The sequence below is a fragment of the Trichosurus vulpecula genome, chromosome 5 (assembly GCF_011100635.1).
Source record: "Trichosurus vulpecula isolate mTriVul1 chromosome 5, mTriVul1.pri, whole genome shotgun sequence".
In the NCBI taxonomy this organism is placed as follows: domain Eukaryota; kingdom Metazoa; phylum Chordata; class Mammalia; order Diprotodontia; family Phalangeridae; genus Trichosurus; species Trichosurus vulpecula.
The window spans coordinates 274,389,670-274,461,758 of NC_050577.1; the positions used below are offsets into that span (position 1 = coordinate 274,389,670).

Sequence of the window (72,089 nt, forward strand, 5' to 3'; positions counted from 1 at the left end):
CACACAGCTGGTGAATGTCTGAGGCAGAATTTGAACTCAGGTCTGTCCCAAATCCAGGTCTCTCATTATATCCACCACACCACCTGGCTGCTTCATATAATCCCTACCTGCAGGTAGACTGAGGCAGCTAGATGGTGCAGTAGATAGAGTGCTGGGCCTGGACCTGAGTTCAAATTTGACCTCAGACACTGTGACCCTGGGTAAGTCACTTAACCATGTTTGCCTCAGTTTCCTCATCTGTAAAATGACCTGGAGAAGGAAATAGCAGACTATGTCAGTATTTTTCCCAAGAAAACCCCAGAGGAGGTCACCAACAGTCAGACACAGCTGAACCAAATGAACAAAGACAACAGATAGACTCTGTACAGCCAAATGGGGACACTACATTGCGGCATAATGGACAGGATGCTGGACTCAGAGTCAGGAAGACCATGGTTCAAATCTTTCCTCCAATGCTTATTGGCTACACCAGCAGGCTTCCTCAAACGCAACACTCCATTTCCCCCTTCCCTTTGCACAGGCTGTTCTTCCTCAACTCTGCCTCAGTTTCCTTGGCCTTCTTCAAGATTGACCTTAGATTCCACCTCCTACATAAAGGCTTCCCTGGTTCTCCCAGCTGCTAGTGCCTTCCCCTCAGAGCTCACCTTCCACCTGCTCTGTGTATATCTTGTGGGTACCTTTTTTTTTTTCCCACCAAAAGATATCACCTTTTCTCCTTTAGAAAAGTGAACTCCTTGAGGGCAAGGCCTTTCTTTATATCTCCAGCCAGCCACATAATAAATGCATAAATGCTTTTTATTTTTTAACTCTAGGCCAGCCTCAGTCTCCTTATCTGTAAAACGGGAATATCTTTTGAACTTACCCCACAGGGTTGTTGTAAGGTTCGGATGAGGAAAAAGTGTGTAAGGCACTTTGAAAACTGTAGCTTTATATAAATGCAGAGCATTATTATCATTATTCTTATCTGGACTACTTTCTGGAGTCACCTCTTTTCAAGGCTTTAGCCTGAGAGCCTTCACTCTTGCCAGTCTATCATATCCGGTCTAAATTCCTTCAGTGGTTCTGGCCAATGCTCCCTTGCCGTTGCAATTTCCAGCGCCATCCCCTGGGATCTTCACTCTGTAAAGTATTTGTGGTGCCTTGTCTGCTGACCGCTGACCTCCTTATTCTATCCATGCCACTCCTCCCTGCCCATCCGGCGCCCTTGCCTCTGTCAAAACCCGGCTCAAATTTTGCTCCTCTCTCGGGAGGTCTGACCCTCTCTTCTTATCTCTCTACAACTAGAGAGTGGCTTGGTGCCGACTACACAAAAGCTTCTGTTTATTGGCTCTTGCTTGTGTCCTCCGATGGCTGTCCCTTGTTCTGGGGAATGCCAGATGTAGAATTCCATCCATGCAAATCAACAACTTGGGGGCTGTTTGTTTTCTTAGATAACTGCCTGGCTTGCACTCACAGAGACTGCATGAATTACCCAAGGTCCCATATCTGATGAGAGAAGCCAGCCGTAAACAATACAGGTTTGGCTGACTTCAGAGATAATTATCTGGCCACTGAATCTTGCTGCCTCTCAAGCTATGCTAATATGTACCTGCAGCTGTTCAAAGTAAACAGTTTTTAGCTTTTTCCTATGTTCTGTATCTGCATGTTGCTCTTCAGTCATGTCCAACTCTTCATGGGCCCGTTTGGGGTTTTCTTGGCAGAAATAACTAGTGTATTTTTGCCATTTCCTTCTCTTGCTACAGATGAGGAAACTGAGGCAGGGTTAAGTAACTTGCTCATGGTCACACAGCTAGTATGTGTCTGAGGTCACATTTGAACTCAAGAGAATGAGTCTTCCTGACTCCAAGCCAGCTACATTATGCACTATGGCGCCACCTAGCTGTCCTCTATATCTACATTTCCCAACTAATGTGTAAGTTTCTTGGAGATGAGGATAATATCTACCATTTCTTTGGTATCTCCTGACCCCCAGCAGGTTCTAGATAAAATGTTATGAACTGATGATAACAGCCGAGAGAGAACAACAGATGCTCTTAATTCCTCTGATGGATTGTAAGCTTCTAGAGGGTGAGAATGCCTTATGCACCTGTTTGTCCCCCATTGCCCTAGGACAGTGACTTTCACATAGTAGGTGCCCACTAAATATTTGTGGAAGTAATAAATCCCGTAATTATGGAAAAGGAACTAACAGAGGAAAACTGACGAGCAGTCGAAAGAGGAAGTCAACAGAGCAGACACCATAGTGTAAGACAAAGAGAGGGTATCTGGAAAGAGGGGGTAGGGTCCAATGCAGCTGGATTGACTGATCACCTCATGCCTGGACTCTTTAGCCTAATGTCCACTCAGCTGTCAAAGTGATCACACAGGTCTCACAAGTCTTACCAGGCCACCTTCCTATTCAATAAATCCCAATGTGTGACAGATGATTAATTGGACCCCTATTTTATTTCAATTAGTGTTAATCGGTTTGATAGGACTCCATAAGGGTAGTGATTTTCTGATATTAGTCCTTCGAGCTGTGAACTACAGATCTGTGAGTTCACTTGCTTAATTATAGGAAGCTAACTAGAGGGCCTCCACCCTTGTTTTCCTTGTTATGGTGACCAAGCCCAGTGTGGCCGAGGTGACTCAATTACACAGAAAGCCCCCAGCTATTTTTGTTGTCCCTCCATCCCCTGTCATCCACCTATTGGTAAACATGGTGGGGTGACCATGAGCATGTAGCCAATGAGTGACCTTGGTTGCTGGCCTGCAGTCTGCCTTTTTGCCAGCCCATGGGTGCATTCATGAGCTTAGTAGGACCTCCTGAAAGGTCAAGATAGGTCTGTTAAAGTTTATTCACTAGTCTGTTTGTCAACCAATGGGATTCTGTATTTTGTGTAGACCTTCCTGGAGGGTCAAGGGCGAAATCTATCTGCCAATAAGACTCTGTATTTCTGGTCTGCTCTATATTGTCCAGGTATCAAGCACTATAAAACTAAGGCCCTGGAGGAAGGTGGCATTGTGAGGAAGATCTGAGGTCTACCTCATTGGGGGGACCATGATCCCTTTAATAAAGTGCCATTGGCTCAGAGCTTTGCATCAGTGGGTTTTCTTGCAGACTGCACAATTTTGAAAATCCCCACAATGGCTCCCCATTACCTCAAGGATCAAATACAAAACCTTCTATTTGGCTTTTAAAGCCCTTCATACCCCAGCCTCCTCCTATCTTTACAATCTTCTTACACCTTATTCCCTCACCCCCTCACTCCTGTGCTTTGTGTTCTGGCCTCCTGGGTCTTTGATCCTCAAGCATAATCCTCCCCAACCTGAGCTTTAAGCATTTTCACAATGCTGTCCCCCATTCCTAGAATAATCTTCTTCCTCATCCGCACCTACTGACTTCCCTGATTTCCCTCACATCTCAGCGAAATCCCACCATCTGATTACATGCCTTCCATCTCATGCTACACTGGTCTCTAGCCTGATCTTCTCTTTGGGAAGAAAAGTAACCCCTTGTGTTGGTAAGAAAAATGGGCTCCTTAGCACTTAGTTCAACAAGTGCCCTTGAAGAGTTTGGCTTTTGTTTGCTTTGATTAATTCAGTGTATTTCATTGAGTCTTACTAAGTGCTAAGCCCCAGGGCCCAAACCCCTATTAGGTATAAAACCTTAGTGGGTGTGGATTGGCAACTAAGGTGGGGCCCAAGGTGGAGCTAGCTCCAAGGAGGGCCTAGTTTGAATGTCTGGGAGAGCAAAGGCTTTTAGACCACATGGGTTTAAGTCCGCCTCTTTGTGACGATTCTAGGTCACGTGGGTGAGTCGCATGTGTGACTCACCCCTGACATTGAAAAAGATATAAAAACCAGGGGATGGCTGTCTGTTCCTGGGAGCTCTTTGCCGCAGCAGTGGTGACGAGTGACTCTGGGCCAGCCCTTGTTCTGAGCTCCCGGGCTGAACCTAGATGTTGGTAACTATGAATTGTATTGGGTCTGTCTGTTGATATTTGTAATTTGTTTGTATTTTATTCTGAAGTTCAGGGTGCTGGCTTTTTCCCCTGAACTAAGTGAATGCTGTCTGTATGCTGGATTAAAGTAAACTTGTCAACCCCTTTAACCTTGCTTTCCTTATTAAAGCAGATCAAAAGAACCTGTGCTTTCCCAGCGTGCTGGCAGCTTTCTGGGTGCTGGCTGTGAGTGGATCTTACACCCCCACAGAAGCTGCTAGCCGGATTGTGGAAACACCCCTTCCACTCAACAATGAACATTTATACTCTACATCAGTCATACCTTACACATCGCAGTGATTTTGAATCCTTACAGGTCATTGTCCAGATCCCATTCCCCATCCTCCACCACCCAATTCCTTATTCCCATCTCCCTCAAACCTCATACCCCAAAGTTCCAACCAAACAATGACCACCTCTTCCACTTTGCTATTCCCTTCATCCTAAATCTTTTCTTCTCCCTCTCTTATCTTCTAGATACTATTGAAATGTGGCTCCCCTAGGTGACAAGTCTCCCTAGCCACACCTTCCAGTACTAGCTGCATCTTCATGCATTTCCTTGGACTCACTGGTTGAGGCAGGGGAGTTGGAATACTTGCTCTCCATTGTCACTTCCAGGTTCTCCACCCAGTAACCTCTCCCCCTTTGAAGTTCACGAGGTTCATCTCTACTCCCTAGTTAAAATCCTGATAGCTGTTGTCTACAGATCTTCAGGTTACTCCCCTTCCTTCCTCAATGAGTTCATATGGCTCATAATTTTTTCTCTTGCCCCCAACTCCTGACCTCATACTAGGAGACTTCAACAAGTCTCTCCCACAAATATTCTAACCACTCAGTTCCTCACTTCCCATGATGCACCCCATCCATTCCATCTTAGCTACACATAAAGGTGGTCACAACCTTGATCTTGCCATCCCTCACAAATGTACCACCTCCATATTCGAGAATTTAAAAAATCCCCTTATCTGACCATAATCTATTGCCTTCCCACCTCTCCCTCTGCCTTCTCCTACCAAACCGTGCCCTTTGTCCATGCTGTGACTTCCAATCCCTTGACCTCTCAGTTTTCTCAAAGGCCATCTCTCCTGTACCAGGCATATTCTCCCCTTTTTGCCATCTTAACACCTTCTTGAACCAATTCAACTCTATGCTGTCCTCTTTTCTTGAATCCCTAGACAGCCCTTATCATATCTCCCATTATGCCTAGTTAAGCTTCAGTCTTGGATCCCTCCCAATATCTGTTAACCCTCAGTCTTAAATACTTGCTGCTGAAGAAAGGTGGAGTATATCACAGGACTGTTCTGATTGTATCCACTATAAATTTATGCCAAACAACCTCAGAAACAAATGGAGGTATTTGCTGTGAGCTCCCTCTTTCTCCTCTTCTTTATTTCCTATCACTTAGGTGCCTGGTGCCACCATCTCTTCCTTCAGCCCTATCTCACAGGATGAGGTGGCTTTACTCCTTAACAAGGCTAACCCCTCTGCCTGCTCAAGCGATCTCATTCTATCCCATCTCCTCCAACGGACTGTCCCTTTGTCATACCCATTCTATCACTTCCTTTCAATCTCTCCCTACTACCTACAAACATGCTCATCTCTCCCCCATCCTTAAAAAACCCTTAGTAGATTCTTCTATTCCTATCATGCTATCTATCTATCCATTTGACTCTTTGTGCCTAAGCTTCTTGAAAGGGCCATCTACAATAGGTGCCTCCACCTTTTCCCTCTTCTCACTCCCTTCAATCTGGACTCTGAACTTATTAAACTGAGAATGCTCTCTCCAGTGATCTCTTAGTTGGGAAATCCGATGGCCTTTTCTTAATCCCTATTCTCCTTGACCTCTCTGCAGCCTCTTGACAGCCTTAGATTTGGGATGAGGCAATTTTGTTACCTACAAAACAGGCATTCCAGATAGCGCAGTGGAAGAGGTAGGCATTGTTTGGTTTTCCTCTTTTATACTCTGCTCTCTCTAGGTTTTGGTGACAGTGGGGGTCAGAAAGAGAGAATCACTAGTTCTACTCTCCAACTTCTGTTTATACCCATACACACTTTAGAAATATATTACCATTACCCCTGCTAGAGACACAAAGCACAATATGTTTTTCTCCAGCAATAGAATGTGTAACGTGGTCAGATCTGGGAAAGGTTTACTCAAAGAAAATATACAAATCATTGTTTTAGCAAAATGAGGGGAAATGAAGAGAGTTAACTTACTTCTAAAAATCTCTTGAGCATTGCAAAAATAATTCAAGGTTGCAGACCTTGTGTTTAAAAAAAAACAATCTAATGTAATTAAAAACACTCCACAGTTCTACTATGAACAAAAATAGTTTTTCCTATCCTGGGGAAACATTATAAAGAAATAAATCATTGTTGATCCCAGAGGAGAAACTCCCGTATTTTAATAATTTCACCCTCTGTGGTGATCATGTCAAAAAAGAGCATCAGAAAATACTCAGCCTCTTCTCTCCCCTCTCTCCCAATTTAATAGTCCATTAGTAAAAATGAGGTTTTTGTTGTTCAGTTGTGTCTGACTCTTTGTTATCCCATTTGGGGTTTTCTTGGCAGTGATACTGGAGTGGTTTGCCATTTCCTTCTCCAGCTCATTTTATGGATAAGGAAACTGAGGCCAACAGGGTTAAGTGACTTGCCCAGGGTCAAACACCTAGTAAGTGCATGAGATAAAAATTTGAACTCAGGAAGATGAGTGTTTCTGATTTTAAGCCCTGTTCTCTATTACCTAGATACTCTAAAAATGATATTAATTATATATAAAACCACTGAATATTACTCATATTTTTGCTTGGGATTCTTTTCTCTTCTCGTGCAAATTATATTAGTATATTTAATAAATCTTGCTTCCGTTATATTTCTTATTCTTTTGCACTGAGGTTATGAATTTAATATGTATATTCACATATAAAAAACTTTAAGTGTTTTTCTTAAAATTTCTTAAAGAATTAAAAAATAAATCATTCACACAAAATGTGAATATTCTGTAATGATAAATTTACATCAACGTTATACACACGGGAAAAAAGATTACTCAATGAGTCAATTAGCATTTAAAAGTGCCTACTATGTGCTAGGCACTGCATTAAGCCATGGGGATAGAAAGAAAGTAAAAAAACACACTCTGTTCCTTACCTACAAGGAGCTCACAGTTTAATGGGACAACCTGATATATTGTTGTTTATCCTTAGTTCTCGAAGAAGACCATGATGCCATAACTTGCAGGTGAATTGGATTTAAGTGAGGGAGGGCTGTGCAAAGTTGTCAGTCTCACTTTCTCCTCCAGAGCCATCTGGGTCCAGTGGCAAGATACAGAACAGGATGACTGGAGATAGCCCCCAACATGACAGATTAACAATCTATGGAACAATAATCGAGTTCCTCCATGCAATGAAAACCTAATTAATTAAACCTACATTACTCAAGTATATGGGCTTTTAAAAGGCTCTGAAACGAACTGGTTTCCTTCTTTTTTCATTGTTTATATTAGGTGTGCAGCTCCTTAAAATCAGTCAGTCAACAAGAATTTATTAAGTGCTTACTGTATGTCAGGCCCTGTGTTCAAGGCTGGGGATACAAAAAAAAAAAAAAGCAAAAACTCATTTCTTTCACTCAAGGAACTCATGGTCTAATGGAGGAGACAACATATAAACCACTATGTATATACAAGAAATATATGATATATTCAGTATAAATGGGAAGGCATTTGCTGTTAGGGAAAGGGGTGAGAGAGAGGCCTCCTGCAGGAGGCCGAATTGAAGCTGAGTCTGGAAGGAAGCCTCCAGTGGCTGAGGTCAGGAGCGAGAGCAGTCCAGGCATGGGAGACAGCCTGTGACAAGGCAAAGACTCTCCCGTGAGAAGTGCAACAAAGGGCTGTTAAAAATCTGAGGCACTTATAATTTCTGGTAAATTAAACACAAAGACTCAACAAAGTGGCTGTCTATTGTGCCTTGGTCTGGCTGTTCAACGACAGCCTGAACTCTTTTCTCACATTAACATTTGTTTTCTGGATAAAAATTAGCAGGGCTGTTTGTTCAGTAGAGACTGAACTGATGTTAAAGTACAGTACATATCATACACTGGACTCCAACAATTCTATATAGATAGATGATATCATCCACACTTCTGCCATTTGAGCTGTCAACTCCACTTCTTCCAGGCCAGGAACCTTGGGCTCTAACGGATGAGCTTTGGGATTCCATTTACACCCAATGACCCACCTCTTCAAGTGTCCTCCCATTGGAATGTAAGTTCCTTGAGGGCAGAGCCCGTCTTCACTTAGTTATATTTGTACAACCAGCACTTAGCTCAGTGCCCAGCAAGGGGGTAAGTGCTTATCAATCACTCATTTATAGTCACAGACTGTCAGATAAGCCTCTTTGGTAAGAACCTAAGAGTAGGTTTATTTGGATAATCATCTGAGAAGTCTTTAACGAGTTTAAAGGAATGAATAAAAACCTTTATTAGGTGCCTACTATGTGCTAGAGACTATGCTAAGTGCTTTATAGATATCTCTTTTGACCCTCACAATGACCCTGGGAGGTTGCTGCTATCATTGTCCTCCTTTTACAGTTTAGGTAACTGAGTCAAACAGACTTTAAGTGACTTGCCCAGGGTCACACAGCTAATAAGTGACAGACTGGACTCCAGACCCACTGCCCCGCCCATCTGCCTCTGACACCTTTTACCACCATCCTCAAAGGATACGCCTTTTGGCCCCAATATAACTGACCTTCACTGAGCAATAATACTGTTTTCAGATGCTGCTGCTGACACTGACAGGTGGGTGTTCTAATAAAAACTTGAGGTCCAGTACCTTCCCGGGTACCGAGGGCAGCTAGACAGCTCAGTGGATAGAGTTCTGGGCCTGGAGACAGGAAGACCTGAGTCCAAATCTGGCCTCAGACACGTACGAGCTGTGTGACCCTGGCCAAGTCACTTCACCCTGTTTGTCTCATCTGTAAAAGGAGCTGGAGACGGGAATGGCAAACCACTCTAGTACCTTTGCCAAGAAAACCCAAAATGGGGTCATGATTAGTCAGACATGACTGAACAACAAACCTTCCTGGTATGTTTGACCTAAGGCCGTACCCAACTGTCTGTATTCTTTTTCCATTTTTCAGGACAATATGATCTCAAAACAGCTGGGAAAGAAAGGATGCTCCTCCCCCTCCACCATGTTTTTATTATCTACTATTTTTACCTTGAGTAGCAAAATTCTGAATGAAAAAAGTTCAATAGCTGAACAAAATTGAGTTTAAAAGGTGAGGTATTTAGGAAGTTTCGAATGCCTTCTTACTGGACAAACCTGCATTCTTTAGGTCGGACCATGTTACTCAAAGGAGTAAATAAAGTAATATGAGTAAATTAAATGAGTAAAGTAAAATAAAATAAATGAATAAAGATTCAATAAACTCTGATGGCTCTCTATCACCTTTAGGATCAAATACAAAATCCTCTACTTGGCCTTCAAAGCCCTTTATAACCTAGCCCTCCCCACCATTTCCAGTTTTCTCCTAGTTTATACCTGTTTTAACAATCCGGCTAGCAGCTTCTGTGATGGCGTAAGATCTACCCACAGCCAGCACCTAGGAGGCTGCCGGCATGCCGGGAAAGCACAGGTTCTTTTTATCTGCTTAAACAAGGAAAGCACGATGAAGGGGTTGACCAGCTTACTTTAATCCAGCATTCAGGCAGCATACAGACAACATTCATTTAGTTCAGGGGAAAAAGCCAACACCCTGAACTTCAGAACAAATACAAACAAATTACAAGCATCAACAGACCAAATACAGATTCATTCACTTACTTCAGGGGAAACAGCCAGCACCCTGAAGTTCAGAATATTCATTTAGTTCGGGGGAAAAAACCAGCACCCCGAACTTCAGAACAAATACAAACAAATTACAAATATCAACAGAGAGACCCAATACAATTCATAGTTACCAACATCTAGGTTCAGCCCGAGAGCTCGGGCTGGCCCAGAGTCATGCTTGCCACCGCTGCCGTGCCAACCGGAAAAGGAAAAGAGGATCTTCAAGCTGTCTTCTCCCCTCTTATAGAGTTTTTGACATCATCAAGCGCCGCCTGAATGACCAGGGCCGATTGGTTCTTGAGTTGGCCCCTTCCCCTAGGTTGACACCCAATAGGGGGTGGCTCTGGAGTCAACACCTCCCCTCAGCCAGTCCCATGAATCGTCACACAGGAAGTTCTCTGCTCCCAGGCATGGGTCTCTGGGCTTCCTGCCCCGGAAGAGGTCACACAGGAAGTTCTCTGCTCCCAGGCATGGGTCTCTGGGCTTCCTGCCCCGGAAGAGAAGCAGCACATCCATGCAGACCAGGTCAACACCCAACAGAGGTGGACCCAAACCCATGTGGTCCAAAAGCCTCTGCTGTCCCAGACATGCAAACTAGGCCCTCCCCGGAGTTAGCCCTAACAGGGGCCGAGCACCCAGCAAGGCTCAATGAGATAAACTGAGTCACTCAAAGAAAACAAAGGCCATTCTGGTCACAATACCCCCCTACATACTCTGATCCCAGTGATGCCGGCCTCCTGCCTATTCCACAAACAAGATGCTTTGTGCCTCAGCTCCAGGCATTTTCTCTGGAGGACGCCCTGCCTAAAATGCTTTCCTTCTCACCTCTGCCTCCTGATTTCCCTGGCTTCCCTCAAATCCCAACTAAAATTCTACCTTCTAAACCAATTCCCTCAGAGAAATTATTTCTATTATGTTAATAACCAATTATTAAATTAGGATTCAGATTTTTCCTATTTCTTCATTCAAGGACTGGCTCCCGCAGGTCAGTCAGTCTCTAAAGGACATTGCTGATAGATGAGATTGCCCAAATCCTCTAGGTACATCCTCTGGGTACATACTCTGTGATCTTGGGTGGGACCCCACCCAACTAGAAGACCTTACAAACAGAATCTTATCTAGGTGAATTCTTGCCCTTAGGAAGTAAGTCTATGCCCATGCAACCACCCATTACAGTCTAGGGGGACCCAGCTTATGAAGGAGAAAATCAACCAGAGTAGTCTGGATAGAGACAAATTTCTTTGTCCAGATTGCTGGAGGTGGCTGAGTCTCATGGTCAAGTCATGTTCTTAGCAGGAGGAGCTAAAGACTTTTGGCCCACCTCCTCATTCATATGTCAATCCCTTTATTGACTGTTCACCAATCAGGGTTGATTCTCACCTGTCAGGGGTACCTTCTATTCCAGGAGTATTAAGCATTCAGTGATCTCCATGGTTTTGTCTTTGGTTACTGAGAGAGACCACTATCTATTTATTATTTGCTAGTCTAATTAATGAATTGGTTATTAATTACCCAAAACTCTGTTTCTCAGGCTTTTCATCATCACACCTCCTACCTAACTGCATGAAGCCCATGTGTACTGGGGATCAAGATGGGCTCTTAGCCAAGTGCCCTTGAAGAGTTTGGCCTTTGTTTCCTTTGATTAATTCAGTGTCTTTGAGTCTTATTAGGTGCTAAGCCCCAGGCCCAAACCCCTATCTATTAGGTGCTAAGCCTATGTGGGTGTGAATTGGTAACTAAGGTGGGGCTCCAGGTGGGACCAATGAAGGGAGGTGCTAAGACCAGGGCCAATAGTAAGAGCTTAGGTTCTGGTGGCTCAGATGATGTTTGATGACAGCTAAAGAGTGCATAAAAAGGGAAGGTGGAGCTATTTGCTGAGGGCTCTCACTCTTGGCAGCATGCTAATGTGGAGACTCCTGGGAGGCTGTAGCTAAGAGCCCTCCAGCTTATAAACCCGGATGTTCGGACTTTGTTAAACTCTGGTAACTATGTATTGAGATTTGAATCAGACAAGGTCTGTCTGTTGATGTTTGTAATTTGTATTTTCTCTGAAGTTCAGGGTGCTGGCTTTTTCCCCTGTGCTGAGTGAACGATATTTGTATTGTGGAACGTTTTATACCATTTTATATCATTTTTAATTTCAACTAGACCCAGAGCCTGAATTAATGAGTAACTGGATGAAGATCCAGGACCTGGGCTTCTTTGTTCTCTAAAAGTTTGCTCAGGAAATACCCTTACCACTGTCAACAAGGCCAGATTAGACTGACCTAAGTACATTCTTACCCCTGTTAGCCATTAAAGGATGAGACCCTAACCCCAAGAGAGAATATTAACTGACCTTTGTCAACATTCTTTACAACCCTATTCCATTAAGGAAAATCCTCTTCTTGTATCATGGTTAAACATACATGGGGTCATAAAAAATGAGGTAACACAGCCTTGCTGGGTCTGCTAAAATAATGTATATAAGTTTTCTCATTCCTTTGTTCAGACAGCCAGAGCTTATGCTCTGACTCCTTGTACGTACAAGTAAGCTAGCTTAGCTATGCTTTAAGGGAAAATAATAAACAACATGGATTTTTCTATCACCTAGCTCTGTTGTTTCCTTCAACCAAATTTTCAGGTTTAACAGTATGCTGGATTAAATTGAGATTGTTAACCCCTTAATGTTGCTTTCCTTAGTAAAGCAGATCAAAAGAACCTGGGCTTGCAGCGTTCCGTGAACTGGTTGTTGTTGGTTTTACACCCTCACAGTAGCTGCTAGCTGGATTGTTGAAACACCATGCTGTGGATGAGTGAGATCTTTACCCTTGGATGCTACTGGAAAATGAGATATTGTCCATGCCCTTTTTAGGCAGATTCAAAGTCAAGGCCAATGGAAAGAAATTAGTCCCAGCAAACATAGAATGTCTTCTCCCAGAAGGTGGTCCCTGGCATCTCCTACATGGGTTCCTTAATCTTTGGCATATGCCAGAGTTCTGTTATACACACACACACACACACACACACACACACACACACACACATACACGCACACAGACATTTGTCCTCTTTTGTATTAGGAAGCTCTTGCCAACTGTATGTAATAGGCCAGGCCTAACTTAAGCTGGTCTAACAGTAACAAGATAAGATACTCCTAGATCGTTTCCAGTTGACAAAAGTTTTACTGAGTCACAGCGCAAAAAGGATACTCAGTAAGGCTGTAGTATCAGTTCAAATATATGTGACCCTACTTTGTGCCCATACAGAAATTCATGTGGGCCACATATTTCCTGTGAGCTAAGTTCTTCTGGAATCTGGGTCAAAAGCTCTAGCCATAGTACTTTGAGTCAATCAAGTCTTAAGGACAGCTTCCTTGCATTTAGAAAAAATTAGCCTAGCCTTCATGGCGGGGAACCCTGGTACCTACTGCTGCTACCGTATCATCCTAAACCCAGGTGTAGCGCCTTCTGGACATGGTCACCTCCTCACACAGGCAGGATGTTCCCAGAGAGGAATGACCATCATGCAGCTATGACTCAAACTCTAACCGTGTTGTGGGGGAGAAAAGTGGAAATTAGAGGGGGTAGAAGACAAAATATCATGCATTTGCCTGAAGTCAGATAGGTGGCACAGTGGATAAAGCGCTAGGCCTGGAGTATCTAGCTACTTACTAGCTGAGCGACCATGGACAAGTCATTTAACCTCTGTCTACCTCAGTTTTCTCAACTGTAGATTGGGGATAATAATAGTACCTACCACCTACCACCCACTCAACAATCAACGGCCAAAGCCTCTCTCTCCCTGAGAATTACATCAGAGGAATGATACAAAATCTTTACCCTCTTAGAGGTCTCTGAGGAAGGGCTGCCCTCTTCTTCCTCACCCTCACCCAGAGACTCAGAATTGCCACCAAGTCAACTAAGGGATCTTCTTTCTTTCCAGGTAAATACATAACCACTGTAGAATGCAAGATTCCTCCTGTCCATTTCACCCCTTGGTCTCCCAAGACTTTTCTGGAAAAGAATCCCCTGAACTACCTAAAGAAAAGGAAGTCTATCAACTGAAGAGGCCTGTACTGCTTCTCCAGGGTATATGAAGCCCTCTGAAAGGGCAAGGACTAAGGCAGCCCCATGCCAGGGAAGGAATAAGGAAGAGTCGGAGAGGATTGATGAGAGCCACGTCCAAAGACAGTCCATTCTTACCAGATAAGGCTTCCTAGAGACTGGATCCAAGAAACTTCCTGGCAAGAGAGCCCTTCCCCCTTCCAGGGTAGCATCAATTTGTCAGAGACATGGATTCTGCAAGGTTGGACACCTTACGGACACGCAGGTACATAATAATGCAACTGTTCGTTAGTAAGGGTAATGCTCTGATGACCTGAAAGTTTGGTTAAAGGAGGCAAACAAGCTAGGTGATATGTAAATTCATGTTGTTTATTTCCTTAAAGCTAGCAGAGCTAGCTTACTTGTACATACAAGGAGCCAGAGCTTCTGACTGCCTGAACAGAAGAATGAGAAGGTTTAAATACATTTTTAGAACAGTCGCAACTCAGCATGTCTGTATTTCTCAATTATATGACTGCCATGTATGTTTAACCATGATACAAGAAAAGGACTTTTCTAAATTGAATAGGTTGTAAATACAATAAGATAAGAAAGTTGACAAGGGTCAATTGAAACTACAACCCAGCGTTTCTGTGTTTAATCTACCATTAACATTGCCACAACATAGTATATGGCCATAAAAGAAGAAGAAGTCACAGTATTAAAGATAGTGTCTCAGGTTAAGGATCTCATCCTTAATGGCTAATAGACAGAGGAAAGACTGCTCTTAAGTCAGCCTGATCTGGCCTTGTTGACATAGAAAGAGGTATTCTCTAAGTTTACTCAGAGAACAAAGAGGTTCAGACTCTTCTGGTTAATCAGTTCAGGCTCTGACCCTTATTGAAGTTACTAAATTGATATTAAATGATTATCAGCTCTCACCCTGAGATGATAGAGTTCCATTTTGCCTGATGGTTGAGGGCTTCTTGGGTTAGGAATAGCTGTGAATGACAAAGATGTGTCACCAAATTGTGAGACTTCAGGACCTTGTCTCCCAGAAGGTGAAGGAAAGGCTTAGGATTTCTGACTCTTCCATATTTGGGGGAAAGGGGAGGAGGTATGTTAGGAGGACTGTCCAGTACAAGACTTGGGACTTGATCTTCATTTTTCTTTTTCTTTTTCCCCTTCCTTAGCACTAGCCATGACTGGAAGACTGGCCAGTGAAACCCTTGTGGGTGGAAGGTCCTCTAAAATAGTAGTGTCAAACTCTAATAGAAACAGATCCCGCAGGCAGCATATCAACTTAAAAAATCACAAATTAACACTATCTATGTTGCATTATATTTTTATTTATTTTGTTAAATATTTCCCAATTACATATTAATCTGCATCAGGCCACTCTAAGGAGTTTTGACACAATTTTGACACTTCTACTTTAGAAGATCTTGAGAACCTTGCCACCAAGGTATGGTATGTGATAGGATCAGTGTTTTCCACCCCTGATGGCCCTAGCTTCCCTTGCACAGCTTTCTCTGCACACACAAGCCCCACACAACTTCCTTCGGTCCCAGCTTCCCTAGCAGATTCCCTGGTACAGCTTCCATTCCCTCCCACAAAACCTCATTGGCCCCAGAATCTCTGACACAGCTTCCTGACCTAAGACCAATAAAAAGCCCCAGTCACTTGGACTGTAGGCCTCTTGGACTTAGCAAGCCTAAGACCACGTGAGTTATCACATCCTGTAGACCTGCTGATGAGCTGCATTTCTGTAAGGAAACGATAGAGACGGCATCTACCAAGGCTGAGAACAAGTGTTATTGTATCCCTACTGAATATCCTTTCTGTGTTTGCTTAAAATAAACTTCCTTCATTAAGTATTCAATGATTCACAAGGGCCTCATTTTGTTCCAAAATCAAGCCTGAATTGAGTGTGCTGGCATTAGAGCTGGACCCACAACAAACATCCTTCTTAAACTGTGGCATCTAGAACCAAACACCACGCTCCAGGTGACATCTTATAAGAGCAGAGTACAGTACTATCACTTAACTTTTCTTAGATGCTAGGCCCCTCTTAATGGATCCCAAATTGAAAATGACATTTTTGGCTACCAGGTAGCCCCAATGTACTACTGACTCATACTGAGTCTGTCATGGATTTTAATCCACAGAAGTTTGATTTTTTTTTTCAGAACACCTGCTATCTGTCCATGCTTTGACTATCTTGTTCTTCTGAAATTTCTGTACACAAGTGCAAGACCTTACAGTTATCCCTCATGTTATATGCTAATATAACATGTGCTTTAGTCCAGAGGTTGGAAAACTACAGCCTGGGTTTGCCAATCCCTTCTCTTGCCAGTCCTTTGTCATCATATCACCCAAGGCAGCTAGATACGCAGTGGATATCTAGGAAGATCTGTAGTTTAAATCCTGACTCAGATATTTCTTAGTTGCATAACCCCAAGCAGGTCATTCAACTTGTCTTAGACTTAATTTCCTCATTTGCAAAATTTGGGTGTGATGGTACATCCCCCCCCCCCCTGCAGGATTGCATTGCTGATCAAATGAGATAACATTGTTCATTGTTACATGAATTTTCATATCAATTCAACTAGCTAAATAAATAAATAAGCCAGCATGAATCAGAAGACAGGCTTTATTACACTCAAGAGAGTATGGCATGTCTCAGCAGCAGTTGATGGGGAATACATTATTCACCATTCAGCAAGCAAAATTTATACATTATATAAAACAAGTGAAAAAAAAAAGATGGTTACTCATCGAAATGTCGATGACCATACAAAAAAAAAATAATATTGTTAAGGGAAAATATACATCATTTGCTAGAGGAGATAGATAAGGGAACTTTCTTGTTAGGACAGCTAGCTCCATTAAATCAAAGGGAATTACCTATCAGGCTAGATAAGGTAGGGGGAAATTCTAGAGACTCTAAAAATCCCCCTCTTTCCCCCAATTATATCTTCTTGTACCGATAAGAGAAGGAAAGAACCGACTGAAGGAAACCAGCTGCTATAGCTACATGCAAGGGTCATATACAACAAAAAGGCTGATACAGAACAAAATGATGTCCATTATGTTCTCCCTAAAATTCACCTTCATTAACATATAGAAAGCACTTTGCAAACCTTAAAGTGCTATATAGATGCTAGCTGTTGGTGTTGGAAAACAATTCCCTGAGCCAGAGTGCTGCAAAGTTCATCACATCTGGGCAAGGCAGAGAAGCCCAGACAGCCCTTCACTCAACAGAGTTTGTGTCATCCAATCATCTCTCAGCGTCTTGTTACAGCAAAAGAAAGCTTAGGCTTCACTCAGCATGATTCCGCTTCATCCAATCAATCTCACATCTCTAGCAAAGCAGCTGCACATCCTGTATTTCCCATTTCATTTCTCCTTCTCAAACCAGAAAGCAGCAGACAATAACACGCCAAATTCTAATTTAGATGAATCAAAAGCTGGAATTGAGGTTGCCAGGAGAAATATCAACAATCTCAGATTTGAAGATGATATCATTCACAGATACCACTTCACAGAAAGTGAGGAAGAATTAAGAAGCCACTCGATAAGGGTGAAAGAGGGGCATGCAAAAGCTGGCTTGAAGCTTAACGTTAAAAAAACTGTGATCATGACAACTGGTCCCATCACTTCCTGGCAAAAAGAAAGAGAAGAAATGGAAGCAGAATTTATATTCTTGGGCTCAAAGATCACTGCAGATGGTGAATGAAGCTATGAAATTAAAATACACTTTCTCCTTGGAAGGAAGGCTATGGCAAATCTGGACAGCATACTAAAAAGCAGAGACATGACCTTGCTCAACAAAGGTCCATATAGTCAAAGCTATGGTTTTTCCGTAGCAATGTATGGTTACGAGAGTTGCATGGTAAGGAAAGCTGAGAGCCACAGAATCAACGCTTTTAAACTATGGTGCTGGAGAAGACTTTTGAGAGTCCGCTGCAAACCAAGGACATCAAATCAGTCAATACTTAAAGAAATTAATTCAGACTATTCACTGGAAGATCAAATACTGAGGCTGAAGTTTAAATATTTTGGCCATATAATGACTAATTAATGACATATTATATTAATAAGGACATATTAATGACAATAGGACTCACTGGAAAAGACCTCAACGTTGGGAAAGATAGAAGGCAAAAGGAAAAGGGGACATCAGAGGATGAGATGGGTAGACAGTGACGTGGAAACAAGGAACAGGAGCTTGGAAAGACTTCTAGAGATAGAGGAAGATAGAAGGGCTTGGTGCGCTACCATCCATGGGGTCACAAAGAGTCAGACAGACAGCAATCGTTCAAGCTACAGCATAGCTCAGTTCTATTCTGATCAATAGGGTCCTAATTCCTTTTTTTTTTTTCTGGCCAAGCTACAAAACAACGCCTCTCTTCCAATCACCAAGGTCCAAGTCTTCCTTTCAGCTAACCTCCCTGCTGGACTCCTCACACTCTTCCTGCTGGCTTCCTAACTCAGTTCCTTCACAGATGGATGCTCCATACTTCTCCTACTGGTTTCTTAATTGTCTATGATAGCTCAAATCAGAGCCGGTTGATTGATCTTTCTGCTAGGGGAGAGGGGATAAAACTTTCTGCTGGATAGGGGACAAAACTCATGAAATCTTGATTAGTGTATAAATTAATTCAATACGAAGTTATACGTGGTAGTTATATGAGAATCCATGCTGTCTTGGGGAGGGAGGGGGGAGGGAGGGGAGAAAATCTGGAACTCAAAATTATGTAGAACCGTCTGTTGTAAATTAAAAATAAAAAAAATTTAAAAAAAATGAAAACTTTCAAAAAAAAAAACTCATGAATCTACCTTTCTGTCGGTGATGAAACCAACATTTCTTATTTGTCTCATAGTCTTCAGTTACTTGATTTGCTGTAAGTTTTTACTCCTCAAACACTAAAACAGTCACATGCAAGTGAGCAAAGGAACCACAATGCCCCTCAGCCGCAGCTGAAAACAGATCCTCCCAGTCTATTCAGCCGAGGGGCGATTCTGGTCCAGTCCTCCTAACATTGGGTGTCCTTCATTGCATTTTAATGGAAAAGCTGTTTCTTTCCACGTGCACCTGTATCAGTTTTTCATGCACAAAAGTTCTTTTTCTGTTCCTTTAAGCCACCAAATGATTCATATATGAGAGGAATAATAACTTAGGTCTTTTACAAGTTCATTTCATTCTTTTTTCTTTACGGAAATTACTATTACTGTTAGTTTCAGCAATCAAGCCTCACATAGGAAAGAGGCAGGACCTTAGATAGGTAATGGAGAAGCATAAATGACTGTCCTCACACAAATAATAGTAATAAAATAGGTTTAATTAGCTTGCTGAGGATGCAGTTGTCAAAACAAAGCTAAAAGATCTATGTTGCTGCTTCTGATGAGTCTTGGCCATCTCTTCCTGATCTCTTTTTTCCTCATGGATTCTCTTGTAGTGGTATCTGATCCATGGGGCTGGCAGGTCCTGTGTCACCAGTGCAAAGCCTGAGTCAAAGAAAGCTTTTTGTGCTCTTACAGTCTTCCCCTAATTCTCATGCAGCTTGGATTTCTGGCCAGGCCATAACCTAGGCATTTCCCCTTTGGAAATCTATCTGTGTCACAAGGTCTGCTCAAACACAGCCATTGGAGCAAAGGTAGCCAAAGCCTGCCACACTTTCACAGATAAACACAAAAGAAAATGGGGGCTGTTAGCCTGCGATCAGTTTGGGGAGGCGGGGTGGCACAGTCCTGTCTCATAGGTTGGCCATGCTTAAGTGAACTTGGAGAGAGAAAAAAAACCAACAACCAGAAAATCAGAAAGACAGAGACACACAAGAGGGTTGGGGAGGGAGAACAGGCAAACAAACAAACTGATTTTTCCTAGAAAGCCTATAGAGCTCTCAAACTTAAAAGAAACAAATACACACTCTCTTGGGTGAGGCATTTACTTAAATAAACCAAACCTCTCACAACAATTAATGAAGGTGAAGTGAGGGGCTAGATTGGAGTACATCCCATGAAGCATGCGCTGAGCTCCCCTGGCAACAACTGCTAGCGATCATGTGGCTCAGTCCTGAAGAGCTCGGTACTTTGGCATGATGCAGCAAACCCTTGGGTGGCCCCTTGGTGAGGGGATGGAGGGTAGGGAGAGGAGGAAGCTATATCAAAGAGGATCGAACACTAAAAGCCAGGAGGAGTGGACCTTAAGGCCTACTCAGTCAACCTAAAAGAGAGTAAGTGACCTCTCTCTCCCCTTCCTTCCCTTTCTCTTTTTCTCCCTCCCTCCTCTCCTTCCCTCCTCCCCCTTTCTCTCCCTCCCTTTCTTCCCCTTTTACCCTCCCCTCTCTCCCCTTTCCTTCTTCCCCCTCTCCTTTTTTCTCTTTTCCTTCCTTTTTCTTTCTCCCTCTCCCCTTCTCCCTGCATCCTTTCCTCCTTTTCTCTCCCTCCCCTTCTTTCCCCATCTTTTTCCCTACTTCCCCTTCTCTCTCCCTCCCCTCCCTCCTCCCCCTTTCCCCTCTGTTCTTTCCCCCTCCTTCCTTCTCCAGTCTTCTCTCTCTCTCTCTCTTTCCTCAGTATGTCAGGATTTCTTAAGCCTTTCCCTGGAAGAGTCCAGGTGGGGAACTTGGATCACCCTCTGAGAACACATAGCAGAGGGTGTATGTCCTGCCTCAGCCTGAGTCTGGGGCCTCTGGATGCATCTTCTGCAATGCATTTCTTTTCTATACATAGATGACTGAGCAATCCTGAGATGGTTTTTTTCCAGCCTTTAAGGCAAAACCTTGTGAATTCCAGAGGTTGGAGCCCTGGGACAACTACTCCGGTGCTCCTTTGTAGAAGATGATCAATGGCAGAGCACAAGCCCTGGCCTGGATTACCAGAAGACATGGAGGGAATTGTTTGGACAGTTCAAAGCCGAAGGGAAGGTAAAATGCCTATTCAGCAGTCCCTAAAAAAATTCTTCCTGTTTAGTCTTAGCCTCACAGGGGAGTATAAAAGTAGTCACAAATCACTGCTGCAGATTTAAGTTTTTTGTTCATGTGTGCCTGTGAGTCTTTTGTATTTTTAGCATTTTTGGTGTATAGAGGAGCTGCCCTATTTATTGTCTATTTCCATTGCACTCCCTCCCCTTTAGGGGTACCCTAGACATGAGTCAAACCTAAACTTTAAATGATCCCCCCAGAGGCTCTGGGGTGAAAATGAAAAGAACCACGGTTTGAGAATAAAGAACCTGGCCTTTCTTTTTGGAAGTTATGACTAAAGCCCACCTACGAACAATGGTTCAGTACTGAAAGGTATCTCTTAGTGTAGACGGAGAGAAAAAAGAGCACTCTAGCGGGGGTCGGAGGGGTAATACAATAGATTCTCTTTGGTAAGATTCCAAATTCTTTTAGGCATAAAACAGAAACACTTCTCTGTGTTTTAGAACTACCCATTTGGCCCTTCTTGCCAAAGCCAGCCTCTCAACATATTCCCCGATTTCATCTCATTGTATCTTCACAACAGTTCTGTAAGGTATGTGATATTATTATCCTCATTTTACAGATAAGAAAATTGAGGCTTGGCTTGGCAGATAGGCTAAATCAGGTAACTGAAAGGCCTCAAACCAGCCAGTGACTTAGGGAAATGGCTACCCCAACCATGTAAAGACATCCCCCAGCCGACTGGGCGTCTGAGAACAATTGGTTTCAAATTCCACAGGAGGACCAAGTTCAGCCATTGTATCCCTAGCCATCTCTGGTTGTCTGGCCCAGGGTCAGTATGTGACAGAGTTAGAGCTTGAACTCACATTTCCCTGTATCTCAGGCCAGCCCTCTATGCACTATGTCATCCTGTCATGTCGCATTAAGGAAAAATTACTCCATTTCTATACTTCTAATATTTTTCAAAAAATTATTGATAAAAAGAATAAAATTGTTTGATATCGTGTACTGTTTTTGTTATATCATGTTATAACATGTACATGTTTCTGTTTTCTGTTGCATCCCTCTCCCCTCTCAGAAAGTCGTTTTCTTAAAGAGTCAAAAACAACAAAAGTTCAACAAAATTAACCAAATCGTTGACAAAGTCTGACATTACGTGAAGTTTCCACACTCATAGTCCCTGACTTCTGTGAGAATTTGTGACCCATTCAGGTCATTAATATTTCTAAGCATTCAAATTTGACTGTTTTGTTACTCTTTCCATTTACTTGGTAGTCACTGTGCAAACTGGTTTCCTGGCTCTGCTTACTTTATTTTGCATCAGTTCACATCTTCTTATGCTTCTCTGTATTCATTGTATTCATCATTCGTCACAGCACAGTAATATTCCCATTACATTCATGTGCCAAAAACTGTTTAGCCATTCACTGCTTGATGGCATCTTCTTTGTTTCCAATTCTTTGCTACTATAAAAAGTGCTCTTATAAATATTTTGCAATATTTATAGAAGCTTTTAATTTGGAACTATGCCCAAAGGGCTATAAAAATGTGCATACCACTTCTAGGACTGTATTCCAAAGAGATCATAAAAATGGGAAAAGGTCCTACATGCACAAAAATATTTATTTATAGCAGCTCTTTTTGTAGTGGGCAAGAACTAGAAATTGAGGAGATGCCCATCAATTGGGGAATGCTGAACAACTTGTGGTATATGAATGTAATGGAATACTATTGTGCTATAAGAAATGATAAGCAGGCAAACTTCAGAAAAACCTGGAAAGACTTATATGAACTGATGCTGAGTGAAGTGAGCAGAACCAGGAGAAGATTGTACACAGTAACAGCCACATTGTGGGAGAACTGATTTTGATAGACTTAGCCCTTCCCAGCAATTCAAGGACCTAAAAATTTTCCACAGGACTCATGACGGAAAATGCTATCCACATCCAGAGAAAGAACTATGGAGTCAGAACACAGAGTGAAACAGACTCTTTTCTCTTTTGTTTTGTTTTCTTTCTCATGGTTTCTCCCATTCATTATAATTCTATGCAACACTACTAATGTGAAAATGTATTTAATCGGAATGCATGTGTAGAGCCCATATCAGATTGAATGCCGTTTTGGGGAGGAAGGAGAAGAAAATTAAAAACCTATGGAAATGAATGTTGAAAACTGAAAATAAAAAAATTAAATATTTAAAAAATATTTATAGCAGCTCATTTTGTGGTGGCCAAGAATTGGAAATTGAAGGGATGTCCATCAATTGGGGAATGGCTGAACAACTTGTGGTACAGTATATAAATGCAATGGAATACTATTGTGCTATAAGAAATGATTTCAGAAAAACCTAGAAAGACTTACATGAACTGATACTGAGTAAAGTAAGCAGAACCAGAAGAACACTATATATAGTAATAACATTGTGTGAACAACTATGAAAGCCTTAGCTTTTCTCAGCAATACAATGATCCAAGACAATTCCAAAAGACTCATGATGGAAAATGCTACCCACATCCAGAGAAAGAATTTATAGAGTCTGAATGCAGATCAAAGCATACTATTTTCATTTTGGGTTGGTGTTTGTGTGTGTGTGTGTGTGTGTGTGTGTGTGTGTGTGGTTTTTCCCTTATGTTCTGTTTCTTCTTTCGCAACGTGACTAATGTGGAAATATGTTTAAAATGATTACATATAACCTATATCTGATTGCTTGCCATCTTGGGGAAGGCGAGGAGAGGGAGGGAAGGAGAAAATTTTGGAACTCAAAATCTTATAAAATTGAATGTTGAAAGCTATCTTTACATGTAATTGGAAAAAATAATATTTAAAAACAAGAACAACAACAAATAAATATTTTGCTATATAAAGGGACTTTCTTTTTATGCTTGATTCCTAGCCCCAACCCCCACCCCCCAGTATGTGCTTAGAATCTCTGAGTTACGGGATGTGCACATTTTAGTCACTTTCTAAGCATAATTACAAATTGGTTTTCAGAATTGTTAGAACATCCATACATCCATCAACAGTAGATTAACACACCTCTCTTTCTACAATCCCTCTAACATTGAATGTTCTCACCTTTTATCACCTTTGCCAATTTGATAAGTGTTAGCTGAAACTTCATATTTGTTTTGGTTTGTATCTCTTTTATTATTAGTAACCGAGTGCATTCCTTCATGTGGTTGTTAATGGTTTGCCATTATTCATTTGAGAACAGTGTGCTCCTATTCTTTTGACCACTTAACTATTAGAAGAAATTATATTTGATCTTGTATATTTTTCTTAGTTGTCTATATATCTTGGTTATTAGACCTTTGGATTCCAGAAGTATCATTGAAATGGAGAGCACAATTAGCACCTTATTGCTCTGTAGCACTTCTGAGTCTAAGAGGGGTAAGGAAAAAAAAGGGACTGGGCTGTCACTTTTAGGTGTGGTGCAGTGCCAGCCTATCTAGCAAATAAAGCCTAGAACAGAGAAAGTGCCTCCTTGATTCGGGTCTGAATGGAGCTGTAGACCTAGGTTTAGTTTTGGGGAACTAGAGTCTCAAACCTTTTTTGATCACACACCCCTATCTGTAAAAAACTTTTGATCACACAATCCTAATATATATATATATATGTATGTATCTATGTATATATATATATGTGTATATGTGTGTGTGTGTGTATACTCACTCATTTATAACCTATATACATGTAGTGCTATACTAGTAATTGTATGGATTATAAGATATGTCACATACACATTTTAAAAGGAGAAAAAGATGTTTTATTGATATAAAAATCTTTTTGTTCATTAAATATTAATGATATAATGACAGCAATGTGATTGAATATGCTTCATTATTTCCAAAAATATTGGTTTAATATTGGTGATACAGTAATTTGAAGGTCTGGTTCTAAGTTCAGTTTATTTCAATACTTGGGTTTAATGGTTGTCACTGCCGAAAAAGATACCTCCCAAAGATACAAAGGTCCAAGTGGAAGGAGCACATCCCTAGCTCTATTTACTAAGTCATGATACTCATGCATGATATTCTGATTCTGTGCAAAGGATTTTGTTGAAATTCAGCTAATAAATTTCCATTTTCCCTGCTGTAAATCAAATGTTACTAAAAACTACTTTATTTGACCTCATGGCTTGGGTTAAAACAAAGATTTGGGTTGTTTGGGAATTTACATAGAAAGCTTGTGGTGTAGCAAGTAGGCAAACAAAAGTACACACACACAAGTGTGAGTGTGTATAATCTACACACATACTATATGTGGATAGATATAGCTACAGGCAATATAAACAGACAAATGTTCATCCCCCACCCCAGCTGTAAGAACCTCACCTGGCACAAATGAAGGGAGATAAGTTGGGGGAAACACACCCATAGCTGGGGGTTCAGGTGACAAAATTATATACTCTAAGAATATGCTTGGTTGTAAACAGGTCATTAGTACCAGATGTGGGAGAAGGTATTTCTGATCAGACCTAGACGTGGTAGAGAAGTTCTCAGGGTCACTTATTGATGCAAGGCCTAGGTGAGGCTCAGGTAAGGAGAGTTTCTTTTTCATGATCACAAACTGGGAAGATCTAATGTTAACTATCTAAGATTTAGAAGAGAAGATGAGCTCAGACCCCTGCAGTTGGAAAAATAATTTCAACCAATCAAAAGCTACATTATCTGCCACACACACATGCACATTCATATATATGGAGAGAGAGAGAGAGAGAGAGAGAGAGAGAGATACACATAGATCAGGACAGTGGAAAAGTATAATCTGCCTATATGCTTTATGGGTATTAGGACCACTTACCCTAAGTGAGGGCAGCTAGGTAGGATCGAGTGCTGGGTCTGGAGTCAGGAAGACTTATCTTTCCGAGTTCAAATCCAGCCTCAGATCAGCTGGTATGACCATGGGGAAGTTACTTAACTTTATTTGCTTCAGTTCCTCATCCATAAAATGAGCTAAAGAAAGAAATGGGGTCACATAGAGTTGTACGTGACTAAAACAACTAAACAAAGCCTAAATGAATCTATACTGGAGTTCTATCACTATAACATGAAACAATGGAAAGTTTACAATTATCACACAAAGTAATTGGAAGGGGTTGTATGTTCATATTTTTAACAAGTGGTTTCAAGAACCACTGAAATTCTTCATTTGGAAGATTTTTTAAACAGGTTAGAAAATTCCATTTTCTGTTTTTTTTTTAGTTGGCAGATATGAATGTTTTTATAGATAACTTTGTTTTCAGCAGCCTACAGGACAATGTAAGTATTTAAGAGGAGAGCAGAACATGACCAACATCATCAAATACTTCCAAGGAGGTCAAGAAGGATGAGGGTTGAAGAAAGGTCATTAGAGTTGGCAATTAAGAGATCAATGATAAATCTGAATAAAAGTTTCAGTTAAGTGTCAAAGATGACAAGGAGGTTGAGAATCTAGAGACCAGAAAGGCAGCAGGGCCCTTGACAGAAACAGACAAGTTCCAAAGATGGGTAGGTTTGTGAGAAAAGATGGCATAGAGTAATTGTTCCCATTTGAGAGTTTGTGGCAATGATCAAAGGGATTCAGGCTAAAAATTCTTTAATGGCATCTTAAGCAGTAAATAATTCCCCACATAAAATATTTATAATTAGTTTCATAAAAAATTGTAAATTTACAAATTAAGAGTCTTCATAATTATAGGTAGAATAAAATTTTATAATTTATAATTATATAAATTCTAATTTGGAGCTTTACTGGAAAAAGTTATCATTATAGTTTTTATATGCACTTAAAGAAAAAAAATATTATGAGTAGTTTTTAAATTATCCTGAGGATCCACAGCATATTTTGTTGTTATTGTTGTTGGAAGGGGTTTGTGGAACAAAAACATTGGGAATCACTAGTGTAAATGAGGTCTACGGTGCACATTATAACACCAGTTGAGTTATTCTGTGCTATCACTCTTTTGTGCCTATTATATGCCAAGCACATCAAAAAACAGAAAAATGTGTGTGCATGGCAGGGGGGTGAGGGAGTTATTCATTAACTCAGGTGTTCAGAGTCCACTCACTGAGGAGTATCTGTGGCAGCCATTAGGTGATCTGGGGAGGAAGGTACGGAGACACTAGGCATGGGAGCAAGAATTTGTTTGCTTAGCTGCTCCTGATGCCTGGTTTCAGTTATAACCTCACCCAGTGGCTGAGACTAGGGCCAGCCACGAGAGGCCAGAAATGGGAGTCAGTGAGCATTAATGAGGGAAGGTGATAGCACAGTTAAGTCAGAGACAAGCCCACTATTGGTTATATTGGCTATCATGGGGAGGGAAAGATGTGGGCTATCTTTCCACTCTCCATTTGGTTGATACATATTCCTTAAGCTTAGGCCACAGTCCTGACTTTGGAGGCAAGTCACTTAACCCTGGTTGCCTCAGTTCTTTATCTGTAAAATCTGGAGAAGGAAATGGCAAACCACTCCAGTATCTTTGCCAAGAAAACCCACAAAGGGGTCACAAAGAGTCAACACGACAAGAAGAATAATGGCCCAAGGGCTAAAATGAAACACTCAGAAGCATGAATGTGGGAGATAAGAAGGGACAAGGAAATGATACAAAACTAAAGAGATCACCAGACCCTCAGGTTCAGTGTTCTCTAGGTTTTGGTAGGAGGAAAAAAAAGTGGGATGAGTCAGTGTTGGTTCACTGAAGAGGATGATCTAAGATTTAGCATACCTAGCGTTGTCAATTCTCTGTCACTCCTAATTAATGAGTAAAACAATTTCAATCCAGTTACTTTCGCAACAAGAAGGTTATCTAAAACCACTAAAGGTTGTGAATATTATATGGAGGAGGCAAGTTTTTACTCTGGTGTGTCTGGCTGGTTTCTCATTTGTAATATAACAATGAAGGGAGGTAGTACAGGTCTTTATGATACCCCAGTTGCATAAACATGGGGCATGGAACATTCCAAAAGAGGTCATGAAGAGGAGAAAGTATTCAGAGCAGAAGCAAGTGAATTGCTGTAAGTGAATTTTTTTAATTAATTTTTTTTTCAGTTTCAAATTCACTCCCTCTCTTCCCCCTTCCACAGCTGTTGAACAGGCAAGAAAAACACAACCCGTTACAAATACAGATAGCCATGCACACAAATTCCTGAAAAGGCACCTCCTGAAAAGGCAAGAAAAACAAAACCCATTACAAATATGTATAGCCATGCAAAATAAATTCCTGCAATAGCCATTACCAAAAAAAATTTTTTTAAATATAAAACAAAGAAAATATGCTTCAAATTGTACTCAGTCCATCAGCTCTCTATCTGAAGGTGGAATAGCATGTTTCATCAAGATTTCTTTGGAACTGTGATTGGTCATTGTGTGGATCAGAGTTACTAAGTCTTTCAAAGTTCCTTGTCTTACAATGTTGCTGTTATTGTATAAATTGTTCTCCTGGTTCTGCTCACTTCACTTTGCACCAGTTCATACAAATCTTCCCAGGTTAATAAATGAGCTTTACAGATCTCAGAAAGGCCAAAACAATCCACACAGGTATAATACCCCTTGCCCCAGGTAAACTGGGTGGTACCCTAGACAGCTCTGTGATACCGGGTACAAGGGGGAAGATGTGATTCCTGATTGGCTGAGAGACCTCTGAGACCATGACATTGCATATGGCATAGGTGAGGGACAGAGACCTTAAAAAGAAAAGAGAGAAATGGAGAAGTGGAGTTGGAAAGAGACAGGGTGAGAAAGGCTAACAGGAACCCCAGGAACCACAGACATATGAGAAAAACTGACATCCCAACAGATCTCTTTATTCCCAGCATCTGCACCCCCAGAAACTACTGAGTTGGCTTCCCTGGTAAGATCATTCTCTTACTGGTTGACCTTTTATCTTGCTCCTGAGTCAGAGTCCATCAACTCTTGTGCATTCTATTACCTACCCTACTCTGTGTAACTTCCCTTGTTTACTTTTTGTTTGGACAAATGTTTGCTATCCATGGTTGTCTTTTCATATAACAATCATATGGTGAAAGGGAGCTAAGTTGGCCAGCAGTAAACTGTTACTCTCCGCTTTAGCTTTCTGGAGTCTCTACATGTCTGGATGAATTTCAGAGTTCTAGTTTGAGAGTTGAGATGTTTAGTTAAGGAGCACTTTTATAGGTGGGCCAGAGCAACCCTGCAGGGAACTGGGAAGAGGAGGGGACTTTATCTTACCCCCCATCTCCTGACCACACACACACACACATATTGGCCATGTCTTTGAAGCTAGTGGACCAGTAGTAATGCATCTATCCTGGAGCAGAGATACACACTGAGGTCAGACATAGAGGAATACAGAGAGTCACCTAAAGGAGGAAGCAACCTCAAGAAACATGACATCATGAGTGTTGCTATGGACTGAAGAAAGGAGCTGATTCCTGGAGCCCAAATGACTGGCCTGCCCAGCAGACAACCGTACCTAAGGAAAGGACTCTACGAAGAGAGAACTTTCAGGTTATGCAATAACAGAGTTGTGGGTTATCCTTTACCACATGTATAAGACACCTTGGACAGTGCTTTCTAATCTCTTGGCCTCAGTTTAGTCATTTGAGTGATACCTTAACTATCTGCATCAGAAGACTGTTGTGGGGATCAAATGAGATAATATATAAAAAGGGTTTTATAAAGTCTCAATACCATTATGCTTTAAATTTGAACTACGGATACCATGAGCTTTTGTGGAAGACTATGCCCTAGGTTTTGGGGGGAAATTCTTTGTGTCAACTGTTCTGATTATTTTATTGTTATTGTTCAGTCATTTCAGTTGGGTCTGACTCTTTGCAACCCCATTTTGGGGTTTTCCTGGCAAAGATATTGCAGTGGCTTGCCACTTCCTTCTCCAGCTCATTTTATAGAAGAGGAACTGAGGCAAACAGGTTCAAGTGACTTTCCCAGGACCTCAAGCTAGTAAGTGTCTGAGACCAGATTTGAACTCAGAAAGATAAGTGAGTCTTCCTGACTTCAGGCCCAACACTCTATCCATTGTGCCACCTACAAGCTCCTGTTCTTACTATACCATCTTAGTACATGTGTTTGCTAAGAACTAGTTATGTCTATTAGCTCTTTATTAATTGGAAGCATGCTGGAGGGGACTCATGAGTTGTAGTGGTATAACTACCCACAAGGTTATCTCTGAAACCTAAGTCTGTCTGAGAACCCAACCCATGAACGCAAATGCAAGATGGGGGAGTAGTCCATAGTGTGATACCTGAGTAGCCAGCTATTGCTAAAAAACCCTGCCCCCAGCCCCTAACTGCAAACCCCAGTTTGTGTAAGAAAATCAGACTTAGTTCCTGCCATTTGGCGTTCAGTGTGTGTCCTTGACACCCCCCCTCCCATGACTGTTCTGGGAGTATGGAGTATGGCCTTGAAGGATGAAAGCCTCAGCCCCAGATATTCTTTTGAATTATGTGACTGTTCCTAGCTCTTATCTCATGAGTCATGTTGTGGGATGTATGGCAAACTGGACACAGAGATTCTGGGTTGTAATTCAGTTGACACTTAGTCAGCTGTCTGATATGCTGTATCTACAATCTATTAAGGAGTTTCCTTTGATCATGGTCATAAAAGGTACAGGCATGCCGAGTCTGCAAAATGACATTTCAAGAGATAATTAAGCACTGAATCCTGTATTCTCTATAAAAACTACCCTCTCCCTTTAAACGCGGCCATTGACTTGGAAGACCCCAATGGCCGCCGGCTAATAAACTTCTCCATTCAAAACTTATACTCTGTGGCGTGTCTCACTCGCTTCTGGTATAACAATAGGAAGTGCTAATTGAGCATAATTTGTTCTGCAACCCATCCAATGATAAAAGCATGGAGTTATTTGCCCCTAAAACAGTGATGTGGTATTGTAAACTAAAAATAAAAAAAATTTAAAAAATTAAAAAAAAAACCAGTGATGTGCTGGGAGATATATATTGTAGTGAAAACTAACAAGATAGTATAGAGAGTTGTTTCCAAGAGTTAAATCATAGTAAGGTAAGACTATATGAGTTAAGTAAAATGACAGTGAGTAGTTATTAGTCACTCCCATCTAGCTAGAAATATAGACTAATTAAAGATTTAGGAGATACCTCTGCTGGGCAAAGAACTTCACTATTAAGGCCACTGTATGAAGTCCAAGTAGCATAGACCAAGAAGGATACATGTATCTTTTCAATATCAACACTGCCCTTGTAAGCTTTGGAAAGTTCTCTATCAGTGGAGAAACAAAGACCTCTTTCAGGAAAGAAGAGTCCACACATGTAGGGAGTCCACAATGATGGACTTATGGCTAAGTCCCCAGTACATATACTCAGCTATCATTTAAACCAACAATGTTTAGCCCCTCATGGGACCTGCTGATGGCAGGGTCCTATAGCTTTAGATACCGACACACCCTAGGCTTTGGGAATAGCTCACATGGTGGTGTCAAGAACGTTGGTAATTTTGAAAGATATTCATCAGTAGCAACCTCAGCACCTTTGGTATTCTCAAGGGGCAGGCCTGGCACATAAAACTTCTGAGTCTCACAAAGAATATGGTGACACATACAACATAACACAGAGACACAGAGGGAAAACCACCTCAAAACAATAGACCCTAGAAACCATACTGCTTGGCCATAAGTCCCATCTAGCTCTTTCTATTCCAAAATAATAATTTTTGCAGTTGATTGGCAGGCTTAAAACATCAACAAAGAAGCCCTGCTTCTCCCCATTTTTGTCTGCTGGTTGTAAGCAGCTTGGGCATGTTAGAGAGCAGCTGCTAACTATCGCTATCCTTCAGTGTTTCTGACAGTGCGCTGATCTCTTTCCACTCACTATATATATTCAGGCCTCTGCTAGGCCCTGAACTGAGGCCAAAGTCTAAGAAATCTTACCTTTGTTTCAGACAAGCTAAAAACAGAGGACTCCTCTTTAACAGAGGAATATACATTTCCCAGTATTGGGACACCGAGCAGATTATACTAATGCAAGTGATTTTTAATTGTCTGAATGTTATATATGAAGAATGAATCCCGAAGGTCTGATTACAAGTTGGCTCACGACTTGCATTCCCAGCATGCTGCTGAGTCATTTCTTTTTGGTGTTGGGGATAACCCTGGTATAGACAAAGGACACAATTTTAAGATCGGCTTCAGCCAAACATACTTGTAAAGGTAAATTGCTGCTACAAAAACAAAAAACTCCAACTCTAAATCATATAACAAATTCTAAAATCAAACAGAAAGAGTATTTGAATTTTCTACTTTTTTGGGTTGCTTATATTTCTCCCTCTCCCTGAGCATAGATAATTCGAAATGAACTCTCTTGAAGTACTTCACCTAGAATTAAAATTAAAAAAAAACCCTTGTCTCCGTGGGAAGATGACAGTCACAAGATTCATAAATCACAACAGGCTATTTCTTATTTGGATAACATAAAGTCTAGTGTTTGAGATATGTAACAAATGTACTTGGGGAGATAGAAGGCTAGCCTTTAGGGCAGAAGAACTAGGTTTAAGTCCTTCCTCTGAAATATACTTAGCTGTATTACCACGGGCAAGTTACTCTCAGGACCCCAGACAACAAAGACTATATAAATGACAGAGAAGTTGAAAATCTATAGCAATGGAGGGAGTTTCCATGCTTGGAGTTCCCTATAACAATTAAATCACAGGCCTAGATTAGAGGGGAAAAAATTAAACTAAAACGATTCATTGTATATACTTTATTATACTTAAGATAATTACATACATTATAAAGTATATGTTGAGATGTATATTTGATACAACCTGTGGGAAAGGTATTATAAATATAAAGTACTATTATTACATAATGACACAATATAGAAATATCAAAGGAAAAAATATATGGCTCAGTATCAAATTTAAACTGTATACCTAACCTGCAACAATGCTTTCATACCAGTAAGAAATGTTGATATGCAAAATTCAGAAAATTATGTGACATGAAGATGTGAAGGAGATACATTCCAAAGTGAAGTTACCTTGGTCTTAATGCCACTTTATATGAGCACAAATAAGATGATAAATACCATAATTATTATAATCTTTCCCTGTACAATATTCATTTCATTTTTGCCTGTAGAACCTTCCTGAAGCCACCCGTATTTTAACCACGTTTCATATAACTGCACCTCAGTATAAATGCCAGGGAAAAATGGTCTGCCACAGCCGACTCCAGCACTGGTGATACCCATTAGAAAAAATCTTTCATTTTCTGGAAAGTAACACATCAAAGGACCTCCACTGTCACCCTATTGAAAAAAAGGACCCCAAACAGGGTTATTAGTTAATTCAATTACCTTTCTTAAGTTGCAAAAAAACGTAGAATATTAGTAACATACTACGCAATACCAAGTAACTAAAGCATGCATGTTCTACTTATCCTCAATCTACTAATCTCTTTCTTTTTTGATCACTTCTTTAATGGGAGATTCATCAAGGTAGGATTAGAGATAAGCTTTCCAGCTACATAGTTTTGATCTGGAATAATAATAGCTGACACTTACCTAGTACTTTACAAAGCTTTACATATATTACCTTATTTAATTCTAACACTAATTCTGCAAAATAGATAATGTGAATATTATCCCCATTTTAGTACCTGGAGCTCCAAGAAGTGTTACTGCATCTTTGAGGCCCTCTATGAATCAGAAGCTACTAAAAATCATAGCTTATGAACCCTTAATAATGTGTTTACTTCTGCAACAACAGGACACATTAGTTTAATGTGGGCAGTAAAGTAAAGAAAGTGATAAGAATCCCACCCCCCACCCCCAGCCATAGAAGCAAATATGCTCTCCTGCTTATTCCCAAGTAAAGAGAGGGCACACACATAGAAATAGGCATGACCAAGGAATATATAAATATATATGCATACATACATACATACATATATGTGTGTATATATATATATACATATACATATACATATACAGAGAGAGAGAGAGAGAGAGACAGAGAGAGGATATACTATGTGGCCAAGGCACAAAAATTTTAACTAGTTAAAATATTTGCAGCAAATTTTTTTTATTGTGACTGTTACTGTTTTTTATAATTATACTTTTTTGTTATTTAATATTTTAGTTTTCAACATTGATTTCCACAAGATTTTCAGTTACAAATTTTCTCCCCATTTCTACACTCCCCCCTGCACGAAGGCGGCATATATTGCCTCTTTCAATATCAACACTGTCCTTGTAAGCTTTGGAAAGTTCTCTATCAGTGGAGAAAGTCTGCTCTCCCTTCTGTCACCCCACTCCCTGCACCCTCCCTTATCCCCTTTCTTTCTTGTAAGGCAAGATAGATTTCTATACCCCATTGCCTGTATATCTTATTTCCCAGTTGCATGTAAAAACTTCCTTGTTTTGAGCATTTGTTTTTAAAATTTTGAGTTTCAAATTCTCTCCCTTCTTCCCTTGCCACCCACCCTCCTTGAGAAGGCAAGCAATTCAACCTAGGCCACACATGTATCATTATGCAAAACACTTCCTAATAGTCATGTTGTGAAAAACTATATTTCTCTCCATTCTAACCTGTCCCCCTTTATTCAATTTTCTCCCTTGACCCTGTCCCTTTTCAAAAGTGTTTGCTTTTAATTACCTCCTCCCCTGATCTCCTCCCTTCTATGATCTCCCCTCTCTTATCCCCTTCCCCCCTACTTTCCTGTAGGGTAAAACACCAAATTGAGTGTGTATGTTATTCCCTCCTTAAGTCAAATAGGAGGAGAGCAAAATTCACTCATTCCCTTTCACTTGCCCCATCTCCCTTCCAATAGACCTGCTTTTTCTTGCCACTTTTATGTGAGATAATTTACCCCATTCTATCTCTCCCTTTCTCTCCTTCTCCCAATATATTCCTCTCTCACTCCTTATTTTTTTTAGATATCATCCCTTCATATTCAACTTACCCTGTTCCCTCTATTTCCCTTCAACTACCCTAATACTGAGAAAGGTTTCATGAGTTACAAATATCATCTTTCCATGTAGGAATGTAAACAAAACAATTCAACTTTAGTAAGTCCCTTATGATTTCTCTTTTCTGTTTACCTTTTCATGCTTCTCTTGATTTATGTATTTGAAAGTCAAATTTTCTATTCAGCTCTGGTCTTTTCATCAAGAAAGCTTGAAAGTCCTCTATTTTATTGAAAACCCATATTTTGCCCTAGAGTATTATACCCAGTTTTGCTGGGTAGGTGATTCGTGGCTTTAATACTAGCTCCTTTGACCTCCAGAATATCATATTCCATGCCCTTCAATCCCTTAATGCAGAAGCTGCTAGATCTTGTGTTATCCTCATTGCGTTTCCACAATACTATATTGTTTCTTTCTGGCTGCTTGCAATATTTTCTCCTTGACCTGGAAACTCTGGAATTTGGCTACAATATTCCTAGGAGTTTTCCTTTTGGGATCATTTTCAAGAGGCAATCATTGGATTCTTTCAATTTCTATTTTACCCTCTGATTCTAGAATATCAGGGCAGTTTTCTTTGATAATTTCTTGAAAGATGATGTCTAGGCTCTTTTTTTGATCATGACTTTCAGGTAGTCCAATAATTTTAAAATTCTCTCTCCTGGATTTATTCTCCAGGTCAGTGGTTTTTCCAATGAGATTTTCACATTGTTTTCCATTTTTTCATTCTTTTACTTCTGTTTTATAATTTCTTGATTTCTTATAAAGTCACTATCTTCCACTTGCTCCAGTCTAATTTTTAAGGTAGTATTTTCTTCAATGGTCTTTTGGACCTCCTTTTCATTTGGCTGTCCTCTCCCCTCTTATAGAGTTTTTGACATCATCAAGCACTGCCTGAATGACCAGGGCCGATTGGTTCTTGACTTGGCCCCTCCCCCTAGCGTAGAGGTTAACACCTCCCCTCAGCCAGCCCCATGACTCATCACACAGGAAGTTTTCTGCTTCCTGACATGCTCTCTGGGCTTCCTGCCCCAGAAGAGCAAGCCACAGCATCCAAAGGCTCAATGAGGTAAGCTGAGTCATTCAAAGAAAACAAAGGCCATTCTGGTTACAATGGCCTACGACAAATTCATATTTTCCTTGGAGGCTTTTGATGTAGGCTGTTTGACTTTGTTGACTTCTTCTGGCTGTCTGTTTTCATCTTCTTTGTCACCAAAAAAAGATTCTGTAGTCTGAATCTGAGTCCTTTTATGCTGCTTGTTCATGTTCCCAGCCAACTACTTGACCCTTGAGCTTTTTGTCTCATGGTATGACTGCTTTCAGAGTGGAGAGTGCTTTGTCCCAAGCTTCAGGGGCCTTCACTGCTGTTTTCAGAGCTATTTCTATTCTGAGGTGGTATGATGCTCCTCTCCTGCCCTGTGCTCTGGTCTGTGAGTGCAAGCACTCCTTTCTGCCATGTAGCTACCAGAACTCCCTCTCCACAGTCACTGCAAGCTCTGCCACACCAGCTCTCCTCCTCCCCCAAGAACCTCCAACCAGGATCGTGACCCAGATCCAAGCAGGGCAAAGCAAGAGAACCCTGCTTCTGTGCCAGCAAAGAGCTTCCTGCACCCCCGCTCTGATCTGCAGCTTAATTCCTCCCAGCTTGTGGGACAGGAACTCCAAAAGCAGCTGATGCTGGAGCTCTGGAAGCAGCCTCTGGAGCTTCCTGCTGTTGCTGCTGTGCCACTTCTGCTGCCCCCAGGGCTGGGGCCAGACTGCCCACTTTTCTTACCCAGATCCAGCAGTTTTCCCACTGACCTGCTCTGTGGTCTTTGGTGTTTGTGGACTGAAAAGTCTGGTAACTGCTACAGCTCAGTGATTCATGGCCCTGAGATCTGCTCTACCCAATCTCCTCTGCTCTGGTCTGTCCTGGTGTGTGGGCTATACTTCGCTCCCAGTATGGTGTGATAGACTCTTCCCAGTGACCATCCAGGCTGTCCTGGGCTGGAGACCCACTTCCCTCTGTTATTTCGTGGGTTCTGTAGCTTTAGAATTTGTTCAGGGTCATTTTTTACAGGAGTTTGGAGGGATTTGGGAGAGAGTTTAAGCAAGTCCCTATTTTCCAGCTACCATCTTGGCTCTGCCCCCTTAATCATTTCTTATGCCATCATTATATTCATATACCATCATTTGTCCAGGCATTCCCCAGTTGAGGGACACCCTAGCTGTTTCCAATTCTTTGCCATTACAAAAAGAATTATTATAAATATATTTGCATTTATGGGTTCTTTTCTTCTTTCATTGAGTAAAAGGCTAACATTTCATGTTTTAAATATTTGTCACTGAATGCTTAGGAGTCTTTTGATTTTTAAGCACTTCTTAGGTGGTGAAGGAAATAAATAGCTGCCTTAAACCTATACAATGAGTAACTTTTCTAGAAGGCACCCTGTTGATCCCTTCTGGAAAGAACCTAAATACGTGCCATCCCTAAGCTTTATTTAAGAAATTTTCCCTAGGACTCTGAGGTAGGGGCATAATGATGCATAGGGCACAGAAGAAAAAAACAAACAAACAAAAAGCCTCAGTCACCTCTATTTGGGGTCAGACTGCCCCAAGAATGAATCTGGTCTTATGAATCCAGAGCTGGAGTTCTTCAGGGGGACATAATTCTTCTGCTTGGAGTGACAGAAGAGCACTGGATCTGTCACCAGCCAAAAATCTCCTGGAAAATCATATCTGTATTTTATATTTTAAAAAGATCTTAAATATTTTAAAATTCTATAGTCTTACCGTGCAAGTATCAACACTGCCATAACTTTCACCAGCACAAAATGATGTATTAGGAACTCTTCCTGAATAACTTCCTACTGCATTACATGTTTTCCAAGGAATATAATGTATTTCAGCCTCTTGTAATAAAGGAGTCATTGTACCTATAACAAAAATCCATATACCATTTAATCCATCAGTCCTTTTTTTCAACAAGTGGTGAACTAAGAATCTTGGTATTTAGCAGATTTCCTTTCTCAGTAGCTCCTCAACATCTAAGCTGAGAGATGAACTGCCCCACCTGTGGTTACTTAGCTAGAATATTACAGGCATGACTTGAATCCCTGTCTTCCCCAACATATCTTTCCAGCCCCGTTGGCCATTATTCCCCCTCCTACACTCTGATCCGGACACTCACAATATTCCCTTTCCATCTGTGTGCCTTTGTCCTGGTTGTCCCATGTGCACAAAACAACCTTCCCCCTTACCTCTGCCTCATAGTCTCCCTTTAAGTTGCAGCCCAAACACCATCTTCTACATGAAGTCTTTCCTGATCATCCCAACTGCTAATGCCCTCCCTCCCAACCTACTTTGTAGTTAACAACTTTCTATAAATTTGTTATATTAAATTCATATAACATATATATAATATATATGCATGTATATTTTATATGTACTTTTTGTTACTTCATTAGGATGTGTATTGGTAATTAAGGTGGGACTTTTTTACTGTTTTCTCTTTTAGAAATGCTTAAGTAATCAAATGCCTTTGCTTAAGCCTTACTAGGTGAAAAGCTCCAGGCCCACACCCTTTTGCTAACTAGGTGCTAAACCCCAGGCTCACACCTTTTTGCTGATTGAGTGTGAATCCTTTAAGCCCTGAACAGAGTATAAAAACTCAAAGGTTGGTGTTCTGTCTGGGGCTCTCAGCCACTGGAAGAGTGTTGTGTGACCCTGGGCCAGCTGTTAAGAGCTCCCAGGCTTGTCAACCCCGATGTTGATGATTTCCTGGTAACTATGAATTGTGATTTGGTCTGTTTATATTGTGTTGTATTAGCAATTTTGATTTGAAGATCTTTCCCAGCCATTAATAGGCCATGTGACCTGCTTATATCACAGGAAGCCCAAGTTACATGGTAGGAAGAGCTTCCTGACAGGAAAAGGAAGTTATGTCACAGAAAATGCTGAGAGAGAGAGAGAGAGAGAGAGAGAGAGAATACGGCTGCTGGTGGCTCCTAGTAGCTGCCCTGGTGATTGCTAGAACTGAACAAGCTGACTTAGCTATACTGTGAGTTTGTGTTTGGGGAAGACCCCAGCAGGGGTCGGAGAGGTTTTGGGATGTTGAGGCACCATATTGTGATTTTCTGTATTGAACGTTTTGGGTTCCTTGCTGTCACGATGAAGTGGACTGACTGTCTGTGGGAGCTGAGCATTTGGTTATGGGATATGGTTCTCTGCTGTCTGAATAAATGGTTTATTTCTTCTACCTTCTATGTAGAGAGTCTCATATACTTTACTCATACAGAACGACGTAGGCATTCTGACAATCATCATCTACGTTATTATTACCTTACTGTTGCACGTGTATATTTGTAATTTGTTTCTATTTTCTCTGAAGTTCAGGGTGCTGGCTCTTCCTTCTGAACTAAGTGAATGGTATTTGAATGTTGGATTAAAGTAAGACTGTTAACTCCTTAATGTTACTTTCCGTAGTAAAGCAGATCTAAGAACCTGTGCCGGCAGCGCCCCACAACAGCTGCTAGCTGAATTGTTGCTGCAGGATGTAATCTCCTTGTGAGTAGGGATTGTTTCATTCTTTCTACTTGTATCCCTAAGCACCTCCTGCATAGTAAGTTAACACAGCACCTGACACTTTGTAGGCACAGAGTTTACTAATAGTTAATAAATAAATAAAAAATGTTGATTGATTGTTTCCTGTCTCTCAGAGCCTTTTATCCACTGTGCCAGGCACTACTTTGTATACAGTTGGCACTAAATATTTGTTGAAGACACGACTGAATTAAATTTGTTAGCGACACAAAGAAAGGTAAGTGAATTTCTCAAGGAACAAAATTTGAATTTACTTATTATATACCTTCCAGGTTTGCTACTTCCTGAATCCAAAGAAGACCCCCAGGATAACACATTCCAAGTGCCTACCACTTAAAGACAGATTCACCTTGTTGTTTCTGCTTCCCTGAGGTGGTGAAGAAGCAGCATCCATAGGGAAGCAGCTACAGACCCGACTTCCCTGCCTTTCACACGCCGCGGCCAGAGTCGTCTAGAAAACGCCATCTGTGTGTCCAGATGAAAGCTACATGACTTACAACCAAAGACATTCTCTAAGAGAATGGTTCCTATGATCCAGAATAATAAGGAAGACGAGAACAACTGACTTCTCATCACCTCTCTTGTTCTTGGTGGATAATGACTACCAGGCATCTCTACTTGGATTTCCCACCGGTATCTGAAATATTATTTGAGGTTTGTGGTCAGTTTGGTTTGGTTTTTGACCAAATCTGTGATTTCACGGTATATGGAATTCCCAGGGAGGCACTTCCTCTACCAGAGCATATCAGCGTCTTCTCTGTGACTGAGTCTTAGAGAGTCGCCTGGGGCTTGGAGAAACCAACAGCTGAAATGTTACAAGCTGTCAATGGAAGTCTTCATCTTCTTCCAATGTCCCTGCTGGCATTAATGGCACAAATATTTCTTCTGTTCCTGCTAAGCTCCTGATCTTATAGTCACTTTCAATTCTTTGCTCCTCACTTCATTCCACTCCATTTCTAATCTTCACTAAATAGTGTTAATTCCTTCTCCTGTCTCTTAGATTTGTATATTAGTGTACAATTAATTCTAGATGATCTACAGCTAACTTTCTACATTATAGAGGAAGAAGTGCTGCTCTGACATTTTTATTGAGTTTATAATTTCTTGCATTGAAACTAAATACCTTTGTTTACACCGGGACATTTATATTTCCACCTCCTTCCATGCTACAGTCTTCCATGGAAACCATGGAAATATAATACAAACAATGTATTGTCTCCCAGGTCAGATGTGAGATAAAAGTTCTGCTTTGCATCATTTTGAGAGGGGATACTGTCCATTTCTACCACAAAGTGGCTTAAAGGTAAAAGAAGTGGGATAACTGAATGAGGTCCTCATGGTATGTCCAAGACATTCCAAAATCAAATGCAAGATTCTTAAATTATCTGACTTTTGACGATCCCTCTTTAATCGCCATCCCTAGTCAAGACAAATGAATTTTACCATAACCATAAGGTTAGTCCAGGTTTTTATTACCAAACATTTGTCATAGAAATAGTCTCTTTTAATGATCCTTCTGTCACTCCAAATTATCCTATCAGAGCACTCCTTTAAGCACTGCCTTTATCCCCTTAGCACTTTGTAAACTATAAAGCATCATTTAAATGTAAAATGGACCTACTGTCTAAATAAAATCCAAGCCTCTCACTAACCTTCAAAGCCTCCAGCAAGTTGCTGCTATTGTCCTAACTCTCCATAATCTCATTTGTCATCACCCTTAGCAAAGCAATCTCAATAATATCCCCAACACTCTATTTACTTATTCTAGCCTCTTCCTATATTTTCGCCAATAACTTCCTTCGCCTAAACTTGTCCTGGCTCCCACCCTTCACCACTTCTTTCCCCTTTCAAAATCCTGGTTAAAATTTACCTCCAAGAACCTTCCTCAAATAATCTCCCTCTACCCTGATAACTCCGTTACTCTGTACTTGTTTAATATCGTACTCGTATACCATTGGTACTGTACTTGTGTGCACTGCAAAATATCAATTACCTGGAACACTGAAGGAGTGGGAGAAATGATTTAGGCCTGCATGATCTTAGGAGCATAGATCAAAAGCAGAAAGGGGCCTCAGGCATCATCTAAGTCACCCTCTCACCTCACAAATAAGGAAACTGAAGTCCAGGGAGGTTACATGGTTTTCCCAAGGTCACACATGTAGCAAGTATTAAGAGGCGGAATCTGAACTCAATTTTTCTAACTCTAGGCCTAAGACTCTTTGTATTGTCCTCTCACTGTTAATCATTTTTCCTAAAATGTGTACTTTCCCAAGTAGAGCATTCAGAACATAAATGAATCTTTCTTTGCTATCTGAAGAACTTATAGTAGTTTTAGAACACTTTTATGAGCTATAATTAACATTGTACAGTATTATCAACATAGATGCTGATAGTAAAAGAAGGTGAAGCTAAATGTATACTGATGTACTTTGGAACTTGCTTTTTTAAAGAACTATGCGGTATTGATTTGTATTTTTTCTGATGTCATTTTCTGAGAAAAGTAAAGAAAAAAATTCACTTTAGCAAGTCCCATTTAGTTGGGTTCTAGTTCAATTAGGTTTTACTACATGTAGCTTGGGAAATATTCTCAGGTCATAGGGTCATTCAGATCTGGAAAAGGCCACACAGTCCAACCCTCCCTTTGAGATGAAGAACTGAGGTCCAGAAAAATTAAATGGTTTGCTCAAGCCAGGCAAGTAGTAAGTAGCAGAGTTGGGTCTTGAACCCAGGTCCTCTTAACTCCACATTCATACTATTATCCTACATAATTTGTTCTCAAGGCTTTCACGTGGGTACAGCCTTTATCAATTAATCAACAAATGTACATTTGTTCTTTATTAATTAATCAACAATATAAATACCCAGCATATGCTCAGCCCAGCGCAAGATGTTGTAAGAAAGTCTTTGCCATTAAGTACTTCAAATGAGAATATAAACTTCTCAAGAGCAGAACTACTTTTTCATTTCTTTGATAATCCAAATCAGTTCAATTACATTTGTCAGGTACCTGTTAAGCAATGAGGGCTGTGTTGGTTCCCTGGAACGTGAACACACGAACACACACACACACACACACACACACACACACACACACACTTTGGTCCTTATTTCTGGGTTTACAATCTAGCTGAGAATACAAAATGTACACAAATGAAAGTACTGAAGACACATATCAATAATAATACAAATTAATTTAGTAAAAAACAAACATATAAATACTGAATGACAGAAAAGATCTGATGGACATGAAGAAGGATCTTACAAGGATCAAGAGGAGTTGCACTGTGGGGGCAGGAGGTGAAAGGAGACAGTTCATTAGACCTAACTGGTGTTTTGGAATAGCTCTTCAGCAAAGAGGCTTTGTAAGACACAATTTATGTCTTATATTGGGATAATAAGTCATGTAATCTTTTTTTCCTGAGAATTCTTTTTTTAAATTTACTTATTTTTACAAACATTATCTCTCCCTCCCACTGCCCCTCATTAAACAATTTTTGTTTAAAGAAAAAGAAAACCCTCATAATCAATATGCATAAATCCAGCAAAACCAATCCCCACACTGGTCAGATCCTTGAGGTTTAAAAGGATGAATGCAACCTAAGGAGGCAGGGAAATCACACTACCTAACTGTTAAAAAGAGAATCAAGCATAAGGTTTGTTTTTAATCCATTAATATGAAACTAAACATTTATCACATATCAATAAAATCAAGTCAATATTTACCTTCTTCTTTTCTTTTTCCCCAACCACTTATGAAGCACCGTTTGGTGTTGTCTATTTTTGCCATATAATTTAAAAATGGCAAACAAATAGGCTGAATAAAGTCATTATAAGTCAGAGGAGCTTTTAAATGAATCAGTGCAATGTCATTTTCAAAGGTATTAGGCTTGAATTCTGGATGGATGATGATAATATCAATTTTTATTCTCTTATGCTTCATATGGCTCTGTAAAATATTGTTAACTCCAACTACAGCTATCCAAAGTTGTGGATCTCTGGAATAAAGCAAATACCCTTATTATATCACTGCACACTTAACTAAAACATATGATTCAATACTTCTATGACTTTTTTTTTTACTTTGTGGTGTTAGTCTACATAGCTTTTTTTATTTTTAAGAAACCGTGTGCAAGGTACAAACCAAATAAAAAAGCAAAAGAAATCACTGAAATATTTTTCAGTGGCCATTGAAAGCATTTTATAATCTGTTCTCCATGTTCTATAAATTCCCCACTATTGAAGATGTGTAAGCAGAGAGGCCAGGAAACCACTTGTTAGGGATTTTATGGATGGTATTTATGCTTCATAAATGGGGTTGGACCAGATGATCTTTGAAGTCCCTTACAATTCTGGGATTCCAGAATTTAATGACCTTATAGGTTCTCTGAGTCTTTAATTTTAGGGGAAAGAAGGAAGTACAGGCAAAGAAAATAAATCTACATAAAACCAAAGAAGGCAATGAAGATCAATGAGGCAAAGTAGTAGAGGAACAAAAGTTAAAAAAATGAGGAGATACAGAGAGAGGGTACAGACATTTGTACTCCCCTAACAATTCTTTTCCTTCTGGATCACAGGTGCACTTGTGGCCATTCAAATGGCATCTCTTTCAAAATGACTTTCCCCACCCCATTCCATCACTGTCCATAAGAATCAGTGAGATGGTTATAACCATGACACAATCTCAGTATAGACAAAAAAGACAACTTTGGGGTACTTCTCAGTGTTCCTCTTCCTTTGAGGCCTCTCCACCCAAAGGGATACCTCCCATAGATTCAAATATTTTAACCTCATTTAGAACATATTATTACTGGAAAGGATTTTATAGTTGACTTTCTTTTTCTACAGAAGCTACTTCTGTGCCAGCTGCTCTGACTTTTTGAGGTCCTTAGTGGTTCCTTCAATAGCTCATGTGTCCAACAACCTGGGCCAGGGATTGAACTGATGCAGTTCCCCTCCAACTCCAGGCTACTGGGACTATCATACTGCTGTTGTACTTGTTCATCTTTTGATTTTGAAGACGACCAGTGACCTCATGGGGTGAAGTCTTGGCTTGCTCATGAATTGGATTTAAGTGAGGCAGGTTGCACAAAGTTGTCAGCCTCACTCTCTCTCGTCTGGTGGCAAGGCAAAGGTCAAGACGACTGGCGATGGCCCAGAAGGCAAAGGTCTAGGCAAGGACAGAGAATTATGTCTACTGGGGTTCCCCAATCATAGGAAGATCCATTTAAGTTTTTTTGCTTTGTTTTGTTTTTGTCCAGACTTATTTTTTATGAGTTAATATTTGTAATAATTCTCATTCTAAAATGCCTAGCCAATGCTTGTAGGAAATAAAAATCTTAGATTCAGCACTAGATTAGGTTTTCAAAATTTTTTATATACGTAGATTATTTCTAATGAAGCTTGAAATCATTTGAGTACAGACATCTTATTTGAGTCTCAGAACAACCTGTTGAGGTGGATACCATAGGTAACACTATCTCCACTTTACAGATGAAGAGATACAGAGAAGTAAAATGACTTGGCAATAGTGATATAATCAATATTAATATAATTAATTATATATACATACATATATATATATGCATGTACATATATATGATACCTCTGGCTGGGAGGTTCAGGCTAGGTGACCCTGAATACTCTGCTGGGCCTCTTTTCACAACTGATTTGCTGCTCTTAGTAGCTAGTGCAGAAAGCTGGGTCTGGAGTCACGGGGTCAGGAAGACCTAAGATCTGGCCTCAGACACCCACCAGCCCCATGACCCTGTTTGTCCAGACTTATAATTTCATCTGTGTCAGGAACTCTCTAGTGTGGAAACTCACTAAGTCTTAGAGAGCTGCCCGGAGCACCAAGAGGTCAAATGGCTTACCCACAGTCACATGACAAGTATGTGTCAGAGGGAACACTTGAACCCAGTTCTTGCTGACACCAGATTCAGGCCTCTACCCACTACACTCTTGTAGACACACAAGTAAAAAGCAACTTCTCTTGAGCTTCTTGTTGTGTTTGAAAAAGAAATATAAGTTTCAATTCATTTGATTTTTAAATTAACAGCAACTTTGTTCCTCAAATCCTTTGACTTCTACCTCTTAACTACTAGGGGGAACATGGGTGAAATCCCTAGTTTATTGTACACACTTTAGGGAACAGCTATATTGCAAAGTCATGTGAACATGGTGGTCAGAAGAAGTGATACAAGGACACTCTCAAGGTCTCTCTCAAGAACTATGGAACTGATTGTATGACCTGGGAGACACTGGCACAGGACCACCCAGCATGGAGCACCCTCATCAGAGAAGGTGCTGTGCTCTCTGAGCAAAGCAGAATTGAAGCACTCAAAAGAAACACGAGATGTGCAAATTTAGAGAAACCACCCCAAATGTTCACACAGACTATTTGTGCCAGACCTGTGGCAGAACCTTCCAAGCTCACGCTGGTCTCATCAGCCAGCTAGACGAATTGTAATTTAACTCTAGCATAGCGATGTCATTTTGGTTCTCTTTGAGAACAAAGGACAACAACCAACTCTGCAAAGCCACCCGTGTGCACCCTGGGTTTGAGCAGCCTCAATCCACTTAACTACATTCAAACTCGCTACTGCAGCAGTCTGGCAATACCTAGTCAGGCCTCTAGGCAGCACAGCTGGTCTCGTTTGCCATGTGCATACATAGATATCCCCATAGTTTTTTTCCCTAGTGACCCATGACTCCTATGGAGGGATTCAGACATCAAATAACAAAACAATTCTCACAGCTTGTTGTCACCTTCATCCCACTGGATCCACTTCCCCCCCCCCCCGCCCCCCCCACTGGATCCACTCTTGCTATCCCCTCTCAGTGTGACCACAAAGAACTACTCACTGATATATAGATTACACCGAATTTTTACTACAGTGAAAACAAAAGGAACATTAAACTCCCAGGCTAGAAGCTGCTCCAGTTAATTTCCTCATTTTCACCACTACAGGCCGCACCCTGTTCTGTATCAGGCTTCTTCTTTGTTTTCCCAGGGGAAGACGGCAAGTAGCCAAAGGAGTCTGGTTCCCTTCTCTTATCCCCCAGGCATAATAACAATGTTTTTATGCTCAAGGCTTAGCCTCACTTAGTCCCAGGTCAGGCTGGCTGCCAAAATACTTTCGCAAGCTTGCGGATGTGGTGCAATTAAAATTCCAACTTTCAAATTTTGAGGGCAGCCATATTCTGGGCCTTCCTGATTTTTTATTAGATAATCTTTAGAGAACCCCCATTAGGGTGCCCTAATAGCATCCCTTGACCCCATCGCTCTACCAGTGACAAAGCAGCTTCCATGACAGGACTCTGGAAACCCTTCTCTAAGCTCCAGCTCTTAGCAGCTCTAGGTCTTTGACCCAAACACGTACCCCACTGCATATCCAGGCCACCACTCTGCTACTATCCCTATGGGATGGTAAGGGGCAAGGGAAGCCACATTTGTCTCTGCTTCCAACTGAATCTCTGTTCACATCCTCTGATACTGATACTCTGCTTGGCTGTATCAATAAAACATTTTGAACTCATCCTAGTGCTGTCATTCATCTGATCTCCACTCCTGATAGTCTGTTGGACCTTTATATGGAAGAGCTCTCAAACATCCTAAATTCAACATTTGTTGGGGGTGGTGGGGAGGGAGAAGAGGAAATCATCTCTCCACCATGAACTCCCACTCCCTGGATGTCACTGGAAGAACTGCTACCTGAAAGTCCTGGGCAGCCAGCAAAAGAGTCTTTTGTTTTCTGGATGGTGGTCCTGGAGGCTTCTGGCAGCTCATGTTTAAGCTTCTTTTATTAGTTTCTTTCTCGCTGTCCTCTCCCAATGTCACTGCCAGCCAGAATGCCAGAATCACACTAGCAGGTTGTAAGCTGTCAGCTCCAAACCCAGAATGGCCAGAGAGTTAAAGATAAATCCAGTGACCAATCCAAAGTGCACCCTCTCATTTGGTGTAAGGTGTTTCTGTCGCTTCAGGTTCAAAATGGGAAAACAATGAAATGCTTGTAGACCAGTTAACAAAAGGCTGACTTAACTTTAACATGGAAAATATAGTTAACAAAGATAGTTCATGGATTCAGTGGAGTGCAACTTCCCTGCTTATGTTGGCCCTTCTGGCTGCTTCTGACAAACAGCTTCTAACTCCTCCTGTGCTGGCTTAGCCTGCTCCTAAGTTATGTCAACAGCCTGAGCCTTGGTCCCTGATCCAAGCAAATCTTAAGGATGATTTCAATACCTCTGAGGAAAAAGCAGCCTCGCTGATGTGACAAATACTGCACCTACCTCACCATCTTTTGGGAGTCCCTCAGGAGCAGAGTATCTTAGGTGAGTTCTTTTACTCCACTTGTTATAACCCCCTATTCAGTTTCATACTTCCTCTTTTTCTCTATCACCTAGAGATCAATGAAATTCAGGGGGAAAACCCAAAACAGATTGAAGGCCTACTTCTTCAGCAAGAGGTTCCATACTTCATCCACCCCAGGAGGCGAGGGGAGAGCATATGGCTTACAACTCATCTCACTCAGAACTATTCTACCTCCAAAATCTTTGACTCCGAATTCTCCTTCTCTGTCTACCATCTCATGACTCTTTTAACTCTCAATTAACTTGTTCTTCACCTCCTGGTGCCCTAAGTCACCTTATTTCTGAATTTCTCACCTCTGTCCTAACTCCACTTGCCCTCCTACCCAATCTTGACTCCATTAATCACTTGATTCCATGACTAGCTTACAATAAAAACTTGTCTCTACTCTTGAATACCACACCCTCTGAATATACTATGCTAAACTGTACTAGTTAACTTCCACTATGAAACTTCTTTAAATTATGACTAAATTCATCTGGGCCCTTACTGCTGCATAATAACTCTTTTGTTCACTTATTATTGACTCTTATCACATTTGCCAATGAGACTATTCCCAACCTTCTTACTCTTTTCAAGCATCCATCTCTAGCCGCCCCACTACCCAATTTTAGGACCTTGCTTCCTGTACAGAGATAAAGGTCATCCAATATAAATAAATAAATCTAAATAAAAAATAGATAAAGCTCATCCTTTTCAATTCTCCCATTTCACATCTCAAAAGATCTCTGAATTCACCTTCTTTGCTTCCATACTGACTCAGAGGAAGATGAGGATCTTTGAGGAGGTATAACATAGTAGGTCCAAACCATGACCATGTAGGATACACATATACCTGCCACAAAAGAGTGACACTTGGGGGGGGGGGGGCGGGGTGCAGGAATCAAGTGAGACAGTCAGCTTTCTGACATTCTCTACATCTTACTTCCTAATATGATACTGACCTCCCTAGACTTATTCTCTGCTCCTAAAACCGGCAATTATTGATTATTCAAACCCACAAATGTTGGCATTGGAATTAATCACCAGGTTATGAGGTGGCACTAATAGATATTCACTGGTGAGTTCCACTATTACCCTGGTAATTTACCCACTCCTGACTAGGACGCAAGTGCTAAGTCAAGACCATTCTCCTTGTGGTTACTAGAGTCAGTGACCTTTCAGTCCTCATTTCCACTCTTCTCTATAGGGGGGCGCCACCTGCTGTTTAGAGGGGGTGTGTGTGTGTGTGTGTGTGTGTGTGTGTGTGTGCGTGCGCGCGCGCGCGCGCGCCGTGTGGGCTTGCGCGTGCGTGCTCGCTTACAGGTCTGAGCCTCCACTCAAGCCCTATTCTGACCTCCTTTAAAACTGTAGTACTTCAATGTAGTATTTCAATTCGATGCAGTACTTCAATGAGTGCTAGTCATACAACCTTGTCACAATGGCGCTGGGATGCTGCACGCAGTACTTTTACTCTTCACATAGAATCAAAAAGCAAATAAACAGCATGATTTAGGGGCGGAAGGGATTGTAAAGGTTACGGAGTCCCAAGTCCCTCATTTTACAGATGAGGAAACTAAGGCTAGAAAGGTGAAGTGACCTGCCTCGGGTTACAGAGCTAACAAATGCCACAGGCAGGATGTGAACCAGGTCTTTTAGACTATAGGTCCAATGCTCTTCCACTATCCCATGCTGCCTCTAGTAACCACAGAGAGGATGGCACTGATGTGGCACTTCGGTCCTAGCCAGAAGCAGGTAAATTACCAATGCATAATGAAACACAAACAGAGAATCTATTCCTGCTCTCTCAAACCCCAACCATAAACAGACTGGAGATCCAGGAGTTCTAGGACATTCACAATCTGAATCCTCCCTCAAGCAGGGATAGGAATGAAACCACAGTCCTCCTGGGACCCACAACTCATTTCCCTTAGGACCAGTCATTAAGTACAAGCAGAGTAGCTCTGGAATGAGGATTTCAGCTTATCTTTCCCCTCAAACCTTCCCTCCTTCCTAATTTCCCTATTCTGTGGAAGGTACCACCATACTCCCAGTCCCTCCAACTCCCAACCTAGGAATCATCCTTTACTCCTCCCTATCTCTCACTGCTCTGCTCCCATATCCAATCAACTGCCAAGTCCTATTGTTTCTACCTTCCTATGTCTCTCACATAAACCTCTTTCTGTCCTCTGATATTGCCGTCATCCTAGTCAAGGTCCTTACCACCTCACACCTGGACCACTGCAATGGCCCACTGCTTGGTCTCTCACCACTCTGATCCATGCTCCACTCAGCCATCCAGATGATCTTCCTAAAGTGACAGTCTGCCCATGTCAACCCCCACCCTACTCCCCATCTCCCATTAAATTCTAGTGGCTCCCTGTGGCCTTCAGGATCAAACATAAAACATTCTGCTTGGCTTGATCAGCCAGTATCAGTGAGGGCCCATTTGAAGTTCTCTAACATAAACATGTAGTGGACCCAGTCAGAACAGTTGCATGATTTCCTTTAATTTGTTCAGCAAAGTGTGACAGTAAAGACAGCAAGTAGATGGTGGGAATGATCCAAGGCTGAGGTTTGTCAGGGAACAATGAGCAACATGATAAGGGGAAAAGGGACTCAAAAGGACAGTGCAGAGTTGAACTGATTCTCCAAGGGTTACAGAGTGGCTGGTGCAAGGGTGATGAGCTGGGAGAGAGCGTGGACACCCGGGATTGGGTCTGGCCAAGGATGCAGGGTGTGTGCAGAACATCCCATGACCCAGGGACTGAAGAAGGGCCAAGGCAGGAAGTGCTAAGACAGGGCATCCCTGGAGACAGCGAGGACAGGGTGCTGACTGGCAGCTCTGTCACTCACTACCTAGTGCTGGGTCACAGATCCAGGGCACATGAGGAAGGGACCTATGCTGAGGAGTGGTTTCTGAGATGAGTGGTTTCCCATTTTAGCTGTGTACTGAGCAAAGAACAACTTCAGAGACAAACAGCAGATGTGTGGTTCTGATCACAGGAGCAGAGCAGAGACTCAGTACTAGCCGCCAGCCCAGCTTAAAACCTATAGTGAAAAACTAGGGGAGAAATCCTAGATCAAAGGGGAACCTACAGTTCTGTCACTCCGAGCCTGCGGAGTTTCCCAGCATGCTGATAGTGGCTGAGTCCAACAACAGTGTACTGAAACTACCAAGCAGGGACAAGTCCACAGAGCCTTTTTCTGACCCAAATCTAGGTCAGAAACTTGCAGAGCTCTAACCAGAAAAGCAATGAATAGACTGCTCCAGGTGATATCACTTTGTAAGCTCTAAAAGTGGGGATACCCAGCCTTATCTGCCCCTGAGAACTAAAAAAACAAGACACTCAATACCCCAAGAAAACAGCAGAAGGACACAAGAGGAGAAAGCTCAGCCCAGACATCTCCCCTAGAAGTACGCAGAGCCTAACCCTAACATCAAGTACAAAGTTAAGAACTAGGCTGGAAAAATGATCAAACACAAAAAGAATCCCACCATAAAGGGCTATTACAATGACAGAGAAGCTGAGGTCACAAGCCTAGAAGAGAATAATTAAAAAATATGTGAAGGAAAATTTGAGGGAAAGCCTCAAAGAAAAACAAAGCTTTGATACAAATCCAACCAGAATTACTAGAAGAGATTAAGCTAGAGTTTTTTTAAAAGGAGCTAAAATTATTTTAAATACCAAGTGAGAGTACTGATCAGAAAAATGGGAAAAGATGAGAGCTACGAAAAGAACTAGAAAAAACCAGAAGAACTAACAGCTTGGCATAAGAGGTCCAAAAAGCAACTCCCTGAAGATCAGAATGGACAAAATAGGAATTAATGACTCCATGAGATAACAGAGAACATTAAAACAAAGTCAAAAGACTGGAAAAAAATAAAAGGAAATATAAAGTTTCTCACAGCAAAAAAAAAAAAGGAATTGGAAAACAGATCAAGGAAGGATAATGTAAGACTCACTGAATAATATAACTAAAAAAGAGTCTAGATACAACACACCAAGAAATCTTAAAAGAAAACTGCCCAGGTCTCTTAGAATACTGGTGTCTACCAGTCACTTCCTGAAAGAAACCCTACAATGAAAACTTCCAGGAATATTATATCCAAAATCCAGAGTTCTCAAGTCAAAGAAAAAAAAATACTGTTAACAGGCAAAAAGAGATAATTCAAGTACCAAGGAGCCACAGTCAGGATCACATAAGTTTTCAGTAGTCACCACCATCAAGAAGGGGAGAGCTTGGAATGTGATATTCTAAAAAGCAAAATATCTAGTTTACAACCAGAAAAAAACTTACCCAGTAAAACTGAGTATAAGCAATTGATGACTTCCAAGAATTTCTGATGAAAAGACCAAAGTGGAATAGAAAGTTTGACACACAAAGAAATCAAGTGAAACATAAAAACGTAAGTATAAGCAAACAATTATAAAGGGTTTAAACAAGGTTAAATTATTTGCATTCCAGAGTATTCATGATGAAACAAGCTACTTACCTCCAGACACACAAGTGATGCACTCAGAGTACAATTAAGGCATATATTTGTTTTCTTTACATGGCTAATGTGGGTTTTTTTTTTTAATGACTATACATTTTTGTAATGGGATTTTTTTTCTTGCTTTCTCAGTGGTGGAAGGGAGGGAGGTAGAGGAGAAAGAATTTGGAGCTGAAAGTAAAATAAAATAGAACTAAAATAACACAAAATTAAATGTATGTTTTTTAAAAAAACCATCAATTACAATAATTTTATACACAAGTTTAACTTGACATTTGACCTAACTGACAAGCACAGAAGGATGTCCAAATTCAAAACCAATTTAGAATATAAATTAATGTGTAACATCTTACAAAGAAAGATGATTAGACAATCATGAACATCATCTGACAAAGCAGAGAGAAGCAAAAGAGGATAAAGAGCGTTTTAAAAATTGGCAACGGACCTAACTAAGCAAAACCATGTCAAGAGTTACTTAAGGATAAAAAAAGGAAGGAGGACAACAAATAGAGAAATGAAAAAGATACATAAAGACGGCTACTATAACAATCTGCTTTCATTGTCAAGGACAGTGGAACCACCACGTCATAGTCATACTACAGAAGAGCTAAAAGATGGGGAAAAGAGCCTGATTAGATCAAGTATACAGAGAAGAGATGCACGCCAGAGGAGACACAATTACGAAAGTATTAAGGAATTTATATGCAGGTAGCTAAAGGTGGGAAAGGCACCAGAAGTACAGAAGAAGCACACTCAGACTTTATTAATAACAGAAAAGGTGACTGAGAAAATAAAAAAAAACACTACCCTACATGCCTTTTCTCTTATGCCTATCCACCTATACAAAAACTTTATGCAGGACAAGTATACACAAACTGAGGGCATCTCCAATGAGGGCATTAAACTGGAACAAGCAGGCTTTAGCAAGGGATGGTCAACAATGGGCCACATCTTTACAATTTCACAATTGACTAAAAGATGTAGAGAATATAAGATGTCATTGTCTTGATTATTTGTTAATTAGGAAAACCTTTGATTTGGTAAAGTAATAAATGCACTGCTTTAAAGGTTCTTTTCCAATAAAGCTAATCCCTACATCAAAATCATTCAAGATTCTTTGAAAGATATAACAACACAAATAACCCAGTTCAGTGACCCTCTGATCACAAACATCAGATGAGACATAAAATAGGGAGATGTATGCTGCTCACCAAAAGTGATGCAGAAGATTCAGTGTGGAGGCCAAGTTGAACAGGGATCCCCTGTGAATGGTGAGGTCCTCCAGATGTCCCTGTTTGCAGATGACATTGTGCTAGTTGCTTCAAGTCCGGGAATAGTGAAGAGCATCCTGGAAGACAGCCATAACCATTCAAAAGAGTTTGGCCTGAACAGCCAGACAGAAAAGACCAAGTGGATGATGACTATGTATTGCCCTGAATATGCCTTTGGATGGAAAGTTTATAATTTGTCCATCTGTACATATATCTGGGACCAACAGTACAGCTGGACAGTGAACTGGGCACAGAGTGGAATAGGAAGAGAAAAGCAGGCTTGATGGAATTTAGGAAACTGCAAAGTTCCTTTAATGACTCCAAGCTCTCATGTAAACAGTGGTCCATCTTTTAAAACACCAGCATTCTGCCTGTGAGTTGTTATATAGCAGTGAGACACAGGATACAACAGTCTCTAAATTAAAAATGGAGGGGCTTATGATAGCAATGAAGAAACTGCAATATATAAACAATAAAGAACTTAAAAGATCAGGATTAAAAGATGTTACCAAAGAAATGTTTGATGAGAAGAGAGAATAGGCTGGTCACATGGTGAGGGTGAGGAATGACAGGCAGAGAAAATTCTCCACTGGTACCTTTTATATTTCAGGAGAAAATGAAGAATTCTTTCAACATTCAGTGAATTCATAGAAGAATATAAACAAGTCACAATGGGCAGGCAAGCACCAGTTGGTTGCAATATGCATCACTGGATGAATTTGAGTATGATTCTTTTGTTATAGATAGGTTGATTTTAAAGGATTTTTATAAATAAATATCCATGTTTGTTACATTTATTTTTATCGTCTCTGTAACACTCCCTCTGGGCTACTTCCCAAACTTAGACTTCACACTCCTGGCCTGGGTGCCCAGAGGGTAGCTGCTGCCTTGGGTTCTAGGAGTTAACCACAGATCAGGAGGCCCCACCAGCATGATTCTCCTTCACAACAAGATAGTAGACACGATTTACTCTTAGTAAAAGCATTTACTAAGATGGTATAGTATAAAAATAACAGTAGCTACAAAACTTACTCCCCTTAAACTTGGGGCACACTTTCTACCAAATACACAGTGTCCATGGAAAGGGTGTGGTCAAATTTAGAGTATAAACATGAAACAGAATACTGTGAGTCAAAGGCAATACACCATTCCTGTTACTAAAGGTGCTGGAAGTCCATTCTCTCTTCCAAGAGTCCTTGTGCAACTTTCCCTGGGTGTAGCATCCTTTCTTGGGTTTCCAGGGTCTGCTCTTTTCCATAGCAGGCCTTCTTCTCTGCTGCCAAGGGCCCTGTCTCTTGAAACTGTCTCCTCCCTTGAGTGACTGCATTTCTACATCTGTGTTTCTCTGGAGTCTGTGTCTCTTCTTCCTCAACTGTTCCCTTAACTCTCTCAAACTAACTCTCAAATTGCTGGATTTCATCTCTCTGTCTCTGTCTCACTCTCTGTCTTTCTTTCTCATCTGCATCTGCTGCTGGAAGTCCTTCCCACTTTATCGTCTACAGAGATTTCCTCAATCTAAATTTTCCCCAAACCAAAACTCAGTCCCTGGGGTCTGGTTTTCTTAAGGTCTTGCTGGTGCAATAAAGTCACTTCCTTTAATTCATTCAGAGAAAGGGGTAGCATGCCAGGAGGTGGAATGTCAAGTTCAGGGAACCACAAATAAGTCATTTTGTCTACAATGTGGAATTCATAAAGTAGCCAGTAGGTGGGCTGAAGATCGATTTCGAAGGGCTTTAAATGTCATGTAACCGGTACAACACTAGAGATTCTTGAGGAGGGGAGTGGCACAAACAGACTCATGCTTTAGGAATATTTTTTAGCCAGATGTGTGGTGGATGGACTGAAACAGGGATGAAAATGGAAATGGAGAATCCAATTAGGAGGCTGATACAATGGTCCAGAGCTAAGAAAATGGATAGAGGTTTTATGAGTAAAAAGGAGATGGCCATGAGAGTGTAAAACTACATAAAACTGATGAGTATAGTTAAGACATGGACCCTGCCCTCAAAGAACTTTCAAAATGTTTTCCCTTCTTTTTCTCTCCTTGAGTTCAAATCTTACTCATCCTGTAAAGCCCAATTCAAGACCCTCACATATTACTTTATTATTAACCAATATAGTACTTTATTATGATGATATAATATCATGCATGTGATTTGGTGTTGCCTGGAGAACAATGATACTTAGTATCTTCTTTAGTGTCAAGAGCAGAGGTTCTTAACCTGGAGTCTGTGAACTTTTTTAATATGTATTTTGATAATTGTATTTCAATAAAACTTATTTCCTTTGTGATCCTATGTGTTTTATGTACTTAGAAATATTATTCTGAGAAGGGCTACATAGGCATCATCAGACTGCCAAAGAAGTCTATTACATAAAAGAGGTTAAGAACTTCTGGCCTAAAATAATATTCTGTAGACACTAAGTTGGTCTTTGACAAATGTATTTTTATTTATACTTAGACTTTAGGAATAAGAAATGATGTAAACAAAGGTATGGAGATATGGAAGCACAAGGTATTAGTTAGGTTGTTGTGGGGGTGGTGTTGGGCTTTGGGGGTGGGTGACTGAAGGGAGGTTTTGAAAGAGAAAGTAGTTAGGTTTGTGTAGAGTATATTCTGGAAGGTATCATTTCCAAGCTCCTTATTTTGGCTCTCTATGGCTGTCGATCTTTACCCTATTTTTCTTCCTTTCCCTCCACCACATCTTTTAATTGGCCAAAATAAAGAATGTATGTTTTAAAATATCCTGAGTTTGGTAAAAAAAAAAAAAAAGCTTAATAAACCCTTTTGGGTGATTTAAACCCTTTATCCTTATCATAACGTCTTTTAAAAAGAAGTCCTAATTAAATTAAGTTGCTTTTTATTTGCGTGTGTTCAATTGATTTTATTTTCACTGTAAGGGCTCCTGGTAAGAAAAGTTTCTTTGCCTCAAAACGGGCAGTCATTCCTTGTAATATTGAGGCATGATAACCATATCCCACATATGAAGTTAAAACAGTTGTCTATGAAGTTGGTTTCCTTTTTGTTTTGTATTGTCACCTATTCTTTACAAATTGTGATAGAACCTTCCAATCCAAATTGGCTTTACTCATCATTAAAGCATGCAACCTCAGATAAAAGGGTTAGGAGCCCAACAGGGGAGGAACATTATCCTTTTAAAACTTTTGACTTGTGACCAAAATAGTATGTAATAATGCTTAATACGTACCTAGAAATTTTAAAGCAGTGGGCTGCTGTAAGGACCCACGTTTCTTTAACTATGGTTCCACCACACATATGAACGGATTTGTTGAGAACTTTTAAAAACTGCAGGCTAACTATCCACGGCCATGCTCCAATTGGAGCTTCGTGACCACCTACAATTCGAGAGCCTGAAATCGCATTCACCAGGGGTACTGTCCCACAATCTACACAAACAGAAATGATGCGTTATTTTAACTGGAGACACGACGCATCAGCTGGTTATCTATTCGTCTTCTATTCCTACGTTATTCACAATCTCTACCCCTCCATTTCTCGATGCAGTAATTTTTTTAATTAAAAAGACAAGCTGAACCTACCATGCGCTTGCAACCATTCTGAAATGCCATTCCTCAACACAGATGCTACTTAATCTTAATTTGAAAGGAAACCACTAAGTTAATAAGGTACAACCCAAAAGGTTCAGGGCACTACTAAGAAATCTGCTTAAGGGGGGCTGGCCAATGGCGCTCCATCCTTGGAGCATGCGCAGATGGAGCGCCCTTGGCAGGGCCTCCTAGAGCTACAAAGAGGTGCCAGTAGACGGCCCCAAACCGCCCCCCTCCCATCCCAACTCAGGATTGGTGTGACCACCCAGTTTCCTCCCCTTCCCGGTGACGCTCTTCCAGACTGGGCAGCAGCCACAGTAACTGCCTCCCAGGGTCCAGGCTCTGGACTGTGGTCACCAAGGCTCAAGGGACGGGAGCGTCTGCCCCCGCGGGCTCTCCTGCTCTGGCCGCCTCGGGGCCGGGACCTCACCCCTCCCCAGACCAGACGAGACTCACTCTCCCCCGAGACCTGCTGGAGGCGCGGGCGGGGCCGCCTAATCTTCCCGAGGAACGAGCGCGACCGCTGGCCTGTGGCGTACGGGAAGCTGCCCCAGAATAACCACAAGGCGGCACCCACAAGCCAAGGCCCCATTTTGGGTGGGGGGGTGGGTAAGAAAAAAACCAGTGAGGGTGGGGGAAGGGCCGTCTCGCGGTAGGTGACGTCACGCGAAGCCGTTGGCGCGTGCAGGGGCAGAAGGGCGGGGTTTATTTCTCACCCATCCCCAGCCTAAACCAAACTCTACCTGAGCTGCGCTCTGCGAAGTACTGGAGCCAAAATCACATACACAGAGGCACACGTGTGCACACGACCAAGAGTCAGGCATATACACACGTACACATATGACCAAGAGTCTCACACACACACTTCAGGCACATACACGTATGACCAAGAATCTCACACGTACACTTCAGGCACATACACGCATACACATATGACCAAGAGACACACACACACACACACTCACACTCGCCAACTGTTTTCCCTAGCAAGCCAGGAGAGGCCTGGGCCCCTAATTATGTATCCAGTCCTTGGGGCTGGCCCAAGTACAGGAATGTGTTTTGCTAGATTCCATTTGTCTTTAACGGGTTTTGTTTTTCTTGCTTTTTGGGAGGTGGGGAGGGGGAGAAAAGGAGGATCTTAATAAAATTGGCATTTAAAAAAAATGAGTCTGGCCCAGATCCTAATTATGCATCTGATCCATGAACCTTCAGTTATCTCTTGAATGCACTGCCCTCCCTCAGGAAATGGAGCTTAATTATAACTTGATATCTAAGCCTTCATCTTGGTTTAAACCATCATGAGACTGTTACATTTTGGTGGGAAAGAAAAAAGAAGTTTATTATCTGGGGGAGTTGGGGGGGGTGGGGAGAAACTCCCTATACCTGGTATCCTTTTTACATGTTTTTTACCTAAGTCATCTGCAATCAGAGGTTCTTAACCTCTTTTGTATCCTGGCCTGCTCTACCCCTCTGCTTCTCTGCTTTTGGCAGTCTGGTGAAACATATGGACCTCTTCTAAGAATGTTTTTTAATTACATAAAATAAAAGGGGTTATAAGGGAAACCAAGTATATTGAAAATCGAAACTTTTTTAAACCAAGTTTGGGGACCTCTAATTAAGAATACCTCTTTTAATTGTACCATGTGTCACTGACATCTTGCTCCAATTGTCCGTGCTGTGTATCACCTGTTTTGTTAAAGCAAATGTTTCATAAACACATGGTATCTGTGATGACTTTGATAGACTTGGTTCTTCTCAGCAACACAAGATTCAAAGAGAGCTCCAAAAGACTCCTGATGGAAAAAGCTATCTATATCCAGAGAAAGAATTACAGAGTCTGAATGCAGATTGAGGCAAACTTTTTGCTCTCTTTTTTCCTTCTTTTTTTTTTGTTTCTTTTTTCTGATGATTCATTCCATTGGTTATAATTCTTTACAACTTGACTATTGTGTAAATAAGTTTAACATGAAGGTATATGTAGAACCTATATCAGATTACATGCCGTCTTGGAGGGGAAGCAGGGAGGAGAAGGAGGGGGAGAAAATTTGGAACTCAAAAACTTGTGGAATTGAGTGTTGTAAATTAAAAATAAGTATAAAAAAAGCAAATGTTTCTTAACAATGAGAATGTTTGTATTCCTTTCTGTATCCTTTCAGTAAAAATGCCTTATTAGCCATTCAGAATAGAGTATATTGTTTGGTTTTGTTGCTTTTCTGTATAAAAGAAGCCTTGTTCCTCATGCCTAGAATTTTCTCCCTCCTCATTTCTGCCTTGTGGTTTCCCGCCTTCCTTCAGGTTCCAGCTAAAATCAGACCTGCAAGAAGCCTTTCCTGATCCCCTCTTAATTCCAAGCCTTCTGTCTAAAATTACCTCCAATTTGTTATATATGTGTGTGTGTGTATGTATACACATAAATATATACACACATATGTGTATATACATATCTGTATTTTAATCATTATGTATATGCATACACACATATATCTTGTTTGAATATAGCTGTTTGCATATTGTCCCTCCCCATCCCCATTAGAGTGTGTATAGAAGAAGGATTTTGCTACTCTTTCTTTTGCAGAGGTGGGGAGGGGGAAAAAAGGAGGATCTTCATAAAATTGACATTTTTTAAAAAAATGAATCTTTCTTAGAGTTTAGTTTCTGAGGATCTATGGATCCTAGGTGGTAACTCGTAGAATCATAGTGATAGACAGTCCTACTGAGACTGCACAGTGAGATATGGAGATGACATAAGTAATATTTACTACACCCAGAGTCTAAAAAAAGGTAAAACAAACAAACAAACCATGAGCTGATGCTCACTGACCCTGAATTCACTCAGCACCCCTCCCTCACCTCCCATACTACCAGCAACAACGCTTCACTAGCAGACCCAAGGACCCGACACACAAGTTGGGACTTGTAACAAAACTCAGCCCCACACCCTAGTCTCACCACAACAGCCAGTACAGCAGCCCGTCAGGAGCAAAAGCCCACTATGGACCACAACCCTATAGTACCAGTGCAGCAAAGCTCTGAACTGCCAATACTGGGCCAGAGAACATAGGAACAAAGGGAGAAGAACAAGACTACAGGATGGAACAATATGTGTGAGGGACAGATGTTCAGTATTCCCCTAAGCTTGAAAGAGAGAATACAACATCCATCTGGGGTCAGTTCTGACCATTCAAAAGTCATTTGGAGCAAAGACCTAGGCTGGTGAACTACGAATTGTCCAGCATGAGAATAGGCTGAGAAGCTTAGAAATCCAGCCCCAAAGGAAAGCACCATCAGAGTCAGAAGGTGAATAGGTGAAAATCAATGGGGGTGGGGGACATGAGGGAATGAAATTACCAAAGATCTCAGGAATAAGAAAACTCAAAGACCTTGAATTGAAATAGATAAATCAATAGGAAAAACTAACAACAGAAGAAAATATGGCTTCCAGATCTAGCAAATGAGTTGAGGTATCTGTGGATAAAAACTGTAAAACAAAGAAAATGACCCAACCTTTTATGAGACAAGAGCACTCTGTGGAATGCAAAACATGGAACCATAACATGATGCTCCTGAGTGGTTCAAGAGAGATATCAGAATTATGAGAGCAGAATTTATGTCCTGAACAACAAAAATAATGGAAATATTCCAGAAAAACTGGAATATTAAGTGGCAAGTCTCACCAAAGAAACAAAAGAGAAATAATAGATAAGGAATGAAAATATACAGAAATGAAAAACAATCTAGAAGAAGAGAAGTGAAAAACAATAAAATTAAAAGAAAGTATGCTCACTATGCAAGCAAAAAGATCTTGAAGACAAGATGCAGGAACAACCTAAGGATTATAGGTCTCCCAGGACAAGAAAAAAAAGAAACCTCAACAGGACAAAAAACCTGAATACCACAATGTAGGAAATAATAGAAGAGAATTGTCCAAAACTTCTGAACATAGAAAATGAAATACCATTTGAAAAAATTCACAGATCATCTCTAGAAAAAAATCCCAAAGGTGCAAACTCCAAGACACATACTGGTTAATTTTAACAATTAAATTCGGGAACAACAAGTTCTGCAAATGGCTAGGAGAAAGCCCTTCAAATACAAAGAAAAAGAAATTAGACTACTGCAAGACTATCTTGCACCCACCAGAAAACATGGGAGGGAATGGAAAAATATGACCTGAAGAGCAATAAATGGAGGTCAGGATGCAGCCCAGGGTAACTTATCCTACAAATCTCAGTTTAATTATGCATGAAAAAGATGGATGTTCAATAATAAAGAAGCAACTGAAACATTTTTAGAAAAAAAAAACTGAAGAGATTAATTGCTTCTTGAATACCCCAAATGACAGAAATTGAGGAAGAGTGAATAAATGCAACTGCCAAGGACAGTAACAGCAAAAATAGTGACAACAGAAACCAGTAAGAGACTTTTTAAATGTATACAAGGAGTCAGGAGTGAAGGCAGAATTTCTGTGGAGGTAACAGTGAAGAAGTGGACTGGGAGCATTATGGACAGAAACTGGTGAAACCCTGGTTTTGGGGTTTTGTTTTGTTTTTTGTGGGACTACATTAAAAGGAGGATACTGTAATAGCAATTTAGATTTGAAGACCTTTCCCACCCATTAATAGGACATGTGACCTGCTTATGTCACAGGAAACCTAAGTCACATGTGGTGGGAGGAGCTTACTGAGAGGAAAAGGAAATTGTGTCACAAGAAATGCTGAGAGACAGCTGTTATGGCTGTTGATGGCCATCATGACAGTTAGAGCTGAGGTAAAGAAAGTCAACCTGTGATAGCTGTGCTATAGCAGATAGCTGTGAGTTTTTGGGAAGGCCCCAGCAGGGGGTCAGAGAGGTTTTGGGATGGTGAGGCTCCATGTTGTGATATTGTGTTTTAAGCTCCTTGCTCTTATGATAAAGTGGGCTCACTGGTTGTGGGAACAGATTGCCTGGTTATGGGATATGGTTCTCTGGTGTCTGAATAAATGTTGTACTTCTTCTACCTTCTATATGGAGAGTCTTTCATACTTTGCAATACAGAACTACATAGGCATATTCACGATCATCATCGATGTTGTGTTTATTGCCTTGCTGTTACAGATACATGAAAAGGGGGGAAGGGAGCAGGAGGATAGAGAGGAAAGTGTTATGTGCCAGGGTCAAATAGAGGGCTAGCAATGAGGGCAAAGTGACTCCTTTGTCCTCAAAAAGAGAAGAGCCTTCAGGGAACTGGGTGAGGAGGAGGGAGAAAGGATTGAGAAAAGGGGGAAAGAAGGCATGCTTTGCTTTGGTGCTGAGAAGGAGTTCTCCTGATGGGTACTCCTATGGGTAAAAAGAGAGAGGGTTGGTGGAGGGAAATATGGACCTGGGAGATTTGAAGCTTTTGAAAAGTCTGCTTGTCTTACCTTAGTCGATAGGGAGTTGGAACTCTTAGGGTAATGCCCCTGGGGGAGTGGGAGAGTGTGGAACCAGGGAAAAGATTTTAAGGCAAATGAGGGAAAAAAGGTAACCAAGAGAGGGTACAGATTAGAGGTGGGCTGCATAAATCAGGAATGTGGTGGGGGAAAGACCACCATGGGCCCCTCTCAGCACCTCTCTGTTATCTGTAATAATTAGCACTATTCTGGAAGTGAGACACAGTGAAGAAGGGGAATCCATATAATAGAGAAGAGGGAGTAGTTATTTTGTCCACTTTTCCCGTGATGTCTGTAAGAAATGGGAGGAGGAGTTTTGTTTCCACAGAACTAAAGGTGTGCTTCCCTCCCCACCCCCACCCCAGCTTTAGCAGAGACCAGGCCTCAAGGTCGGTCAGGTGAGAGGTCAGAGGCTTGTACACATGTGCATACTTTTTGAGAAGGCAGTCTAGGGAATTAGAGAGGCCAAACCCACTTGAACCAGTTCAAGCTTATCCAGGGTCTGGTCTTGGTCAAGAACCCAGGCCTACTGATTTGCAAAATTTGCATATGTTAAAGAGGGAAAGTAGGGGAAGTAAAAGAATATAGTTTAATCCTAAACTAAGACAAGGAAAATCTAATTAACTTCACTTTTGCTTCTGTATCCTTATTATCCTATTTATATAAACTGTATAACCTAGGAAAACTATGTAAAAAAAACAAAAACTGTAAACTAACCATGACTCTAGCAGGAGTGGAGGGAATGGTTACCCCTGCTCCTGGAACTGTATCAGTGTGAGTGTTCCCGTGAGCACTATACCTGCTCTCTCGGGGAGTGTAATAAAATGCCTTTCTCTGCCCACTCTGGTCTTGAGTTTTTTGGGTAAGAATGGGCAAATTACATGGATTTTCCTAAGGTCAAGTGAAGGGAAGCAACAGGCAGTGGAAGCTCACCGGGCTTACTCCTGGATCTTGTCTTGGGGTGTCCTGTGATCCCCACTGCGGTGTTAAGAGGGCTACCACTCTGGATTCCCTTGGGGAACCCTGTGGTCTACATGGCCTCACGTGGGACTTCCGGCCCTGTCTCGGGAGCCTTGGGAGCCTTGTGATCTTACCACCATCCTAACGGGCTATCACTTGGGTCCTCCTTAGGGTCTGACCCCTAGGAGGCCCTGTGATCCCCACAGATTAAGGGATGGCTACCACTCGGTTTTCCTCTGGGAGTCCTGTGGTCTGTACAGCCTTCCCTAGGGATTATCACAGGGTTCTTCCTCAGGACTTTGGCCCTGCCTAGGAAGTCCAATGATCCCCAAAACCATGTTTCTCACAATGTCCATGCCCTTTGAATCAGAGACTCCATTACTGGGCTTATACTCCAAGGAAGCCATTGATAGAAAGAAAGTCCCCATATACACAAAAATATTTATAGCAGTGCTTTTGGTGATAGCTAAGAAATGGAAACAAAGTAGATGCCCATCAAACAAATTCTGTCATATAAATGTAATGAAATATTACTGTACTGCAAGAAATGATGTATATGATGAATTCAGAGAAGTGTAGAAGGAGCTATATGAATTTAGGAAGAATGAAGTAAGCAGATGCAAGAAAACAGTTAACCTAGTAACCATAATAATGTAAATAATAAGCAAATGTAACAAAAGTATAAAGACTAAGCAGGGCTCAATTGAAGAAATATGAGAGGACATCCCCAATCCAACCTTTCATGGAGATGAACAGTCCATAGGTATTAAATATTTCACATGTTTTCAGATTTATTCAATGTATTGACTAATTGTGCTGAATTTGTTTCCTATCTGAAAAAAGGTTTCTTATGTGGGATGGCTCTCGGGGAGGGGTAGGTGTAGTAGCAATTTAGATTTGAAGATCTTTCCCACCCATTAATAGGCCATGTGACCTGCTCACCGTGGCTCACAGGAAGCCTAAGACGCATGCGGTGGGAGGAGCTTCTTGATAGAAAAAGGAATTTATGTCACAGGAAATGCAGAGAGAGAGAGAGCAGTTATGGCTGCTAACGGCCACCCTCTTGATTGTTAGAACTGAACAGGCTGTGACTTAGCTATACTGTGAGTTTGTTTTGGGGAAGACCCCAGAAGGGGTTGGAGAGGTTTTGGGTGGAGAGGCACCAGGTTGTGATATCATGTTTTGGGTTCCTTGCTGCTATGATGAAGTGGGCTAACTGGATGTGGGAGCTGAACGTTTAGTTATGGGATCTGGTTCTCCGGTGTCTGAATAAATGGTTTACTTCTTCTACCTTCTATGTGGAGAGTCTCACATACCTTGTGATACAGAACTACATAGGCATTTTGACAATTATCATTGTTATTACTGCCTTACTGATACAGTAGGAAAGGGACACTTGGAATAATGAAGATGATGTAAGAAACAGAGGACATCAATAAAAACTTATTTTAAGAAAAAGAATCACATATGGTAGGGATTGTTTGTATTCTTTAAAAAGTGCCTGACATTGAATAGTTCTCATTATAATGAAAATAAGAGAAATGCTTGATCGATTGAGGCAGATTATTTGTATTTTGATAATTAGTACCCTGAACCATAGGCAGGATCCCAGGAGGAATCTTGAAGCCTCCTATATTCTTGCGTGTAGGTTTAAAGACCCACCAAACCTAAGAGGCCACAGGCATAGTCTTCTACTGAGGGGATCCAGCTCAGGTCTCTCATGGACTGGGTTCAGTCATGGGTGAACCTGATCTTTTTTAAAGAAAGATCTTCAAACATTCTCTGGCTCATTACATCACTACCCAGGAACTTAAAGCTTAGGTTTGGCTCATGTCTAAGGTTAGCCAAAAGGAATGGCTAGGCTCATAGTGCTTAGAACAGTGCCGAGCACATAAGAGGTGCTTGATAAATTGTTTATTGATTTGATTGATTGGTGGACATGAATAAGCTGCAACATATGATCAATAAAGAATCACACAGGAGAAATGACATAAAAGATGTAAGAAAAGTTATAAAATCAGAAAAGGAGACGGGCAGATCATGTAATGAGAATGAGACAGCCCCCATGCTCTTCTGGTATCAATGCAATGTCAATATAGCTAGAAGATGATCCCAATAGTATTGGATGGCCCCTTCTGAAGGATTTATGAAAGGACCTTGACAAAAGTGTCATCCTCAACTCCTCCTGCTCTCTCACCCCATGCCACGTCCAGTCATTTCTATCTTCATGTCTTGCATATGCTTCCTTCTTTCTTCTGCCACTGCCACCACCTTGGTTCAGCCTTTATACTTGGACTATTGCAATAAGTAATATTGAAATAGCTGGTCTCCCTGCCATAAGTCTCTCCCCACTCCAGTCTATCTTCTACTCAGCCGTCAAAAGGATCTTCCTAAAACTTAGATCTGACTATGTCACCACCACAACCACCCCCTATTTAATAAACTCCAGGGACTTCCTATAATTTTCAGACACAAATGCAAAATCTTGTTTGACATTCAAAACCCTTTTTAGATTCCCCCTCCTTTCCAATCTTATTACACTATATTATACTTATTTATTATACTTATCATACTTTGTACCCAACTCTCGCTTTCATACTCTGTGATTCAATGACCCCCAGTCTCCTTGATGCTCCTAAAACAAGATATTCCATTTTCAGAGTCTGGGCATTTTTACTGGTTATTCTATGTTTTTCTTCCTCATCTCCACCTCGTGGCTTCCCTGGCTTTCTTCAAGTCCCAGCTAAAATCCCACCTTCCACATGAAGGTCTCTTTCTCAATGCAACTTTAATTTTATTGCTTTCTCTGTGCTGATTATTTCTATTTTCTCCTGTCTATAGCTTGTTTGTTCATAGTTGTCTGCATGTCATCTCCACCATCACAGTCTAGTTAGCTCCTGCAGAGCAGATACTGTCTTTTGCCTTTCTTAGTTTTCCCAGCACTTAGCATGGCGCCTAGCACATAGGAGTCACTTAATAAATGTTTGGCTGACTGAGGATGAAAAGGATTATATGAATCACTATCTGCACCAATGGAGGCAGTATCTATATTCAATGGATTACAGATTTAGTGGAGTGCCCAAATATCCCTGGTATCTAACCCAGTAGTGCAAGCACTGGGAAACAGTGGTTGAAAAGAGATGGAAACAGGAAAGAAAAATAGACAGGAGGAACAGATGATAAACAGTCTTGAGATAATTGCTACTCTCTACTGAACATTAGGTAATGCTGGGTTTGCAGTTAGAGAATCTGGACTCAAATCTTAGCTCTTTCCTGACTATCCGTGTGATCTTGGGTAAATCACTTAACCTATTCCTTCAGCTGTAAAATGAGGGGGTTGGACTACATAATTTATAATCTTCTAACTCTAAATCTTCTAACTTCATAATTTATAATCTTCTAACTCTAAAATTCCATAATTCCTTCTTGTCAGGGAATATAGTTAAAGACACCACTTTCATTGTGTTTTTAGCCCATAGTGGCAATAGTTTGCCGCTATAATTACCACTTCAAAAAGAGGGGGGGTGCAACTTGATGGCATAGTGAATACAGCACTGGCCCTGGAGTCAGGAGGACCTGAGTTTAAATCTGGCCTCAGATACTTATCAGCTGAGTAACTCTGGGCAAGTCACTTAACCCTGACTTCCTCCCCCCAAAGCGGATGTGGGGGGGGGGGCAACTAGGTGGCCCAGAGGATAGAGCACTGGCTCTGGAGGTCTCACCTCCAGACTTTTAGGGTAATAGGCTAAGGAAATCAACCTTTTTTGATTTGAGGCCTATTCAATCATCAAGGTATCACCCTAGCACTGAAGAAAACTCTCTCGGTCAGTTCTTAGAAAGGTTGCAGGGTTCTTCAATACTCAAATGAATCTGTGATCACACTGATTGTTCCCTGCAATAATGTAGATTACAATCCATCTACATTTGCCCAACCTATGCAATCTTTGTGTTTCCTACAACAGAATTGAACTCAACATGCTAGAGACCTTCCTTTCATTCTCCTGAGCATCTGATGATACCAGTGAGGCACTTGAGCTGTACGCCTGTCATACTCTTACCATAGCACCAGTCCATCTTCTTTTTCTACCCTTCACTTTTCTGATAAGATCTTTTGTCCTTGTTCAAAATTCCTCATTTGTTACTTGTTGTACCTGCTCACACTGACCACAATCCTCTCCATTGCTCCTGTTTTCAAATCATTGGAGATTATTGTGTTCCATATTGTGCAACCAACTTTTTTTCTTAGAGAAGTATGAGAATTTGGCAATTTTCCAAGCCTCCTCTCCTCCTTCTCTCCTTTAATTGCAGGTAAAACTTGTCCATTTGTAACGTGCATAGATACTGACAGAGGAGACCTATACACATCAAAATGGAGTATACCCGCTGCATGAAAGCTGGGTCCTCAGTGGCATAATCTGAGCAAGAGATGTTTTTCATTCCCTTGACTTTTCTTCTATATATGGTCAAACCAAACTCTTTTAAATATGGGTCTCTTCCAGAAAGCTGTGCAACATCCTGGCGCTTGATGCAATCAGTGTATTATCTGCAAAAAGGACCATCTGGAACACTTCACCATCCAGAGGGAATCCTCTTCAACTTAGGAAGAGAGAAAATGCCCAGTAACATGATGGAACAGATTAGAGGTCTGAAGTCACAGGATGGCTTTTCCTATGGATTTACCTTCTGCTTTGAGAGAGGCTTTGGGAAGGTCTTGTTGTTAAACTGTCTGAGGCCCTCAACACAGAGAAAGCCAAAGGAATGGAAAAGGGATAAGCCAAGGTCACAAAGTTAGCAAAAAAATTACAGTAAATGGATAATACTTCTTGAGCAAATCTCTCTCCCCTCAGAGGATGTTGAAATCAAAGCCTGTATAATTCTAACAATTGTATTAAGCAACTGACTATCTGAAATTAAAACAATGAGTAAACATTTATCTCTTTAAATATGATTTGGAAACCCCAAAGGAAAACAACAGTCTCAAAGTTTATAAATCATGAAAGGATATTGTAAAGTAGGTAAAATAATCTTAATTTCAAGAAAAACACTAAACATATTCAAATGAATTTCATAAAAATAAGCAACTATAATTTCCATTACAGATACTTTATTTAGATTATTATTTTTATTATAAAGGACATCTTATATAGCATGTTTGATATAAACACTGGGAAAGGTATTCTAAATACAAATTATTATTATTACATAATAAAACATTTGATACACTTACACTTGGAAAGGATGTGATTCAGTATTAAATTTTGAACCATACATTTTATGTCAACAAAAATTGTTGACACGAGAACCTGAGGACAGTTAATTCCTCAAAGAATGAATAATTATCATCTTTGTTAAGTACAGAGATGAAAAAGGATAGGTTCACTACAAAACGAAATTACTATAACCTCAGTGCTGCTTTATGTATCCACTAGTAGAATGATGAAGATGACAATTAACATTATCTTTCCTTGTGCAACTTTAATTTTATTTGTGTCTTCAGCTGCTGACAGTATGTCGTTAACCCACATTTTGTAGAACTGCACCCTAGTATAAACTCCAGGAAAATGTTTTTTGCCACAGCCATATCCAAAACTGGTAATTCCCATTAGGAAATATCTTCTAGACTCTGGAATATAGCACATTAAAGGTCCACCACTGTCACCCTATAAAAAAAAAGGCCCTCAAATGACATAAATAATTTTTCAAGTATTCTTTAAGTCATGGAAAAATTGGAATATTTGCAATATTATACTTGGTATCTATATATTTAGAGCATACATTTTAAATTTATTCCTAGCTTGCAAATATCCATAGTAATTAAGCTCAATTCTCCTACTACATACATATTTTCTATTTTCCTTCTCATTGGGCACAGCATGCAGCTGGTTGAACTTAAGCTTTATGACACTATTTATATAGAACTATGTTATGCTTTTCCATTACTTGTCCTTGCTTTCTTCTTCTTAATATCTAAGCCAGTCAGTTAATTATTTTTGTATCCACATCAGTCTTTTGATATCCTCCCCTTTTCCTCAACAGAATTATTTCTCCTTGTATCTTAAGAATTTCCTCCTTAATGAGGGGGGAAGGCAGGGCAATTGGGGTTAAGTGACTTGCCCAAGGTCACACAGCTAGTAAGCATGTCAAGTGTCTGAGGTTGAATTTGAACTCAGATCCTCCTGACTCCAGGGCTGGTGCTCTACTCACTGGAGAATTTCATTCTTGAAAGTACTCCATCTCTAATGAAATGTTAGGCAATAGGATCCCATCTATTCTTTCTCTGAGTTCTTTGACATCTGTTCTCCCAAATCTAGGGTGCATGCCATAATGTGCCCACCTCCTCAGATTTGTTTCTAGAAATAGCAAAAGATATTCTAGAGAAAAGTGATAACCAAAAATAAAAACAAACTTCAAAAGAAAATTGCCTCACAGAAAAGAAAAAAAAACAAGTAAAAAAAAGTTCAAACACAATGGATATGTATACAAAATATAAATATACATATATATTTGAGTCAACTTATAATTTTATTGACATGGGAGCTCCTGGTTGAGGAATCTGGAGATTTTGGAACCTTTTCTGAAACATATTAGCCTTAGAGAGTTGTCCAGGCCATTGAGAGGTTAAGTGATTTGGCTACAGTCACATTGTCAGCATGTGCTAGCAGCAAGGCTTGAACTCAGGTCTTCATGCTTCTGAGGCCAACTCTCTACTCACAATGCTATGCTACACTGAGACTATGAAGAGAAGACATCAAATGAAAAAAAAACCCAACAACAATGAATTGACATCAATGCTGCCCCATGAAACAAAGGTGGAACTACTGTAAAACTAATTTCATGGATGATAATAAGGACAGTAAATAAAATAAAAGAAGATTTAACGTCAGTATGGAAAGATTCAGCATCAATTTTTTTAAGTTTTAAAAAGACAAGACAATAATGAAACTCAATAACTTATCCATGAATGATATAAAAATACATAGTTTTACTAAGAAATAGAATTGTCCTGAAGGAAGATAAAATAACAGAAGCAGCAGAAAAATCAGTACATCTAGTTCAAACATATGTAACTAGAATAAAACTTTAAAATCTCATCATTATTAGGGCAGCTACGTAGTGCCTGAAGTCAGGAAGACTCATCTTTCTGAGTTCAAATGGAGCCTCAGACACTTACTAGCTTTGTGACCCTGGGCAAGTCACTTAACCTTGTTTGCCTCAGTTTCCTGATCTGTAAAAATGCGCTGGAAAAGAAAATGGCAAATCACTCCAGTATCATTGCCAAGAAAACCCCAAATGGAGTCACGAAGAGTCAGACACAACTGAAATGTCTGTCACGTGCATCATCTCTGTTGAGCTTGTGGCTCCACTGGGCTCCTGGCTCTCCTCCATCATGCAGTGAAACTCCCTAGGTCTTCTCTCTGTTGGCCATAGCGAACTGCTATACTGCAAAGCACCATTGCCAATGGAGTGATAGGAAGATAAAGAAACCTTCCTACATCTCCTGTGGCATTCTGGAAGAGGCACAAGGGGAAAAAGAACAACAAAGCATTCCCTCTCAAAAGCTGGGTTCTTCCTCTATAATTGATTTTCTTTACTGTTGAAGATGAATCTCTTCTCAGAGCTTGATCGTGATTTTTAAACCTGCCAGTAAAATCAATTGTTAGCTTCTCTGTAATTTCATCAACTTGATTGAGGAACTTCATTCCTCCTAGAGGAGTAAAGAAGTATAAGCACTTCTCTAAATTTCTTTAAACCAGTCCATGAAACCTGAAAGGGGTGGACTCTAGTGTGAATGGGCCACTACTGGTTTCTCATTCTTTACAATCTACAAATCTACAATCTACTCAAAGTCTGAAAGAGGCACAACTTTAACACTTCGTTGCATCCGTCCTGCCTCTCAAGTCTCTAAAATTTCATCAGTTGGATTATACGAGAGGAACTCAATTGATCAAGGATCTCTTGATTAACACCTACATCCCACATATCTTCATCAAATTCTATAGCCACAACAACAGAGAAGTAATTTTGCAAAATCAGCCAAGAAGAAAAATGTGATATATCACACAACAGAAATCTAAATCATATAATAGTTTTCATGCAACATGAAGGAGCAATTAAAAAAAAAACCAAGAATATACAGAAAGTTGAGAAGAAAGGGGTTTCATTTTAAGATTAGCTTCCCAATCAGATACTATTCTTCTTCAAGGCAAAAGACAATTACCACAAGAATTCTGGGTATACTTACAGAAATGGACTGTGAGATACCTTACTGGGGTGATAAAGTCAGGGTATCAAAAGATCTTGACAGGCCATGGCACTGAGCTGAATCTAATAGGAGGCAATTCAACCACATTCAATTTAGAGTTTTCCATTGGGATACCAAATACCATCTTCATCTGTTTGGGGGGTGGGGGGCAGGGCATGGTTAGACAATAGTTGTTCTGAAAATATCCAAGTGTTTTAATGGATTGCAAGCTCAAAATGAGCCATCAATGTGATCTGGCAGCCAAAAAGAGCTAATACAATCTTGACCTGCCTTAATTAAGAGAGGCACAGTTTTCAGGAATGGGGACACGAAGCATTAGCTGTACTGACCTTGTAACCTGGGCTAAACTGGATAGGCCCAGTTCTCCTAATGTGGAGGTACCCTTGAGGGGCCTTTGGAGCACATCCGGATTGCCTACATGGAGGCCTCTTTGTTCCCTACCATGTGGGTAAGGGTAGCCTCCTTTGATTGATTGCCTTTGCCTTTAAAACTGGAAAGACCAAATCATTAGATCCCT

The 72,089-nt window shown here is 40.8% G+C and overlaps 2 protein-coding genes and 1 long non-coding RNA gene across 3 annotated transcripts in view; 1 reads left to right on the forward strand and 2 right to left on the reverse strand.

Moving 5' to 3' along the window:
- Window positions 1–19,976: 19,976 nt before the first annotated feature.
- On the forward strand, window positions 19,977–22,723 carry LOC118849869. The gene is made up of 3 exons (XR_005010445.1): window positions 19,977–20,077; window positions 20,637–20,767; window positions 22,683–22,723. It is a non-coding gene; the product is annotated as an uncharacterized LOC118849869 (long non-coding RNA).
- A 9,807-nt stretch (window positions 22,724–32,530) lies between these two features.
- Window positions 32,531–57,533, reverse strand: LOC118851330 (transmembrane protease serine 12-like). The gene is made up of 5 exons (XM_036760783.1): window positions 57,299–57,533; window positions 56,581–56,779; window positions 42,982–43,253; window positions 37,450–37,592; window positions 32,531–33,021 (listed from the first exon to the last, which is right to left on the reverse strand). The coding sequence occupies exons 1-5, from the start codon at window positions 57,531–57,533 to the stop codon at window positions 32,770–32,772; spliced, it is 1,101 nt and encodes a 366-aa protein (XP_036616678.1). The 3' UTR covers window positions 32,531–32,769.
- A 10,947-nt stretch (window positions 57,534–68,480) lies between these two features.
- LOC118851684 (transmembrane protease serine 12-like) overlaps window positions 68,481–72,089 on the reverse strand; it is a 15,452-nt gene continuing 11,843 nt past the window's right edge. The window contains exon 5 of the mRNA XM_036761198.1: window positions 68,481–68,969. Coding sequence (XP_036617093.1) covers window positions 68,724–68,969 — 246 coding nt within the window. The 3' untranslated portion in view covers window positions 68,481–68,723. The remainder of the gene's footprint in view (window positions 68,970–72,089) is intronic.

Excerpts from the sequence above, each read along its gene's own strand:
- LOC118851330 (XM_036760783.1), bottom strand. The coding sequence starts at position 57,533 with ATGGGGCCTTGGCTTGTGGGTGCCGCCTTGTGGTTATTCTGGGGCAGC. Across the intron at positions 56,780-57,298 it reads CTCCCGTCCCTTGAGCCTTG|ATTGTGGGACAGTACCCCTG; the intron begins GTGACCACAGTC and ends CTGTTTGTGTAG. Across the intron at positions 33,022-37,449 it reads GCAGTGTTGATACTTGCACG|GGTGACAGTGGAGGTCCTTT; the intron begins GTAAGACTATAG and ends TTTTTTCAATAG.